Consider the following 72,089-nt stretch of genomic DNA (forward strand, 5'->3'; position numbering starts at 1 on the left):
TCTACCATAGACAATAATTAATTATTAATTGGAATAATAGGCAGATAACTTCTCAGATCGTGTTTTATTATTAACACTATGTGTGTGTTTTTATTATATGCTTATTCGCAACATTTTTAATTCATGGAAAAGAAATTTAAATCAAAAATAAAAATATAAAGAAATAAAACTTTTATCGAAAACATGTACTAAATTTTCTATGTAATTCGATGGCTGTTAGTAGCTTATTTCTCAAGAGGGTCGTTAATAGGGTATTTCTCGAATGCAGTAAGATTTGAATTTGATCTCCACAAAAGAAAATTTTTGTAGATGCTTGAAGTATTTGATTATCAAGAAGAGAGAGAGTTTTGATTCCTTTCTGTGAATATTTTATGAGTTTAGGATAGAGTTATAACCTCAAAATTAGGCTTAGAGTAAAGTAGTATCTAGAACTCTAACAAAAAATTAAGTTCATAAAATTTTGATGTCGACAAATATCCTCTATTTCATAACTTGTTAAAGTATAGATTTGATGAAACTCGAAGACAAGGCTTGAAGTAATTTCTGTAGGTTTTGTGACTCCAGATTTGCAGATCTGATTTGTGAGAGAACAGATAGAGGACAGATTTAATCCCACCAGATGTGTCAATTTTTTTGCAACAAATTTTAATTAGGTGGAAACTAAACTTAAACCACACAAGAATTTTGAACAAGAATATAGTTACAACTTTGTTCCTTTCTTGATTCTTCTCTCTAGATATTGTCTGTAATTTGAGGCTTGTTAGTAGCGTGAACGTAACATAGAAAGATCTGAATTTGATATGAGTTTTGTCCGTGTAGAGTACACAAAATGTTCTTTATTCTTTTTTTTGGGGGGTCATGATCTTAAAAAATGCGTAAATAAGCATATTTCATGTAAGGATTTTAATAACATAGAAGTTTTCTGCGTCATCATTTCGATTTAATGAATTAAAATAAGTTTTAATAAGATTTACGTGTTATCATAAATTAACCCAACCTGACGATAAAAAACTTTACTCAAAATAAAAAAGTGAATACGTTTTGAAAGTGAAAATAAGCTTTTGCGTTGGCCATTAAATCACGATTATAAGATGGAAAATCTAACACTCACCAACAAAATGAGAGTATGTATGGTCAAGGGACAAAGATATCAAGATTTCCTAACTTTTCAACACTATGTCATTGCCTTCAAGTTAACCAGATCAACTTTTTTCCAACTAAAAATTACACAAATACACAACTTATGTTTTCAGTATTACAAAAAATCTCAACTTTTTAAATATATTACAAAAATTTCAACATATACACAGAATATTATGTATGTGTCGGCTATGTTCTGTATATTAATAGGGAGAAAGAGTAAAGTAATTAAAAAGGTGAAAGAGAGTGTAATTAGTTCAAAAGGTTGGTATTTATGTTATTTATACTTTTTCCAAACCCAAGTTTATGTTTGTATAAACTGAGGCCTTGTGTTCAGCCCATTCTGGGCCCTTCAGAGACATATATATATATATATATATGTATATATTTATGGAAAAAATATATAAATTAGCATACTTAAGAATGTAATTATAAAAAATAGCAACACTTTGATCAAATTATATTTTGTAGCATATGTATTTGTATGTATTTATATTATTGTATCAACAGTTTGCAAAAATATAAAATACATATCGATCATAAAGGCAATAAAAATCATATATATTTATATTTTTGTAGCAACAGTTTGTAAAAATACAAAATATAACTTGTTATATTATTTAATTATAAAACTATTATTATGAAACTAATAATTAAAAGGATAAGTATGCTATTTCTGAATTTGGCCCATATATATCTCTTCCTTGTTCCTATCCTTTTAGCAGAGGAGTGATTGGTATGAAAATGGCCTAATTGAAAGAAGGTGTTGAAGAGGCCCATTTCTGATTATACTACATGTGGCCTATGGAGCTAGAGGCTAATCCTGGAAAGGTAATCGGCTTATGGTTAGTGTTTGTATCAAACAGACAATAATACAACATGCATTAATTTTTTTGTTATCTTTTATACTTAATTAATTAAGGGGTCGTGATTAATTAATGTGTATTTCTATTTAGCTTATCGTTGGTGTGAAAAGATGTATGTCCAACCAAGTAGAATTCACAAGCTTGTGCACCGTATAATACTCTTTCTTCAATAATTGAGTCAATTTCTCGTATTATCACTCAACTTAGAAGAATGTTCTACTAAAGCCACTTATCTTTTTTTTTATTTCAATAATGTCATTTAACTTTGTACATTTTCCTTACAAAATAACAATTGTTAAAATAGTCTTTATTCTTTGTAAGAAAAATGAGCAAAATAGTCCCTTAAGTTAAACCATGAATTTAAATAGTCTCTATTCTTTTATTTAAAATATTAATAGGCCTCCAACTATATTTCACATTTTTTACTTCATTACATACTCCCTCTATCCCTTTTTAGTTGGGTGTATTCCTTTTACACAGTGATTAAAAAATCATAAATTGAATGAAAAATTTATTATTTTACCCTTTAGCAATATTGATATGGACATAGGAATGAATATTGAAATTGAAATTGTTCACATTTTAATGTATACTATGAATTGTAAGTGTATCACCAAAAAAATTAATTAATTCTATTTCGATCTAGTAAGTGATCAACTAATATGAGTCATTTATTTTTAGTAAGACGACCAACTAAAATAGACGGAGGGAGTAATGAAACTTAAGAAGAAATATTATGATATTAAAAAGTAAAAATAAAATAAAAAGTCAAGTTGAAGAGGTAATATAGTTTTTTCTCAAATAATATTACAAGATTGACAAAAATAATATTTAAAAAAATTAATATCTTTAAATTACACAATTGTTATATAAATTTTTCTAATTTTATTTGATGTTGATTGATTTATGATATTATCATGATGTTCTTCATCAATATTTTAATTTATTATAGAAATTCTTTAAAATATTTATATATGATTGTTTTTCTACTAGCTAGAGAGCCGGGAGGTTGAAGGAATTCACTATCTTCTATATGAATTATGAATGTTCTGACAATTATTTTTAGAAGAAACTAACAATTAAATTTGAACTATTTTATCAAAATATAAAGATTAATCATAAAATAAATAATATAAAATATTATTTTATCGTTAAACTCCTAAGTATCAATCACATTTTTTTAGTGGACTACATTATTTTAATATTACAACTAGAAGTTGAATTAAAATTATACGCACTATTTTTTATAGTTAAAAAATTGTTAGTTTTTCATATTGTTAAAGAACATGGACCATTCAATTCAAAAAATAACTTAAGGGACTACTTTGATTTTTTTTTAAGAATAAGGACTATTTTAGTAATTATTAATTTGTAAGAAAAATGTATAAAGTTGAATGACATTATTAGAACAAAAAAAAGATAAATAACTTTGCGAGATACTTTTTAAAGTTGAGCGACAATATGAGAAATTGACTCTCAATAATTCAATAATTCAAGTGTTTGTAGTACTGTTTGTGGTCCCTTCTCTTTACTGTTACAAATATAATTAGAGTAAATACATAATTACCCCCCCTGATGTTCGTCGAGATTTTTAAAAAGACACCTAAACTTTGAATTCGGCCTATTACCCTACGATTCTTCTTTATTTCGTTGCAAACACACCATTTTTCGTTGAATCTCAGTCACAATAAAGAGAGTGAACACACGCACCAATCAGGTGTTGCCACGTGTTAAATACGTTTAATTTCATTTTTTAAATAAAATTTTTCTTTTTATTTAATTTAACCCCCACCCCACTCCCTCTTCCCCCACGCCACACCCGTCCAGCAACTGCCTGCCCCCCCCCCCCACACTTCCCCAGCAGCTCCCCTCTACCCCCACCTCCATTCAGCACCCCCACCCCCGTACAACACCCCCACCCCATCAGCATCTCCCCCTATCCCCCTACTTCGTCAGCATTTTCATTTATTTTTTTTTTCAAATCACTTCAAAAAATAGTTTTATGATTGAATTGAGAGTTTTATGATTGAATTGAGTTTTAAACTTAATTAAATAATATGATTTAACTAAAAATGTAGCTTTAATGATATGATTTTATTTTTTTAAAAGTTTTAATGGTAACATCGTGTTGAAGAGCTTTAATGGTGTTGAAGAAGAAATGGTGGGTGGATAAATGATATGATTTAATTGTAAAATAAAGCTTTAATAAATGATTTTTTATTTTATTTTTTTAAAAAAACCTTCAACAGAGGAGTTGTAATGGTAAATTGAGTTGAAGAAGAAAGGGTGGGTGGATTGGGAGGGGGGGAGGCGGAGAGGGGGTAGGGATAATTAAAAAAAATATTAATTTTTTTAAAAAGAATATAAATTATATATCAATTATTTTACACGTGATAATTTTTAATTGATTAAAGTCAAATTCGAGTTTTTTCACGCGCCTGTGGTTCTTGTATACACGCAGAGGATCAAAATGATGTGTTTGCAATGAAATAAAAAAGAATCATGAGGGTAATAAATTAAAGTGAAAATTTAGATGTCTTTTTACAAATCTCAAATTATATCATGGTGTAATTATGTATTATTAAGAATTCTTATAAACAGAAGAGAAAATCAATGAAAGAGGCAACTTATACTTTATGGCACGTCTTCCACGTAACAACTGATGCTACTCAGTTACGGCCAAGATTTTCATAGCTCGTAAAGTGCGACCACATGTAAAGAACCATGTATAAAATGTGTTCGTCTGTGACGTGTACTGTACACACTAAGGGGTAGAGTATATAAGAATAATGTTGAATAAGCAGTATTAGTGAATATATAAAAATAATGTTGAATAAGCAGTATTAATAATGTTTGTATTAGTAATATAGACATTATTTCTCAGGGAAAGGACACTCTATAATATTTTTTAAAATAAATAGCCCAAGTTTAATATCTTTTTCAAAAAGTGGTCAGTCGGGTATACTATTTTCATTTTATAGTCATATTCTAATTTGGGTCATTTTGACCCACGCTGTTCAGATACAATTTGTAAACACCTAATTTTTTATCAAACCTAAGTGTTTTGCCATTTTAGTGTTCAAATTCGTTTTAGGGTTTAAATTAGATATTTTAAATTGATCTTATTTTTACTAAATTTATTTTAAAAAATACAAAATAGAGTCACATTTTAAATAAGTTTTTACTCTCATTTTTTAGTTTTTATTTGTTTATTTATTTTTAGAAAAAAGAAAAAAAATGAAAAAAATAAATAAGAAAAATTTTTCTAAATTATATTTGTTTCTTCTTTCAAGTTTTAATAAAGAATGGTGTGATATTAATTTTTTCTTAATCATATTCCCAAGACTAGTTATTAGCTTATGTTATGTTTTATTAGTTTTTAATTATTTTCATTTTATTAATAATAATAATAATATAAATAATAATAATAATAATAAATAAATAAAAAAATAAAGAAACCTAAACTACCCAAACCACCCACAATTCCCACCTCTAATTAACCTCTCCCACTCTCCCACACACACACACGACACAAACACTATACACACACACACGGACAGAAAAGAAGGCAACGGAGAAGGATTGAAAAGAGAAAAAAAAAACAGAAGAAAAAATCAAAGCAAAAAGAAAGAGAGAACACAGAAGAGAGGTTCTGAAAACAAGAAGCAAAGAGGAAGATAGTGACGAGTTGAGTTACGTTTTGGTTCCGGTTTGAGTTTCCATTAACGACGTTAGAACTTTTCGTTTGGTTTAATTCGTCATTCAGGTTCTTATCCGATATGTACTATTACTTCTCTAAGTTTTGTTGTGAATCTAAACCATGAACGAAGTCGCTTATTGATTATGCTACTTTGAGTTATGAATCAATATATGTGAAGCAAGTTTTGTATTATGATTCAATACCTTACTTATCTTGTTAAGTGTCCCATTTTATGTGTGTGCAACGTTTGCTTGGAATTAGCATATTAAATGGTTGAATGGTTCATAAGTTGGCATGGATATAGTTATGCAGATTTTTTTTTTTTTAAAAAAAATAAGTTTAAAATAATCCCTAACATTCTAATTATTTAGTGACAAAACAGTGGCTTAAGACTCAAATAATAGATAACATGCATGAAAATTGAGGTAGAAGTTTGAATCATCATATTTGACGAGCAATGTCTGGTTTGTTTTACTATCTACTGTTGGCCCTTAGTTTTGTATTATTAACCTTATTTTCTCGAAAATATATTCTTGTTTCACATATTTAAATCAGAGGTTAGACTTTAGCAGGAACACCATTGAGAGTAGGTTGGTACGTTCTTATATAAGTATAAATTCATTTTTTATAGTGAGTAAATGTTTAATGAGTGTAAACACCTAATTTTTGACCAAACTAAATGTTTTACGTCATTTAGTGTTTAATAAATACATTTAATTTTTATCTTATTTTTACAAGATTGCTTTTAAAGTTTGGAAAATTACAAAAATAAAGTCATATTAAAATAAGTTTTTTTATTCATTTATTTTTATTACTTATTTATTTATATATATATATAAAAAAAAAGAATTGTCAAAAAATATATTTGTTTTCTTCTTTTAAATTTTAAATAAATAATCTAGTGATATTAATATTTCCTTAGTCAAATCCTAAAACCTACCCAACTCCCATGTTTCCCAATTACCCTACATCTCTTCTCCCACGTTCCCCACTATTACCCAACACAATATAACACACACAAACACTTGAACGACTCATGGTAAGGCCGAAAAATACTACTATCGGTAAGCCACACATCAATGCAGTTTTAAATAATTTAAAAATTCAAAGTAGGATGTAAGTAGCCTTTAGGCTGACAAATATTATGTATCCAAAAAATTAATTTAAGCCAGACGTAAGTTATTAAAGCGACCGTGCTAAAACCACGGGACTCGAGGGGTGCCTAACACCTTCCCCTCGGTCAACAGAATTCCTTATCCGGATTTCTAGTTCGCAGACGAAAAAACAAAAATTGAAGAGTCATTTCCTTTTGAATAGGGATTCAATAAGGTGACTTGGAACACCCAAACTCAATTCCAAGTGGCGACTCTGTAAGTAAAGTAATCCCTTTTCAAAACGTCACTTTAATTGGAAAAATCCATTTTCTCTAAAACCAACTCCCTAGCGGGGTTGGACGCGGTGAAAAACAGGGGTGTGACACAATTCATTTACAATACTGATACAGTCAATATACACTATTGATACAATTTTCAATATATATTTTTTAACTGAAAAAATATTGTACTTTTTGCTATAAATTTTTTAACTGAAAAAATATTGTACTTTTTTTTATTGTTTAGAAATAATAATTAAATATATTTATATAAAAACGATATAATTATTATATAGAATATGTATCTATATAAGATATATGTATCAAATATGTATATGTATAAAATATATATAAAAAATATATAGAAAGTGTATTAAAATTATATAATTGTTGCATAAAATGTGTAAAAAAATAATATAATTATTGTATAAATTGTGTATCAATACTGTATAATTTTTGTATAAAATATTTATAATTATAAGATATATATAGAAACTATATGAAAGATGTGTAGAAATGGTATCGAACGAGTCAGCAAATTGACATGGCTAGAAAGTAAAATTTAAATTTTATGATCATTTTTGCGAAAATAATTTAATTTGAAGTGTCATTTCTGTCCTTTCCTTATGGCGTTGAAGAGGCTCATTTCTTATTATACTATATGTGGCCTATGGAGCTAGAGCCTAATCCCGGAAAGGTAATTGGCTCATTGAGGTAATTTTTATGTTATCTTTTATACACAATTAATTAAGAAATTGTGATTAATTAATTCGTATTTCTATTTATCTTATCGTTAGTGTGAAAAGATATACTCCCAACCAAGTAGAATTCACAAGCTTGTGCACCGTTATAAATTATAATACTCTTTCTTCAATAATTCAAAGTGTTTGTAGTACTGTTTTTAGTCCCTTCTGTTTACTGTTACAAATATAATTATTAAGAATTCTTATAAACAGAACAAAAAATCAATGACTGAGGCAACATATAATTACCTAGTCAAATTCTGGCAACTTACACCTTTAACAAATTAAATTTTGTGGCGCGTTTTCTACGTAATCTATTAAATAATTAACAGTAACAACTGATGCTACTCAGTTACGGCCAAGATTTTCATAGCTCATAAATTGCGACCACACTCTTCTAGTCCTAGTATAAGAGTTGTTGAATAACAAGACACAAATTAAATACGTGGTCATAGTTTGTATAACTATGATGTATGTTGACGCAAGACTGAAATCGACTTAGTAAGAGTATGAATTGGTTTAAATTGAATAGAATTATCCTCTCCTGAAGAATAGTAATATTAACGTAAGACAAGTAATGTTTATAAGAAATAGTCCAACATATTTGTCAACATCTACGACTTTGAACATTATTTTTGGTTGAAATAAATGCTTAGATAGGAGAAGGGGCCGCCATCAGATCTACACAATTAAATTTTCACTTAAAATAAGTCATAAGTCGCCCCCCCGCGGTCACCGACTATAATAATTTAAGTAAGTAGCATTTTTATTTCAATGGACTCTTAAAATTTTATCTATATAACATAAATTGAGAGATAATAGAAATTATTTAAGAAATATAATAATTATAGTAATAATTAATAAATTAAAATATTTTAAATTATATAAAAAATAAATTGATCGTCTAAATTTCATTTAAGTTACATAAATTGAAAATTAAAAAAAGTAATATATATTGAACTCATGTTGGCACGAGCTCTCCGTGTGTGTATGAAAACGCTAAATTATTGTCGTGTCATTTGTCTATGTCTTCTAATTGGAAGAACATTTATTCAAATCCAGAATAACGGATGTTGGGGTTTGGGGAGGGGAGGAGACAATGAATTTTGATATGTTTATGAAATTTGTTTTCTTTGCTCTCACTAGGAAAGTTAAATTGTTCATTTTTAAGGAATTTTAAAAAAATATTTTTTAATTAATATTTTTGTATGCTATTTGTACTTGCATACAGTGCAGCATCCCGATATTTAAGTCCCATGTTGATCACAATTTTATGAATTTGGAAAAGACGTACTTGTTGAACCGCATTAGGCCTTTTCCTATACTTCAGAAAATATTGGTTCTTCGCAATAACTGTCATTTAATTTCCCATTTTAAGTTACTGCTATTAACTTCCACACTTAAAAAGTGATGGTTGAGCCATGCATGGGATTGCTAAATTAGCGTGTACACATTTGGTTTTTGGTATGATGATAGGGGGAGATAATCGTGAAATTAATTTTAGTACCGTTTAAGTTTCTTATTTGATTACAAAGTCTGAAATAATTTATTCCAAGATGAATAACTGGTACAGGAATAAGTTATTCCTGCCCCCACAGTGAAATAACAGTACTTTGGATAACCCCTCAGCCCCTTTCTTGGTTGCTATACGCCAAATATAGTTACTGTATTCCTTCAATAATTTCGAACTATTTCTTCTCTGGGAGATTTTTGTTGACAATATGTAATTCACAAGGGAATTTAAAAAAAATAAAAAAATGGCCACAAGTGAATAATTTTATTGAGCCATCAAACGAAAATATTTAGATCATCATCACAGGCTACACTTGTGAGTTGTGACCATTAGATCAACACAATAGATGTTCTTGGACACATCAAAATTTCAAAGGTCTGACGTTTAGATAAAAGATTATTGTCATGTCCGTTAATTTTTTAAGAGTGAATAACTTGGCTTTGAAAAGAAAATATAAATAAAAAGATAGATAAGGTGGAGGGTATTAATATAAATAAGTAACTTATTCGTAGAAATTATATAATGCATATTATTTTAATAAAACAAATCAAATTAATAGTATCAGAATAATTAATTTAAGCATAATTAATCCCGTCTTAGCTAGTCTTCAGACGTAACAACCCCTTAATTCGTAATCGGATTGTGCAAAGTTTTGTCTTTTCACACAAAGTAGTGTGATTTTGAGATCTTTCATATATTTGCACCCCAAGGTATTTAGTCAAAGTCAAGCAATTTTTATTTTTTACTCCCTCCGTTTCATAATAAATAAATTGTTGGAGTATTTTTTATGTTTCAAAATAAGTGAATCATTGATTTTTTTTTTTTTCAAATTTATCCTTGAGGATTTGACAATCAAGGGCCTGTCAACTGAAAAGGAATAAAATAAATATGATTCTGTAATTTGAACAAGGGTAAAAATGAAAAACTATGTTAAATTTATATCTTTGATTCTTTTTTTTAATTTATATATCAAATTCTAACAATTCATCTATTATGAAACGGAGGTGGTACTAAGCAAGCATTGATAAGTAGACGCGCTAGAATACTTTTTTTTTCACACAAAGTAGTGTGATTTTGAGATCCTTCGTATATTTGCTCCTCAATATATATAGTCAAAGTCAAGCTATGTTTCTTTTTTAGAAAGCAAGCATTGATAGTAGATTTTCAATTTAATTACAATAAAATTCATTAAAATCTTGTTAAAACAATTTGAGATGAACCTAATCCAAGTGGAGGGCTAAGCCATGCCTACAATCCATCAAAGCACATGCGCTATATATATATTTCACACCACTTGCTTTGCTTAGATATGAATCAAATCCATTTTCATTTTCGAGTGAAAAAAGACCCAAAATAATGGGGACAGTCGCATCACCACACTTTGTGATATTTCCTTTCATGTCTCATGGCCACACCATCCCTCTCCTTCACCTTGCCACCCTTTTGCGCCAGCGTTTCATCGCTGTCACCGTCTTCACCACCCCTGCAAACGCCCCCTCCATTCGCGATTTTCTACAAGACGTATCCATCTCCATTATTGAACTCCCTTTTCCTAAAGGTGTACTAGGCATCCCTTCCGGTGTTGAAAATACAGAGAAGCTTCCTTCCATGTCTTATTTCTATCAATTCGCTAGCGCTACAAAGCTGATGAAGCCGCTCTTCGAGCAGGCTCTGTCAGTTTTGCAGCATCCACCTACATGCATCATATCTGACGCGTTTCTTGGATGGACTCAAGAGTCAGCTGAAAAATTTGGTATCCCTAGGTACTTTTTCTTTGGTATGAGTATTTTCGCAACGACCCTATATCAACTCCTTGGTATAGAACGCCCTCATGCTGAAACTACTTCACCAGACGAGCCTTTTACGTTTTCAAGTTTTCCATGGTTGAAATTGACAAGAAATGATTTTGAGCCTCCATTTGGAGACCTTCAGCCAAAAGGTCTAGCCGTGGACTTTATGTTAGAGCAAGGTATGTTTGCTGATCATAGTATAATGTTCAAGATTTTATGTTTGTTTAGTTTTTTTTTGTTAGTACGCCCCGACTCCTTCCTTCACATGTTGATTGGATTCCTTCTCATCGACAAACACGTGAAAAAAATACACGAAAAATGCAACCCGTAAATTGGACTGACCGAAGAAGAGTATATGTTTATGTTGAACAGGTATATCTTTTGCAAAGAGCCGTGGCATGATCACCAACAGCCTTTACAAACTAGAACCAAGATTTGCAGATTATTTCAACCAACACCTCGGACCAAAATCATGGTGTGTTGGTCCTCTTTGCCTAGCCAAACAGCCCATCACAACCGACAACAACAAACACGAAACATGGAGGAAATGGCTCAACAATAAATTAACCGAAAAACAGCCCGTTCTGTACGTAGCATTTGGTACTCAAGCAGAAGTTTCTGCCGAACAAATACAAGAAATTGCAAAGGGACTTGAATTATCCAACACATATTTCATATGGGTGACAAGACAAAAAGTTCTGGATCATTTGGCAGGGTTCGAGGACAGGGTAAAAAATAGAGCATTAATAGTGAAAGAATGGGTAGATCAGAGTGAAGTGTTGAGGCACAAAAGCATCAAAGGGTTTTTGAGTCACTGCGGATGGAACTCAGTCTTGGAAAGTATATGTGCTAAAGTACCTATTTTGGCGCTACCATTTATGGCTGAACAACACATAAATGCAAGAATGGTAACTGAGGAAATTGGAGTGGGATTGAGGATTATGCCAAGAAATGGATCAGTGAGGGGTTTTGTTGAAGCTGAAGAAGTTGAGAAAATGGCGAGAGAGTTAATGGAAGGTGAAAGGGGAGAAGGTGTGAGGAACAAAGTGAAGGAATTGGGAGAAAATGCAGAGGAAGCTGTGAAAGAAGGTGGCTCATCTTGGTCCACGTTAGGCCTTCTTATTGATGATGCATGCGCCGGAAAACTTTGAAATCTTGAGTTATTAGTCGGGGTATGTCTAGAATTTGAAGTGCATGGATTATAACTTAATTAATAAGATGACTTAGTAAGTTCGTCTAAATTCGTACCTAAAATTATAACCCCCGCCCTCCTCCCCGGGACGCTGGCTGCTTATTAGTGATTAATAATCTAGTGTGGGTTTTTTAAGAGCTTCGTGGTCATTCCCTGTTTATGTTTATAAAGCTTGGTGCATATATCTGTCCGCAATATTTAATAGCCGCTTGCTTTAACTTGATCATCTAATAAGTAGTTTGCAGTTTATTACTTCCTCCCTACCAAATTATGTGTGATCATTTTCTTTTTAATCCATCCCAAAATAAATGTCGTTTTTTCTTATTTGGCAACTTTTTAAAGGCACAATTATCCTTTTATCCTTATTGGTCTTACTTAATTAAAAAAAAAAAGTTATTGGCACATTTTTTGATAAACGATAATTTGATAAATTTTACCAAATCAATCAATATGAATAGAGACGTAAATAAAAATAGAGACTATGGCATTGTTGATCGTTTATTAGTTCTACGAGCTAGGTGGGGCTTCAGGCTAAGAGTCATTTTGGGCACTTTTGCACATAATATTTCCTACAAGAAATGGAAATTAAATATCCCATAGGGCAGGTTCTAGCCTTTTCTCCTAGGTATGGTAATTAGAATGGAAGGTCAAGGTCATCTTATGGCTTCACATTTTTCTTCTGTTTTTAATTTTAGAGATAATACATCAAAACCTTCTAAACTTATCTTTCCAACTTACTTATTACTTAAATTTTATGAATAATTATTTATCTTCCTTAACATCTTTCAACTGAATTATTTTCACACCTTATACTGACATGACATTTAAAAAAAAAAAAAAAAAGAAATGCGTGAACGGTAATTTTTTTTAAAAAATACTAATATATATATATATTTCTCTCCTTCTTCTAACACCCCCCCCCCCCCCCCCCGGCCATCCCACCCCATCCTAGTCTCCTCCCAAACCCGCCAACAACCACCACCAACACCCCCCTCCTAAATCTAACCCACCCCAATTACTTCTTCAATTACCAAATCACACCCCTACTTCCAATTTCTCCTCCTTCATCCCCAATAAAAAAAAAATGAAATTGAATTTAAAAATTAAAAAATTGACATGATTTGAATATTTAGTTGTTGATTTTAGAGAAGTTAGTGCTAATTTGATCAAATTTATGAGGTGGTTGAGTTTTTCTATCACTATTTTATGATATTTCTTTTATGGTGGTAATGGAGTTTTCCGGTGAAAATTCGCCTGGAAATATGACGTGTGTGTGCAGGTGTGGCTGTGAGGGTGGACGGAGGTGGATGAGGGTGTGTGTAGGTGTGGAAGTGTGGGGGTGGACAGAGTGTGTGCAGGCTGGGATGGACAAGAGAGGGGGGAGAGGGGATGAGGGGTTATGAAGAAGATGGAAAATGGGTATGGGGGGTGGGGAGGGGTTATATATATATATATAAAAGGAATAAAAATATATAAAAAGAATTATATAAAATATATATTATATAAATAAAATATATATGTGTACTATTTTAAAACATATATATATATATTAAATATATTATTTCTGCTTTTTAAAATAAAAATACATAAAAATAATATGTGTGTGGAATTTTTCTTTTTTAAAAAAGTCTAATTTTTTATGTGGCAATGACCTGACACTGATGTGGAATTTAGCGCTAATATGATGTTTGTGTAACCTACTCTTTGTTATGAGAGTGGACTTTAATTTTAAGGTATGAAAATAATTCAGTTGAAAGATGTTAAGGATAGTAACTAATTATTCGTAAAATTTAAGTAATAAAGTGAGTTAAGAGGACAAGTTTAGAGAAATTTTGATATATTAACTCTTAATTTTATTCTTCTTAAAATAAAAATTATAGATTGCTACGTTTAAGTCAAGATCTGCTAGCAGTCTTTGTTGAAAGTTCCAAGGGAGACTTGAGTACTGCCATTGTACCTCTCGATCAATCAGAAAACTGCAAGTTGACTTCTCAATAATTGAATATTGATTCATCAATAATCAATAACCATTACAGCGAACAATATCCTCGATTGTCCCATACGGTAGACAGCATCTATCATATATTGAATTCCATCATACTCTATGCTCCCTCCGAATCAAATTATACATCACAAATTTTTTAATTTAATATCTGATTTTATTTATTTATTTTTAACTAATCAGGATAAGATAATTTTTTTTTCTTCATATTTTATTCTTTACATTAATTACTTTTTCTTCAAATTAAATTATAAACATTATTAATAGGGATACTATGATAAATTAGGCATGTTATTAATTATTTTTCTTAATCAATATGTTATCTTAATTTGGAACGGAAAGAGTACATAATAAGGTGGTGAATTCTATCATCCCTGAGAATAAGAATACTGTCCCTGTGTTTAATTATATAAATTTTAATGCAGAATACATAACATTCTGATTGTGTTTCATTTCATTTGTAACTTTTCCTATAATGAGAGTGATCGAGTTTGTGCCTGCTCGCCCGAGGACCATAGCTAGATTTTCTACATCTATAATTGGCCCCAAAAGTGCAGTATATGATTACTCATTTGCAACTTAGTCGCTTTTCTCTAAAACTTTAACCTTGCACAGTACGTAATGCATATTGATGGATGTTTGAGATGTAGTAACCACACATATTAATAATGTCTTTAATTTAGTCTTCCCCTTGACATCAATTTAAGCCTAGTACTATGCTATGTTGATAATATGTCGTATTATAAATACAGGATGATATAAACTATAGAACAACGGGACAAAGCCAGAACCAAGTGCTAACAAGGTATATGCTCTCAATCAACATAATGAATAAATAGCAGACAAACGGCAATTCGGTCCAAGAACATTGGACCAAACGACGACCATCACTATTTTTCATCAACATAGTGTGGATTCCCTTGAATTGTTACAATTTTCCTAAGCTGCAGCCCACGGGCAGAGATACCTTACCCAAAGGGTGGTATCAAAAAATATCATTTTATAAGTGTAGATTTAATTTTACATATTTTTAACACATTTTTGTCTCGGCTTAAAACATTGCCTAGTTCTAAGTATAACAGTTGAATAACAAGACAAATTAAATAAGTGGTGGTCAATTGATCATAGTCGTATAATTATCAATTATGAGATATGTTGTGTCACAAAACTGAAACCGACTTGCTAAATGTGTATCATTGATTTAAATTGAATAGAATTATCCTTTTCTGAAGAACAGTAATATTGACGTAAGACAATTCTATTGGACAGTGTTAAATTTTACTAATAAAGAAATGTAAAACATACTATGTCAACATTCTTGGCACTATTTCTCCCTACGACTTTGAACATTATTTGGTTCAAAATAATGCTTTGGGTAGGGAAAGGTGCCACCATTAAATCTTCACAATTAATTTGTTTGTTAAATAGAAGTCTTACGCCGCCTTCCTGCGGTCACCAACGATGTACTGTCACTGCCTTTGAATATATCTATTGCTTAATTGCTTATTTCGAAAATACTACGCAGTGTCTCAATTTACAGGTACATTTTAAAATTTAAAATGCAACCATTTAAATTTTGATCAAAAATTTTGCAACATAGAAGTAAAATTTTTTAAATAAAATTTATATATTTATAAATTAAATTAAAAATACTGATAAATTTCAATAATTAACAACTAAAAATATTAAAATGTCCTAACTATAAAAGAATGCAGATAAGAGAAAATTAATTGACACTCAAAATTTCAATGATATATAATAATGGGAAAATTTCATAAATAGCAACTCTATAACCTTAATTATAACTTTTATAGCAACAGTTTCATAATTACGAAAAGTAGCAAATTGTATTTGTATTTAAGTAAAATGTTGCTATATAAATACATATACAAATATATATGTATTACTCATAAATACATATGCACAACTGAAAAATACATATTCTTCTATTACTATGAAGTGGGTAAAATATTGTTACTTTTGCTATAAGTTGTAATTTTGAAAAAGTATTGCTATTTATTGTAATTATAGTCTTAAGGATGCTAACTTTTGTAATTTTTCTTATAATTAATTGGGACGTAAGGAGTACCATAATTAACACCCGATCATTTTCACATTATACAAAATAATTTAATCACAAGAATTAGAAATAAAAATAAAATATGTTTATCAATTAATCGTAATTTTGATGATAAAATTTTGAAGCGCGCGAATTTAGTTTATATTCATTTGCTTGCATGTGTAAGATCAACTACTCTGTCCCGCGGGGATAGGGGTGTTCATGGGTTTGGTTAAAAATCAAATCGAATCGTAAATCAAACCAAACCGATTAAAAAATCCGCGGTTTGGTTTGATTTAGTTAGATTTGACTTTAAAGTTTAAAAAAATCAATGTCATTTGGTTTGGTTATGATTTTACTTAAAAAAAATCGTGAAAATAATCAAACAGAACCGATAAATTTTATATATATATGTATATATATTATAATTATTTATATATAAGTTATAAATAAAATATAAATATTTTATTAAATTTAATCTTAAACTAAATTTTAATCTATGTCTAGCCCAACCAATACTTTAGCCCAATTGCCCAAAGCCCCAAACCCAAGCTCAACTCTACCTACTATTACTAATAAGTTAACCCCACGGTCCCTGCCTCACTTTTTCTACTTCAATTTTCACAATACGTAGTACATCAACTGTTGCTTCTTTTGTTCTTCATTGAAAAGCAGCACCACATTAGCTTCTGTTGTTCTTCGTAGAAAGTAAACGATAAAAAAATTTCTTTTCAGTTTTTCATCTCACAAGGAAAAACAAAAATAAAGATTGAAGTTTGGGAAGTGAAAACTGTAAATACAAGATTATTAAAGCTTGGGAAGGTAATTTTTAGTTTTTTTTATTCTAACTACCTTAGCTAATTTTAATTTTATACAAGAATTTAGAGGAGTGCATGACATGCAATTAGTTTTTTTAAATGATTTTTTCTTCTGTTTCCTGTCATTCGTACCTTTAATTATAAGCAATTGTATAAATCATTGTCGTTCTTTTGTTTAGTTGTTTACGAGTAGTAGATTATGCAAAATTGAACTAAATTTGAAAGAGGGGGCTCTTATAGTCCTAGGCTAAGAATTACCAAGGGAAGGGGTTTTCCCTCTCGTTTGTTTTGCATTGATGGTTCATGCAACTGCAAATGTTTCACTTTCTTCCTGCTGATTATATTTGTGCCATGTTTTCTAGAGTCTCGGCTAGCTCAGATATTGCAATATTTTCTTGTTTAGTTTCTTAACCCCCTATATCTCGTTTACGCTCGATTTCGTAGTGTAGTCTTCTCTTCATTTTTTGTGGAATGTTTTCGGTGATAAAATCTAATTCTATTCTATAGTAAAATCCCAAAGTTTCATGGGATGGAACTTCAACCAGGCAATGGTGCGGAGGAATTTTATTAAATGTTACTGAATTTTTATTGATGTACGGTTTGTGAATAACCCAAGAGAGATGGCATGAACGATGACTGCAACTGTAATTCATATGTCGCTTCATCTTCGATAACATAAACAAAGAATCTTTCAATCGAGTTACCATGGTCCCTGGCTCAAATGGTAGTTTTATGTCTCCTTATTTATTCAATCTTTTTTCTATATGATTAGCTCACCTAGCTAGTCTATAAAGTAAATAGATAACTCAAATTTGTCCAACTCTGTCTCTTCTTGTAGTACACTACAACAGAATATAAAGCTTTGTTTTACAATGTACATGTATGTGTTTGTATGTTGTTGGATAATCTTAGTGCCTACAATACAAAGCTAGTGTTTTTCATCTCAATGTTGATTTTGTTTAATGTGTTTATTCTGATTTTTAAGAATTTATAGTATCATTTGTCCATCACTGTACAAATATTTCATGAGAATTTGTTCAATTTGATACTCTTTTCCATGGGTTAAAAAATGAGTTTATTCTAGAGATGGTTGGAGTAGGCTAGTCAATAACAGAAAAAATCGAAAAAACGAACCAAACCGACGGTTATTTTCTTCTTGTGGTTTGGTTTGGTTTTAGAAATTCAATAACCAACTAAATTAATTTTTGTTATAGTTTAACCACTAACCGATCCAAACCTACACATGAACACCCCTATGGGGGGATCTACCAAAAATCCACCATCTTGAAGCAATTGATTGTGTCATTTACAACTTTTTTTTTAATTCCCATTCGATATTCGCTATTCTCTTGAACCCCGACTAATTCGGATCGCGTGTTGCAGGTCTATTCTGGAGGTAGCGTGTAACAACCTCAATTTCACACCACAACTCTAATATATATATATAATACTTTCAAATCTGAATACAAATAAGAATTCGAACAACAAAGTAACAATGGACAAACACTAATGGGAAATCAACGAGTAATAGAGAAAGGAGGTAACTAGAAGGAGATGAGATAATAGATCATTGAAGGAGAGTTGAGAGAATATAGACTAAGCCGAAGCTTCAACATAATTTGCATAATCTCTTCCGTAGGTAATTGCTCTCATTTAACGTGCTTGCTTAAATCGAACCCCAAATAAAATCCACTCTTTTGTTGGGCTATAACTTCACCTCAGGCTCAAGTCCAAAGCCCATGACAAAGTTCATAACAATACCCCCTCCTCAATAAGAACCTTGTCCTCAAGGTTCAAGATAAAGAATCCAGCAAAAAGTAAGTTAAATTTTGACCAAGGTTTGATGGAGCATAGCTGGATTTGATATTCATCAGGTGCAATAACCATGTGACTCCTCGATTCCCGCTTGAGAAATTCATTTACATGCATAAGTAGAGGAGCATATGCTGAAAGGATAACATGAATGGATCCAGAAATTATCAATTTGTCATTGTAAAAAATAAGAATGCCCTACTGAGAAGTTGTTGCACATTGCCTAGGGTCTTTCTCCAATTTCCATAACTTGTAGTTACATGTATTGTGCCAAATAAACTTCTTCGATGAACCTCCACCTGCAACCTTCACAACGTTTGTGCATATTCTATCAGAAATTCTTAGAGCTCTAAAAAATATAGTCAGCTTGAACTCCAAAAGATCCTCACTCCAATTTTAACGTCTCCTGGCCACAAACCTCCGAAAGCATCCATGTAGATGTCATTTGGCCAAAGCGATGAGTTTCTTAACATTTTCAATATAGTGAACAAGCAAAGAAATGCACTGTAATTCAGAGGTATAACAGATGATACGCCGCAAATATAGGAACCTGTTATTTTTTCTAATGTGGCTAGATTGTTCTTCTCTTCCATATTTTTAAAAACTACCTTCAAGTTCTGTTCACAGTGATCATAGAAGGAAAGAGGAGCTACAACATGCTCTCCACTAAGTTCAAAAGGACAAACAAAAGTTGATAGAAAACAAGCTCTTTCACCCCACGGCCTAAGCTTATGCTCTGACAATACCATTAACCGAATGAACTGCAATAGGGACTCTGCTTGGAAACAATTACTCCCAACAACAATGCTATCAACGAGACAACTCTGTATCATCTGGTAGCATGAGGTAAGTTGTTGGTCCATCGTCTGTGGTCGAAGTTCTTTGCCAAAATATAACAGTTGGCGAAATATGCCCACTACATCAGATGATTTCCTTGATTGAGCTAGTGAGGAAACATGAGATACTGACACAATAGATTTCATTGGGTAAACAGAGTCCATCAAATCAGGTAACACATCATTAAAACTGTACGCCACTGCGATTCTTGCATCAACACAAAATTCATTTATATGTGTTCTCCAAATGTCATCTTTCATCATGTTATCAAAGACAACAGATATTGGATCCGTTAAATGACCCAAAAACATCACAGACATATCATAATCAAGAAAAGTACCAGGATAAAAAATAAGATATGATGAAGTTCGCCTTGATATATGAACTACTCTAAACATAGCAAACAAGAGCACATCATTTTTGTTGACCAGAATATTTTGCATCTATTTTGAGAAATGCCTCGAACACCCCCTCTATTTTTACTTCACTATCAAGCTCTCTCAATTTAGACAACAAGATACCATGAAGATTACACTCTTGTCTAGTATCAACCCAATTGCAAGAATTCCACAAGGTTGACATAATTAACTTATCATGATACAAATCGCCTAAAGCAATACAATATACATAATTTCTTATAACTCTAAGGAATATAGTAAGTAAATTAGATCCAGGATCAAATGGAAACTCTAATCCAACTAAGGACAGTTCAAGCATCTGCTGGAACCTTCTCAACCAAGTTGGTTAAAATGGACAACTGAATTATCCAGTAAAGTTGCACCCATAAAGTATTGCACAACTAGATATTTTTGGGCAAAACAATAGAGCATAACAGAGAAAGAACCAATATTTCAGCCCATTTCATCCTTAGACAAGTAGGTAGTAAAGTTATATAATATATCAGGAGTTGGATAAGCAATTTGGTCAAACACACAAGCTACATAGTCTATCTTCCATATGTTGACAACTTTTGTTTTCAAATTTAGTGGATTTCCTGCATATCTACGAAGTATACCAAATTGCTGAAGCCCACATGTCAACGAAATAGGTAGAGGAATAGGCTCATCGGGATCACAGAGAAGGTGCATGAATATATGATCAGGCATCAAGATACTAACCAAAATTAAGAGAGCAGTTCTTTCCCATTGTGGTTCAAACACTTCATGTGCAATTAAAAAGTACTCAGGTCTATAAAAAATTAGCAAATACCTGACCCACATAAGCGTTGGAGTTCTCTTCATCTTGGTATGTTATGACATTACCTTTTTCATCCTCAATAACCAAAGGAAGTTCACAGGTTCCAATATTAAAACGTGATTTCCCTCAATATTCAATCTTTGACTCTTGATTTTTGTTGAGATCCCGACTCATATTTTCAAAATTATCATCGATAACTTTGAAAATATATGCTCAATTCGTTGAGACAAATCATCAAACACCTGGACCTCATGTGTTGCTGAAAAGCCCTTAACTGACTCGTCAATCGCCGTACCTAGATTTGAGACAGGAGAATATTCGACTGGTTTAGACAAGTCGAAATCCTCCTCATCTTCGCAAGACAAGTTCACATTTGAAAGTCTGATATTTGTAGTGGCTGGCTGAGAGCAAGCCGATAGTGCAATGTGCAGATCGTCAAGTTTGCTGAGTATAGAATAGTAACTCTCGTCTTACTTCTGCTGCAAATTAAGGGCAATGTCGACATGGTTATGTATCATGTTAGAGCCATTTCGAAAATGGATTTTTAATTTCTCAGTGAAATACTTCTAATCTAAAAATTGCTTATTGCGATACAACCACTGGAACCAATCATAAGCAACACCATTGAGATAAAAGGGAGCTAGAGGTAGCCAGTCTTTCTCAGGGAAGCCGAGGTAGGCAAAATATTGCTCGGCACAACAAATCCACCCTTCTGGGTTGATGCTGCAAAACTTATCGCGGACCATCACTGCAATAGGAGTACGATCGATGAAAGTACCAATGTAATGACCTCAATTTCACACCACAACTCTAATATATATATATTATGCTTCCAAATCCGAATACAAATAAGAATTTGAGCAATAAATTAACAATGGTCAAACACTAATGGAAAATCTACGAGTAACAGAGAAAAGAGGTAACTAGAGGGAGATGAAATAATAGATCATTGAACGGGAGATGAGAGAATATAGACTAAGCCGAAGCTTCAACATAATTTGCATAATCTCTTCCGTAGGCTATTGCTTCCATTTAACGTATTTGCTTAATCTGGATCCCAAATGAAATCCACTCTTTTGTTGGGTTGTAACTTCACCTCAGGCCCAAGTCCAAAGCCTATAACAAAGTTCATAAAATAACGTTCTCAACAGGATTTTCTCTATATTTTGAACTCGAACTTAAGACCTCTTATTAAGGATATAACAATCTCATCACTATGCCACAACGGATGTTGATCGCCTACAACATCAAAATGGCAACCAGTTGGACTTGGATTTCATCAATCCCTCGTGTAGACATTTGCTGATTATTTATTTGCTTTTGAGACATGTTTTATACCAATTTTGTTGTTTTTACGCAAAATGCCTTAATTTTATCGTATGTACTTGTGTCCAAAACAAAAACAGTTCTCTTTTGTTCAATTCGATCGATTTCGTTTTTATTTGTTATTATTTTTTAATTAAATTTTTATTTTTGCTAATCAATTTTGATATATTAATAATTTTTTTTCTATTTTATCTTAGCAGTAATTAATTATTCTCTAAACTATTTTCAAGACATATATTACGCTAAACATCATTTAATAGGGGTGGTATCGTGAAATATTCGTATTAATTATTATTTTCTTAATAATTATGTCATGTCAAAAAGTGACAAGTAAAAGCTAACAGTCACAGACGAAATATAAGGACATATTCACTAATAATTTATTGTTTATACTTCCTCTGTTTGTTTTTACTTGCATTGTCACTAATTCCTAACTAAATTTCTATTCACTAATTCCTAATTAAATTTCTATTTTTACTTGTCATTTTTGACACATCACGAAAAGATAATTTTTTTTCTATTTTAACCTTAGATTTAATTGTTTTTTTTTTTTCCAAATTAATTTCAAGGTACTTCCTCTATTCCAAATTACCCGTCCCAAATTGAAATAACACATTGATTAAGAAAAATAATTGATAACATGCCGAGTTTACCATAGTACTCCTATTAAATGATGTTTACATTTTATTTTGAAGAAAAAGTAATCAATGCAAAGGGTAAAATATGAAAAAAAAAAATTGTCTCTTCTTGATTAATGAAAAAAGACGAGTGAAATGGGAAATCAAATTAAGAAATTTAGGACGGAGGGAGTATAATGCAAGCAACATTTTATAGTGATATTATGGTGAAATAGTCATGTTATTAATTATTTTCTTAATAAATGTGTCAATTCAAAATGTGACAACTAAAACCGGGGGAATATTATCTTAGAACTAGCTGCATGATCAGCATCGTGAGCAGTCAATTAGGTGGAAGTATGCTGTTAGTGGAGTTAATGAGGTTGTTAGAGTTTGTTAACAGTGCACGTCATATATAGGCACGTGCGGTAAAATTAATCACTCATATTTATTATTGGAGAGAAGTATCAATTGCCCTCTAAACTTGTTACGTTTTATTCATGGTACACCTGAACTTTGACTAGTCCTAGATACCCCCTTCCCTCCACCTACCTCGAACCTATTCTTTTAGTACGTCGCATGGCTCTTTTCAGCTGAAGGATCAGAACGTGTAAAACACGCATGTACAGGTTAAAAAAATGCCTACGTGTCTGTACACGTGGATAAATACCATTCACTTTCCTTATATTAATCCTATATTAAAAATTAACCCACTTCTATATTTAATTATCCGATTTCTCTCAAAAAAATTATATTTTTCAGTTTTCCTCTACTCCGAAATAGTGAAAGGTTGAATTTCGTCGATCAAGTAAGTTATTATCTAAAAAAATTATATTTTTTGTATGTTAAAAATATAAAATTATTTTTTCTTGTTAGTGTTTCATAGTAGTTTCCGATTAGTGTTTCGATTAGGATTTTGAGGAGATTTACATGCACAAATACATTTCTTATTATAATTAATGGAGTAAGCAATTGCAATTTAAGTTAGGGGTGTACAAAAATAGAGCTGATAAAAATGTTATTGATTTATCTTTATTGGGTTACTGATTTTATAAAAAAATTATTAGGTTATTGATTCGATTTCAATTTTTTTTATTGGGTTATTGGGTAAATCGGTAAACCCAACAAGTATATATATCTATAATCTATCTATATCTATAATATATTAAAAATGTGAAAACCATTAGAAAAATGATTTGAACTTTTTGCCCTTCATTAACTCACTCCATAATAAACAAAATCGTCATTTATTATTTTTTAAAAATAATTATTATTAAATTATTATTAAAATGGTTAGAATAACAAAAAAAAAAAAAAGAAAGAATCCCACACTTGAAACGAATTAAATATAATGAGTCAAACTTTTTGTTAGGAGTCCTATTTAGGAGAAAAATGTTGTAAAAGGAAAAAAAAATTAAGACAAATTTATATTTGTTGAAAAAAGAAATAGGCATGACAACTTTTAAGGGAAAAAATTTTTACTAATCAAAGTATATTTCCTTTTAAAGAAAAAATCTATGCAAAAGGAAAAAGTTTATTTGATTCAGATAAGAAATCGTATTATTAACACTTCTAAATCAATTAGAATTTTACCTTATATAAAAACTTTTAAATCAAATAGAACTTTACCTGAAATAATTTTTTTTTTTTACCTTACATAAAAAAAAGAATGTCTATTTATTTTTTACCTTATATAAAAAAAAAAATGTCTATAATTCTATTTAAGTCGTATTTTGATCAAAGTTTACTTGAAAAAATTTTGATTTTAATAATTAATAATTAATTGAAGCTTTCTTCTTGGGTGCATGCCTAGAGTTTTCTAACCTTCTTTGTTAGATGAATTCTCTTTTAATTTTTGATTGCACGCATTTAGTTTAATTGTGAATAAATCATGAGATCTAGTGTATCATCATTATGTTTGTTACTTTATTTGTTGAATTTTTTGAGGAGTATGACAATCCATGCATTCTTCCAGAATTTGTTTCCCCTATCATCCACCACTTTAATTTTAGTATTGATTTCAAAATACGGTCATAAGGTACATATTGTTTTCATATCTTTATCGTCTTGAGAAAAATGACAGTCGACATCCTTTTCATTCCTTTTCTTTGTTTATCTCAATTGTGGGAGATTTTGGCATATTGGGATCATTAAATCTTTCATGTAAATAGGTCTAGAAAAATGAGAAAGGGTTTATTACTATATTTCCTGTTTGTATGGAAACCTTAATTTGGTGTTATTGTGATCTTCACAATACATTCATGCCGGTCATTGAGATATCAAAAGAAAGCCAAATCAAATATGAGTTGGACAACAAAATCGATCTTATTAAGATATATGACACGATGATCTAAATTAAGGTAGCTCTAACCGATCTCTGAGGAGAAACATGATCAAACAGTAGTTGAAGAGGTGATTTTAATTTCTTTTATCAATTCAAATAACTATTTTTCTTTAATAAATGATATTTTGCAACTTGCAAGCATATTTTTTCATTCGAAGTGTTAGTTCAAAATTGGGACATAACTCCTTTTTACTATTTATTTTTTTTTAATTGTATATAAGCCAAAGTTGAAGTCTTCTAGCAAAATTATTTATTTTAAAGTTAATGACACTTTCTAATGATTTTATTGTTTGCATATATTTACTTATGATACTATGTTTAGGACTTAAGTATACCAAATCCTTTATATTCATTATTTACGGAAGCTAAATATATCTTTTTAATTATATTATTTTTGTAATTGATATCTTTTTAAATATAATAAATATATGTAAACATGGTTGATCATAAATATACCTTTTAAATATAGTCAATTTTAATTATTTTTTATTTATTTTGTGAAAGTTTGTAATGTAAGCTTTGCATAACGTCATATTATTCAATTTCAATAATAATATTTTTCTAGGTTTACAAATGTATTTTTTATTATAGAACTTTCTGAGTTAAAGCTGTAATTTTTGTTATGAATTTTCATGATTTTTAGATTTATTTTTTTATGAACAAAAATATTTATATTTATTTGTGCTTGATGAACAGAATGATTTGAATTTTGTGGGCGTGAACATGTATTACATTATAAGGTGTGTTAATACCCCATGAAAATGATTATGTGGTCAATTTTTGAATTTTTTTATTTGGCAGGTTAGAAAAAAATTTCTGTTAATTTGAATTTAAATTGTTAAGTTGTTAATTAATCATATTCATTATTTACATGAATTTGCATTCTATGTTAAAGCACACATCGAAAACTAATTTAAATAATAAAGAAGATCTAAATAAAATATTAATTGATTATAAAGGTCCTAAATTAAATGACATGAAAGATATTGTGGTTACATAATGCATTAAATTAAGTATATGTTTGAAAATACCTTAGGTCCAAGAATGAGAGATTAGATTAAAACAAATTTAACAAAAAAAAATGAGTTTTAACTTCAACTATTTTCATGAATGAAAAAAAAATTAATTATGTTTTAAAAGTATTTTTGAAAAAAATACATTTAAAAACACTTTTAAAAACTTTGTCAAATATTTATAGTTAAGTTATATACAATAGTTGTTCTGTTTTTAAATTAATTAGTCAAACAGAAATTATTTCTCGCCGAAAAATAGATATCAAAATAATTTTATAAAATTAAACTCATTTAAGCAAATTACACGCGTGGAACGCGTATGCTAAGTCTAGTATATATATATATATATATATATATATATGAGTAGGATTTTAGTTGCAACTAAAATTCGATTTCTCTTCATGTTAATTACTACTTTTATTTTATTTTATGAGTATTTTTTTATCGGTTAAATCGAAAATCAAATCGTTAGGGACTAAAAATTGTTAACCAATATAAATACATACAACCGAAGAATCTACATTTGAAATTGTCATCCGATCATGAAATTCTCACAATTGGACGAGATCCACATGCACAAACAAGTCTCCTATTATAATTCATGGAGTTAGAAATAAGTAGATAAAGTAGAAGCAATAGAATGATTTTTTTATTTTAGATTGAAAGTGGTGGAGGAAGAGGGATAATTGAATTTTTTAAAACAAATTAAAGGAAAATAAAGTTTTTTCATTTTTTTTATAATTGAAAATGCTGATTTGGCAAAAAAATAACTCCATCGCACACGTGATGAAGTGTGAAATCAATTATTTTGCCACATTAGCAAAAAAGGGACACTCAATGTAGGAAAAACATAAGATTAAGGGGGGGAGGGGGGGAGGGGGGAGGTATTTAAGACTAGTCAAAGTTTAGATGTATCATAAATAAAATGTAATAAGTTCAGGAGGTGATCGATACTTCTCACTTATTATTAAGGAGGATAATACAATTAAGAATTTTCAACGCAAGAACATGCACCAATTATTATCTTCAAGCAAACTTCACTCTCTTTGTTCTAATTTAATTAGGTGACATACTCACTCCAAGGTTCAATTCTAAGAGATTTTACTCTCCAATATAGAGTCCGAAATCAAAATATGTCATGAATTTTTTTTAAAAAAATTAAAATATGTCATATGTGACCATAATATACTTAGCTCACTTTTTAAGTGAGTTATATAATAGATGTTACATAACTCATTTTTTAAGTGAGTTTTACATTTTTTTCTACATAACACTCACTTAAAAAGTGAGTTATCCATATTTTTTCTACATAAATATAACAAAAGTTATACAACTCACTTTATAAAAACTTACATATTATGTGAACAATCAATTTATCTTTTAAAAATTTTATTTTTGGAAAGAAGGCCAATTAATACAAAACGCAGGATGTAAAACTCACTGATTATGTGAGTTATTCAAATATAAATCCATTGAATATAACTCTTAAAATATATGTGATAAATGCATAACTTTATTAGTGATATGAAATATGAATATGATGCTAAAAATATATGAATTATGCAATACAAATTATATACCACACAACTAGACGTAAGGATGGAGTATATGTTCATTAATTGTTATATATATCATACAACTAATTTTTTTTAAAAAAAAAAGATAAAACACATAGAGAAAGTTGTTACATGTACTTTCAAAATATATCATACAAAGTTGATATATTCATCAAAAACTTTTGTGGCTCCTCGTCCACCCCTCTGCACCGGTACAACACCTCCACGTTCGTGAGATCCGTTTTAAGTTTCGAAAGGGTTTTTATTATTAAAGTGACAAAATGAAGATTTGTTCCGAAAAAGAATTATTTTCAATTAACTCAGAGTCACCACTTGACACAGATCGAGTGTTCCAAGTCACCTTTGAAAATCCTTTTCAAAATGATTTCTCTAAAATTCGATTTGCGAACAGAGATTCCGGCTAAGGAATTCTATTGACCGAGGGGAAGGTAATAGGCATCCCTCGATCCCGTGGTTCGACCACGGTCGCTTGGTGGAGCGCATCGGCTAATTTGACACTACGAATGTATAAACCACACAAAACACATAAAAACAATCAATCAAACAAACAAAACAAAAACAATTCAAAATATAATGTCCAGTTCAATTTATACAGTCCCAAGATAGAAAAATGCGAAAAAGCAAACCTACGCTAACCTACACTAATCCTAAACTACGATCCCATGCTTTACCCGAAACCTCGGGCCTTGATCACGAGCCTTCTTTGCGTACATGATACTTCGGGACATTCCCCGATGAATAAGTACAGTATAACCTCAAGGCATTCCTCGACGTATGAATACATCTTCAAATCTTGCGTGATAAAGTAGAAAGAACTGTTCACACACACATTCAAACATTCAACAAAACACAATTCTTAAAATTTACCTACCCGACTTAGCATTTGCTTACTAGATTCAGTTTATCACAGTTCCAACAAATTCAATATAATCAAAGATCCAAAAATTAACATGAATTTACTTCATCACGTTTAACCCCTTCCAAAATTCATTTCTCAACCAAACGATTAATCGATTTCAAGGTAACATCAACCAATCAAATCTTGATAATTAAAGAACGTCAAACACACTATCAGAATTATATCATCAATCAACACAAACCACGCAAATCACAACATTAACACATCATATTACGATAAAAATGAAAAAAATAAAGTTGAAGAATTGAAACTCAAATTGATGCTTTGTTAAACGGAGAAAAAGCCTCACAGATTCGGAACCACAAACTTACAGAACCTCGACCCAAATGGAACCTCAACATCGCACAAACCAACTTCAACATAGACCCATTACTATTTCTCGCCCCAACAGATCAGAAACCACAAAATGATGAAGACCCATACTCATCCCATATCGTTTTCCGATGGATTCTGGTGAATGTTCGCAGGGAAGGGGACGGGAATGGTTGCTGAATGCGACATGGTCAGAAAATCGGGTGAAACCAGTGGTGGTCGGTCGAATTCCGGTAGATTCTGAGCTAATGGGTTTTTCTCCGGCAAGAACTTGCCGGAAACAGCTAATCTTTATCTATTTTTTCCTTTCTCTATCGTCTTCTCACCCAATTTCTTTTGTTGTTCTCCCTCAATCTCTCAAATCTCCTCTCTGTGCGTATCTATCAGTTTTTGTATGTGTTCTCTCGTGTGTGGGTTTTCTGAGAGTGTGTGTGTGCGTGTTACTGTGTAAAAGAAAAGAAGGAAAAGAAAATGGAGTCTGTGAGTGTTTGAATGGAGAAGATGATGTTGCCTGTGTTCCTTTGCTGTATTGTGTATATACTCCCCTTTCTTTGCGGAAAAAAAATATGGCGGAGGGGCTTAAAGGGTAAGGGTAGGGGTATAGGTATAGGTATAGGTGGGGTAGATTGTTAAGATGAGTTCTAAAGTTGATTAGGATAGTATTAAAATAAGATAGAATTTGTAAAGAATTATGTTAAGAATTGTTTTTTTTATATTTTTGTGGAATATAATTTCATGGGTAAGAATATATAATAATGTAAGTTAAAATTAAATAAAATTAAATTTAAAAGGAATAAAATTAGGTGTTTACTCCTCTTCATCTCCATATACTCAACACCTGAAAAATGGGCCCCTCAAGGACCTGATCAGCCTGGTCAAATATAATAACAATGTGCTGACTAATATAAGTACGACAAGCATGGTGTGCGGGGTCCAACGTCCACTGTAATGCCTGTTGATATGAATGTTGGCGCCTTGTGGTCATCGCCAAGTCTGAAGGCGCCATCGACATGTAACAAGAAGCTATACGAGTAGGGTTTGCACAATAGCATCTGTCCATGTTTGACGAACATTTTTGATGAATGTATCAACTTTATATGATATATCTTGAAAGTACATATAACAATTTTATCTATATTTTTTTCTTTTTAAAAAAGATTTTCGTTGTATGGTATATATAACAATTAATGAGCATATACTTCATCCTCACATCAAGTTGTTTAGTATATAATTTATTTTGTATAACTCATATTTTTAGCACTATATTCATATTTCATATCACTAATAAAGTTATGCACTTATCACACTTATTTTAAGAGTTATATTCAATGGATAACTTATTTTTTTTACTTATTTTATATTTGAATAACTCACATAATCAGTGAGTTTTACTCCCTCTGTTTCGTATTAGTTGACCTTATTTCTAAAAAAATAAAACTTTAAAAAGTTAAATTGATTGTTCACATAATATATAAGTTTTTATGAAGTGAGCTATAACTTTTATTATATTTATGTAGAAAAAAATGCATAACTCACTTGTTAAGTGAGTTATGTAACTTTTATTATATAACTCACCTTTAAAGTAAGTTATGTAGAAAAAAAATGCAAAAATCACTTAAAAAGTGAGTTGTGTAACTTCTATTATGCAATTCACTTTTAAGTGAATTATGTTGAAAAAAATGCATAACTCACTTAAAAAGCGAGTTATGTAACTTCTATTATAAAAAGTGAGTTATGTAGAAAAAAATAAGTTATTATGTATTTTTTCAGATTTTTAACTCCGTTTAAATGAGTTATTATGTACTTTTTCAGATTTTTAACTCAATTTGCTACCAGTCGTTAAAAATAATTCATATAACTCACTTTTTAAAGTATATTATGGTCACATTTTATATACATGACATATTTTGATACTTTTTTTAGTTTTATGTCATATTTTAGTTCCAGACTCGCAATAGTAACATCATACTCGCTCCATTTTTTTTAATTGTGTCCATCATTTTTCATTAGTCAATTTAACTAAGTTTTAAAATTAAATTAGATTAGATTAATTTGAATTTCATAAATTAAATTTTAGATATTAAAAAACTACATAAAAAGTATTGTAAATTGCATTTTTTTTTTTAAATTTGATTAAGAAATATATCTTAAAATGTTGGTTAAAATTTGCATTGTTTGAATCTAAAAATGAAAAAAAAATGGTTGAGCAATTAAAAAGGAATGAAGGGAGTATCTTTGTATTTTTCAACCTCAAATCACCTTTTTTTTTTTTTCAAAATAATTTTTTATGATCATTGGTTCATATCTTCTAATCCTCAATGATTTATTGAGCATGATAGGTTGAAGTATAATGTGACAAATCTTAATATAATATTGTCATTGCAGTGAATTGCTAATTTTGTTTACTTCTTTTAAGGTGACACCGTTTATACAAAATTCTGCAGACGCAACTGGATTTTCACAACTACTTCCTTAGGAGTTGTCAAATTGCATAAGAATTTGAAATGTTTTAAAAGTTTTCACAAATTGTGTGATTTTCAAATTTATGTGAAACATACTTATAACTTTAAAAATTCTAATGGCATATTAATTAAGAAAACATTCAGTAGTACTATATTTAACACCACTCCCTTTGCTTAGATATCAATCAATACCATTTTCATTCTGAGTGAAAAAAACCAAAACAGAAATGGGGACAGTTGCATCACCACACTTTGTGATATTTCCTTTCATGTCTCATGGCCACACAATCCCTCTCCTTCACCTTGCCACCCTTTTGTGCCGGCGTTTCATCGCTGTCACCGTCTTCACCACCCCTGCAAATGGCCCCTCCATTCGCGATTTTCTACAAGACGTATCCATCTCCATTATTGATTTTCCTAAAGGTGTACTTGGCATCCCTTCCGGTGTTGAAAATACTGAGAAGCTTCCGTCCATGTCCTCTTTTGGTCAATTTGCAAATGCTACAAAGCTGATGCAGGCGCTGTCAGTTTTGCAGCATCGGCCAACGTGAGTCATATCTGATGCATTTCTTTGATGGACTCGAGTCAGCCGAAAAAATTGATATCCCAAGGTACTGTTTCTTCGGTATGAGTGTCTTCGCTACTACCCTGTGTCAAATTATTCGGATAGAACGTCCTCATTCTAAAACAATTTCACCAGACGAGCCTTATGCAGTTTTAAGTTTCCCATGGTTGAAATTGACAAGAAATGATTGTCCACCTCCGTTTGGAGACCTTGAGCTAAAAGGTCCAGCCGTGGACTTTATGAAAGAGCAAGGTATGTTTGCTTATCATGGTAATTAGTGTATCAAAGTTAGTTTATGTCTATTTATTTATCAATACGCTCCAATCTTTCACATTTTCTTTTAATCAATCAATCCTTCACACATGCAAACACGTGAAAATATGCTTTTTGCAAATTTTAGTTTAAAATACCATACATGCTCTAATATCACATTGGTAATCAGCTTATAATACATGGAAGATATTGTACACTTCTAACATCCCTCCTTTCAAATTTATACATGAAGCAATGTTTGACTATACGGACTTCAAGAATGAAATGATTAATTTCAACACTTCAAGTTTTAGACAGGCATTATATTTTGTATATAAATCAACTCATAAAGAGTAAAATACAAACTTCGAGTGTAGATCATTCTTTAAAATACATTAACAGAGAAAACATAATCCATCCATTTTAACAAATGTGGTGTATTCATGTTTATTATTTGTGTCGACAGTACTTAATTACTTTGCAAAGAGCCGTGGCATGATCACCAACAGCTTTTACTAACTGGAACCAAGATTTGCAGACTATTGGAACCAACACTTTGGACCAAAATCATGGTGTGTTGGTCCTCTTTGCCTAGCCAAACAGCCCATCACAGCTGCAGCACTCGAACACGAAACATGGATGCAATGGCTCAACAATAAATTAACAGAAAAACAGCCCGTTCTGTACGTAGCATTTGGTACTCAGGCAGAAGTTTCCGAGGAGCAAGTTCGAGAAATAGCAAAGGGGCTTGAATCGTCCAACACATGTTTCTTATGGGTGACAAGACAAAAAATTTTGGATCATTTGGCAGGGTTCGAGGACAGGGTAAAAAACAAAGCATTAATAGTGAAAGAATGGGTAGATCAGAGTGAAGTGTTGAGGCACAAAAGCATCCAAGGGTTTTTGAGTCACTGCGGATGGAATTCAGTCTTGGAAAGTGTATGTGCTAAAGTGCCTATTTTGGCGCTGCCATTTATGGCTGAACAACACATAAATGCAAGAATGGTGACTGAGGAACTTGGGGTGGGGCTGAGGATTATGCCGAGAAATGGATGAGTGAGGGGTTTTGTGGAAGCTGAAGAAGTTGAGAAAATGGTGAGAGAGTTAATGGAAGGTGAAAAGGGAGAAGGTGTGAGGAAGAAAGTGAAGGAATTGGGAGAAAATGCAGAGAAATCTATGAAAGGTGGTGGCTCATCTTGGACCACATTAGGCCTTCTTATTGATGATGCATGGCCGGGTACCACTGAAATTGGGGCTAGAATTTAAACTCTATCGGTTCTTAATATGCTCCTTATACTTATTAGGTTCACAATTAATTATTATTACTTTACTACTTTATTTTCTTGTATGTAATTGGATTAAGGATAATTTTGGTATTTTATATCTATTTCATTGTATGTAATTATCCAAAAATATTTTTTCATGTTTTCACTTCTCTGCCACATGATGAATATTATCTATCCATGTGCGTGTGATTGGACCACAAGCACATTACACGGTATTTCTATAAAGGACTACCAAAGATAGTTTTGGTATTTCATATATATAATTTGATTGTAATTGTCAAAAAATATCTGTCAAGGTTTGTATTTCCTCTGTTTTATTTTATGTGTCGTCATTTTCTTTTAATTCATCTAAAAATACTATCGTTTTTTTCTTAATTAGCAACTATTTAATGATATCATTCTTAATTTATCTTTTTTGAATCTCACTTAATAAGAAAATACAACTTAAGAGGAGTAATTTTATGAAATCATTATTTATTTCTTAAAATTCGCATCCGATCAAAGGGTGGCACATGAAAGAAACAACGGAGAAATTATTTCTCTACCACATGAATATCTATCCATGTATCTACTATTTCCACCACATATACATTACAGGACATTTCTAGCATTGATGTTTCTAGAATTATATATTATACTCCCTCTGTTTCATATTAGTTGACCCCTATTGACATGGCACACCCATTAAGAGAATATTAATTATGAATTTATTTTATCAAATTAGTTTTATTAATTATGCTTTGAAAATATAAATGTAATTAAACACACTGTTTAGTCATTTTATGCTAAGGGTAATTAAAATCCTTAACAACTATGTTAAGGGTCATTTAGTCATTTAATTAAAATTCTCTTGATTTCATCAAAGGAACAGGTTGTAGGGTTTTTAAGAGATTCATATTCTTTCTGCTGTTGCTGTTTGTGCATATATTTATGCTCAATAATTAATAGTCGCTCGCTTTATTTAGATCATCTAATAAGGACTTTGCAGTATATCAGTGATGTTGCATGTATGTTATACTTATGTTTTTATTTTTATTTTTCTTAGACTAATTATTTTTAGATTGCTACATTTAAGGGAACTACCAAGCAATGGTACAAAAGTGATTATACATGTATGATGAACTACCAAGCAATGGTACAAAAGTGATTATTCATGTATGATGAACTACCAAGCAATGGTACAAAAGTGATTATACAGCATCAGAATATCAGACCCCACGACAAGGATGAAGCTAGAACCTATTACCAACAAGGTACATCCTTTGTCCGTTAGTGTATTCTCTTAAAACATTTGTGTAAGCTGAAAGCAGTGCAATTTTTTACCTACTTATGAGAAATACCTTCTCCAATACTAGAGAACCAGAAACTTAGAGATAGACAGAATACTACTCAATTTTTTCTGCTCAAACTAAGATCACATGGAACTGAATTTGAGTTTGTATGCCACAGGTCTCATACTGTCAACAAAAGGTGAAAGCTAAGTTTCACGTATTCAGCAAAATAAAAGAGTACAAACATATGGCAACATCTCTCACTCAGAACAGGAATAACATGGTTCAATGTTGAGAGGGATAAAACCTCATGGGCAAATGTAGCTCATTTCTTCTCACTGTTGCTTTCCAGTTCCTTCCTGAGCTGCAGAGAGAAGTCATCGTTGACATCATCATCATCCCAATCATCTTCCCATTGCTGTGTTACTTCTTTGCCTTCCTCTTTATCCTCCCACTCTGATCATTTTAAATTTATTTTAGAAGTCATGACAAGATAGTACTACGAAAACTAAGCGAAAAATACATCTAAAAGGAGAACTAAAGAGTTAAAAAGTCTATTCCAGAATTGAGAAGCCGATGAAAAAGTTAAAACACCCAGTTATCATGACTCAAGAGACCACAAAATACTACAAATATCTAGACATGTTACGGTCAATTTTACAGAGCATCTAGCTGTTTAATCAAACATGGAAGGATATGGGTAACATGGTTAAGATTCTTAACTTAATAAGCTGCTTGACTCTCAATATATGTGGAAAATGACATGGCATGCTAAACTTTGTAATATTAAAAATAGAAAAGAAATAGAAAAAGGACCAGATCAAGAATTGTATTCTGGTTTTAATTTTTAGCAGATGTTACACCATGCCAGTGGTTCGGAAAAAGTTCCATCACCCCTTTTGAATTTGTTAAAGTGAAGTGGCAAATTGTCAAGCTTTCCTCAATGATGGATTGTTAAGTAGAATGTTACCACAGTTTTAGTGCAAATCTTATAGGAAAACAAATCAAAATTACTTGAATGTGTAATGAAAAAACAATTTTCCCTACCAGCTCCATTACCCTCATCAGTTTTTCATGAGGCTTTTGAGCTTATGGAAAATACAAGCATTTGTCAAAATATTGTTCAACCAAAGCAGTCTTACAAACACTTCCAAACAAATACCACAGCAAATCCTAGTGTGATCTCTTTATAATAGAAGTTCCTTACTTCATCGAGAAAAGTACACTTGCAAGCCATGACCTTCAGACAGCTTAAAGAAGAGACAGCTTCCATAGCATTTTAATAGGACAGTAAAAATGAGCACATTAAAGATGAGATCAAACTCATTAATCATAAAGATAGACCCCAATCCATCTGTCTTTGGGGACCTCCTTCAACGTCAAACCTTAGAAGTTAGTTCCTCCAAACATTACTTAGGTTCCATCCAAGAGATATAATTACATGCAAAATTCTCTCTGCGTTCACATTCTTTCTAATATGTCCTCTCAGTATCCTGCTAGTTACTGGGTTGGCTGACTCTATGTAATAAGATGAAACAAAATCCATAGATCTAACCCATTTATCAGCCCAAATTACTTTCAAACCAGGCTGCTGAGATCATGTTAATCTGTGGTCAACATTTCGGAAACTCACTGTGTCTCCTACCTCATTAATAATACTAGATCCACGTGATAGAGCTCCAATAGGGAATGCACAAGCTGTTCAAATTAACTTGAAAATAAAAGTATTATTCCATCAATTTGGTTTTCTAAGAGCAACTTCCAATTTGAAGAATCAATAGAGTCCTTGTTTGACCATCAATACATATACATTTGATGGTATTATATCACAAGTCTCTTTGACAAATCATATATTGTTCACATGTTCAAAATAAGTTACCCCCTTCATTCCTCTGTAGGTGCTCCTTTTGGGTTGTGATTTTGTTCCCAAATAAGTGTATATTTAAGTCTTCAAGAATACTTTGATCATAATTTTCCTAATATGCCCTTGAATTTAAATACAGTGATCAATGTCAACTTGGAAATAGATAAAATTTAATAAGGGGTAAGTTGGTAAAGTTACCTTTTATATTCTAGAAGTGAGTAGTTTATTAAAGGGCGTGCCAAGTCAAAAGGAACACTTATTTAGAAATGGAGGGAGTAATTAATAGAGATAGAGGCGGAGAATTAGTCAACATGACCCTCATAAAGAAAATAAGGAAATAATTAATAATCCATTGCCAAAGAGGGATCATTAAATTTTACTCTGTTGTCAGCAAATATCTTAACTGATTGAATATAAACAAGTAACTACTTTATAAATTAGCGTCACTTATTACTGTGAAACAGTATCGGGGAACATGTTACACTGATCCTTCCGACGACTCTCACAATGCCCATGTCAATCCAACAACAATTGAATGTGGGTGTGGACAATGCACCACATTTGGTCAACTCACCTAGCGTGTGTTGACTACAGCTATGAATGAGATGCACTGGTGGATGGAAATTTGGTTTCTTGGATTAATAAATAGCTATATATGTTTAATTGCAATATATAGCAAGGATCTTATTTCGAAGCAATCTCTGGAACACACACATGGGTACATCTCAAAACAGTTTACTATTCTATGAGATATACATATCAAATAAAAATTAGTACTTAAAAGAGCTTATTTCTACTTGTATAATTCAAATTCATCCCAATTTAATACTGCAGTGTATATGTATATTATGCTATACATTTATTAGTCATACCTCAGCACCTGCACTCCAACGTGGATCCTTACCCCCGAATCCTAAGATTAGGTAAGTGAACCCAACCTTTAGAATGTCCGCACTTACACCAATGCCCCATGACTCCATGTAACAGGGGCTTGGCTAAAGAATGGTGACAGTTATCTTCTTGAAGACTATCTACAGTTTATATTTAATGTGGTGGTCAGCATATTCTAGAAGACCTGTAGTTATTGCTCAAGAAGAAAATCTGGTATTTAACTGAAGAAGGGTAGAGCGAATCCCCTGAGTTCTGAACGCTACAATCTGTCCTATGGGTAGGCTTCAAACGGGTTTCTCGGTCATCAAAATATAAATGTAGTGGGGCAATAAGAGTTTGTTATTTGGTAAGTCTAAATGAATACCATGTGCTTTCTCACTTGCTAGTTGGGTGAATAAACAAATAGTGTAGGCTAGTACATAGATACAATAAACCAAAATTTAGTAGTGTCATTGTTGAGAGTTTGTCTAGTGTTTACGGCTACAAATCAGCCACAAGAAAATTTTGATATATCAAAGTTTATATGGTACTTGTTCGGGACTGAGACGTATTTATTGTTGTCACTAGTGAAGTCCATATGACAGCGAATCTAAAAACAGATTGCCTTGAACAATGTGCTATTCATCAACTAAGTAAAATCATCTAGACCAACCTAGAAAAATACTTACCCTCCTCCTAACTTCTTCCAGTTCAAAAGAAAAATGTTAAGTGCTCAATCCCAATATACATGACTTAATTTCCTACAGACAGAGAAATTGGAACTTGCATATCTTATCCATATTTTTTAAATTTTGTAAATCTTATCCATATTTTTTTATTGTTGCGACTCTTATCGATATTTCTAGAAGGAAAAGAGAAGCACTAAATAACAAAGATTGAATAAAGTTAGCTGGACTGGATATTATATATAGATGGTTTAAGCATATCTTATCAACAAAAGTTACACTAGACATTTCAAGAGGACGCAATTGATAATAAAAGGCCTCTTTACATTCACAAGGTAGCGGGGTGAAGGCTGCGTACACACCACTCTTCCCAGACCCAATTCAACTTGTGGGATTATACAGGGACTACATACGTTGTTGTTGCAATTGAAAATAAACATGGAGCTCAAAAGCAACATCAAAAATAAACCTTGGCAGAAGTAAACAACGGGATATTCTACCTTATCTAGAGAGCAACATAATTCAGGATTAGGATGCGAATACTAATATAATAGTACATTAGATAGTTGTATTTTTGCGCAATAGTCGGATTTCAAAGTGCAGGTACCATCAACAAATAAGTGAAGCTAGGACAACTGATATTCGCAGAAATTCCCAGTTATGTAATACAACTGATGTCTTTATAAAATTTAAACAGCAGAATAGGTACTTGATTTCATTCAGAAAAATCAAATGTAAGGACAAATCAAAAAAGGAAAAGGCTTACTGACCTTGATCAATTGCAAACTCTTCAAATTCGTCGTCGTCCTCGAATAGATCCATCTTCACATCTTCAGCAGCTGGCTTTGGTTGTTCAGTTGCCATTGTTAATTCCTACAGAAAAGTAAAACAGACAATAAACTACACGCAAACAAATAACTTAGCGAAAGCATAATTGTGACGACAGAAAACGAAAATAAGAATGGTAAAACCCTAGCTTCTTTCAATGATGAAAAGCAATACATACACAAATTCTAACTTACAGATATATGGAGCGATTTGGAGAAGAATGATTTTGCTTATTGCTGGGTTTTGATTCGAATCTAGACTTTTCTGTAGTGAAAGGAAAATTTATAGTAGAAGCATTAGGACTGGAGGCAACTGTAAACGGCGTCGTAACCATATGTGATGTTTCGGGAAAGCTCCCGCCTTCTTTTCAGGTTACTCCTCCTACTTTTGTTTATATGCAATATGCTCCCCTCACTGCACCAAACTTTTGTTTTTATTTTGTTTTTTTGTGGTCATATGAGTAGCATATATATGTTTCCCGTGAATTTGATATAACTGAATTTATAGTTGAATCAAGAGCGTATATTGTGATTTGATTTTATTTTAGATACACTTGAATTTATAACTGAATCAAGAGCATTTATTGTGGTTTGGCCTTACCTTATTTTAGATACAATTGAATTTATATATAGCTGAATCAAGAGCGTATATTTCAATTTGACCTTGTTTTAGATCCAATTTATTAGCAATTATGTTCTAGGTGACTAAAAAAATCATTATCTACGAATGAAATAAGATACGTAGTAAAGCAAAAAAAACTGAGAGCGTCGAAACAATTCTTAAATATAATCGAAAACTGATCAAAGTCATTCGAGATGTCTCACAACTATGCGAATATTCAAGAGCAAAAAGAAAAGCTTGGAGAGCAAGTTACAACTATTGTATTGATTGAGAGAGTGAGAGAGTAGATCGTTTTACAAGTGAGCAAATACGAGTATTTGTAATTTATAACCTTAGGCTCTGGCCAATTATAATTTGACAACAATGCCCTAATTAAAGGAGTAAGACCCATGTGGGTGCACCATTTGTGTGATTCATCAAAGAGCCAGCTAATATTCTCCTGATGCTCTGCCTCTGTATGGACTTGTCTGCGTTATTGAAGGATCTGACATTCTTGCCCTCCATTTGTCTTCTTGCACCATGTCATTATGAATGTTGAGCAGTCGTCTTATCCTTTATGAGAGGGTGTCTTTATTGTTGATGGCTCGAGAGATTGTCTATAATCGTAGCTTTCATTGTTGCATCAAGCGCTTAAGTTACCTATTCTGATCATTTCGCGTGTCTTCGCACTGATTTTACCCCATACAATAGGTGAAAGAATATCACCTATAAATTGCTTTGACCAATTTACACATATATATCCACGCGTTATAGGTTTTATTTATAATAATGTAAAATATTATCAGTCATAAAAAAAAAAAAAAAAGTATTACACTGAAGTCGTTTGGTTGGAAAGCAAGTTATCCCAAAAATAATTATTCCATAATTAGTTATTCCACCCTCAAGGTGGATAAAATAACACTACAATCATGCAATAATTAATTTCTGGATAAGTTATTCGTGCATTTTCTTCCAATCAATCAAACATGAAATAAATTCATTCTAAAATTAATTTTGAAATTAAATTATCTCTTATTCTTGCGCAAAACAAATCCTTAAAAGCAACTCTTTAAATCTAAACAACCACCTTCTAAGGACGGTGCTGCGGTCGCCTATGCCTCCAACCCAAGAGAAAAATTACAGACAAATTGCTACCTCAATGAAATTATCTACAGAGTGTTCAAATAAATATTAATGTCTTTGGTTTTCCTTGTTGTTTGTAATACTTCTTGAGTTGTACTCTTAACTTTAACCTCTTTTTGTATTTGTGCAATTGCAAAATTGGTCTATCGATATATTTGTGCCTCGAAATATACTCCAGTTTCTAACTTGCCAAGTATGATAAATTACTGTTCCTCAAATAGTTGATAGCTTCCTTTTTCACTTGTCTCAACCATTTACTCTTCACCCTTTGTAACCATCTGTTTTATTCCCATGATCTCTAATTGAATTTCAGATCATGTATTCAGCTCATTTCTTACCTCAGTAATCCATGCACAGTCTGCAAATAAATGTTTTTGAATTTATATATGCAACTCCATCATCTCATAAACAACAGGTTCCATCATTTACAAGTACGTGGATCCTTTGAAATCTCTCCTTTGTGAGTAATCTATCTTGAGTAGCAAGCCAAATGACAATTTATGTTTTCGTTGCATTGCTTTTGTACATATTAAATCAGCTCTCTTAATCTCGCCATATCAGTAAGTGAGCAACTCCGATCCATTTGTAGTGTGTATATCTACCATTTTGAAATAACTGCATTCAATTTCCTCTAGTATCAACTGCTATCTAGAGGGGGAATATGGTCCCAGATACCAATTTTCCGACTTTTTGAGATAAAAGTTGTTATTTGAGTGATCATCAAAGAAACTAACTCCATAATTGTCATATTTATAAAGCTCCTTAGCTTCTAATGGCTGTCACATTTATTTAATTAGGACACAAAACTTCAATACTAAGATTAAAAAAAAAAATCAATATTAAGATTAAATTGGTTAGAGTATATCGAAATGGTTGCAAAGAATTTATAAAACGAAAGTGGAATTTGAGCGATATTGATTCAATGGAGCCAATAAGTGGTCACTACTGGGAACCTCACAGTTGGATTCAAAAGTAAGCAACATATAGGCCCATAGTTTCCAATAAGAACCAAAAAGTTGACGTAAATACTATAGAATAGTAAGTATTACTCATGGATATTTTGTGTTTGTGGTCGTACATCAATCCTCATTTCTGTATCAACTAAACATTGACTGGCAATAAGTACCTTCCTATGTCAAATCAACCGTGTTCTAGTTAGCTGACCAAAACCAGCACCAATTTTTTGAGCATCCACTCTTTTTTTTCTAGTGATTGCTATGGCACGAAAAAAATATCGATCCACTGTATGAGGAAGAACAATATAAACAAAGACTTTTGCTCTCTAATAATAGCATCTTAAGAAGCCATTGATGTCTTGCATAGTGGCGGAACCAAAAATTCAAATAAAGCAATTTTTAAACCTACTTGCTGAACTTGAATCTTTCCTCATGCCAAAGGAGACAACATTTTATACATTACCCTTAAAAACTATTTTTACTCAATTTACGCTGCATAATTTTTCTATGAAAGAATTCAAATAAACCCCTCTCACAAGCTTAACTCTGTCACTGGACTCTTATCCCATTTGGCATTTGGTTATCACAACAACAACAACAACATAATCGGTGTATTTCCACAAAGTGGGGTCTGAGGAGGGTAGAGTATCCATAGTTCTTAGAGAGGTTGTTTCCCATTTGGTTATCACAGAAGATCAAATTCATTATCATCACACCAAAGAATTGTATACAAAATTATTCAAAAGTATAAGTTCCCAAATCCAATGACCTACACTGAATTTAGCTCCTGAAAAAAAAGAGAGGAGCTAAACATGACACAAGTAACTACCAGTCTACCACTATCAGGATTCAGGACTCTATAATATTTACATGGAGAATCGAAAGATTCAAAAATTAAGTTATTCGACCTTTCACCGGACATCAATAAATTGTTCTTGTGGAACTTCACTCACAAATATAGAACTGCTTGTTTCACAAAATCTCTGTAGAATCTTGATAAGACACCGTGTCCTTTTCTTTGCTTGGCTGGTTCCTTCGGTCAAAAGTGAATAAAGAATCGGCATAAGTGCCTGCTCTCTTACAAGAGCAGCTATTACCTCGGCACCACTATTGATGCATAATGACCACAAAATGGAAACACAGTACTCTTTCCCTGCTCGAGAACTTGTATTCTGTAATTCACTCAAGATTATTGGTAATGCTGAGGCTTCTAAGATTGCGAAAGACCCTTCTGTTCTCTCGGATAATGTAGCTAGAACCGCGAGTGCATCTGTATTGAGTTCATATTTATCTGAAGAAGCTAAAAGATTGACTAGTGCTGGAACTGTTCCAGCTCCAAGTGCTCTCTCGTGGTTCCTGTGACTCAACAGTAGCCCAAATATTGCAACTATGGCATTCTTTTTTCCACAACTTGTTCCATATTCGATTAGTTCCACTAAAGCTGGAAATACTTCTGGATTTTCGCCTATTAGCTTGCGGTATTCGCGAGGAGATGAGACGTAGAAAATTATGGCAGCTGCAATTTGCTTAGATTCTAGCTTTAGGCCATTCTTGAGAACACCAAGAATCGAATTCAGGCCCCCATTTTCCATGATCAATTTCTTGCCGTTGGAATGTTTTGATAGTTTAAGCAAGGCGGAAACTGAGTTCTCTTGCATAACTGGATCATTTGTGCTCACCATTTGTAAGAGTGCTGGGATGGTTGCAGCTTCGATTAACACGGACCGGTTGAAAATGTTGGATTTCGCCAGCAAGCGGATTTCGTAGGCAGCCTTGGTTTTCTGCTGATCTGATCCAAAATACAGCCTGCACGCAAGAAATTCCGAGAGGAATTTGACTGCTTCAGCAGCTGCTGGATTTCCTGGCAAAATGGTACGTGATATATCGCGATTTTTCTTCCTTGATTTAGCTAGGGATATTCCATTGTCAGCACAGAATTGTTGGATCAGCTTCAGCAGAGTAGAATTAGGAACTAATTCTATACTCTGTAGCTTCTCTCCTGTTTTGGGACAGATCAGGTTGCCTGACTTGAGCCATTTCTGAATCGAAGTGCGATCATACGTCTGCCCCGTGGACACAGTAACTGGATCCGTCATGAGTTCGAGAGAAATGGGACAGCGAAAATCCTCAGGATTCAAGCAACTCAAAGTTTCCAGACAGGATGTCCCATCTGCTTGATCGGTGTTTCCATAAATAGAATCCTCGAATAAAATTCCTCTGCAGTAGCTCAAGAGTCCTACTAAACCACTTAACATAGGCACTTCTCTTTCGTAATTCTCCGAGCATTCAAAATTAATTTCATCTTCCAAGAATTTAATCTCCTTGTGGCATTGTGTCCAGGTGGTGATACCAAGATAATCAAGAAACTTCTTGATTACACAGTGGTCAGGCTCAAATTTATTCTCAAATTGGTTCATAATCAAAATTACTCTCTTCACTGCTTCTTCGTCCTCCGGATCGAGCTCCAGTTTTGCCCTTTGTGCTTGGTTAGCCACCATTAACACCAACTCCTTGATTTCTCTAGAAACATTAAGAGAATCTAAAGGAAGAACATCAAGTGCAGTAGCAACAGTTCTAACCAAAACTCGAAATTGACCCGCTACAGAGTGGGATTTCATAAGCATCCAAGTTTTCGCACCCTCACGCGTACAATCATCTAATAAAAACTTTATCTTTTGAAATGTTGTGTGTAGTTCTGCAAAACAAAGAACAATTGAATCTCTATTAGTAGGAACATGATCGCGGATTTCCTCGAAAAAAATCAAGAGGATTCCCACTTGTCTAATGGTTTCTCGCACATTTTTCCTTTGCGTTGCAAAGAATTTCGATTTGTAATTGCAAATGTCATGGGACAGAGAAATTAAAGAATTCAAAAGAGTAGACGGAGATATCCCTTCACAGGGATGAACCGCCGGGAATGTCAAAATCCGGCGATCATTCCGATCAAGTCTTTGAATCATCGAACGAAACTAAATGTTTATGGTTCAAATTTGAAGGTTTTCTAACTAATTGTTCTCAATTTTGGATATAGGGCATGGAGTCGGTTAAGGATACCGTTGGCTAATTTATAGGAAAATCTTGACCATACAATCTTAAACAACACGTGGCACCAATACCTATGCATGAACTTATCTGTTGTGTTGACTGGACTAATTCAGTACAGTGCACTGTACTTGGATTAAAAATAACAGTCTGGCATTAAAGCTTACGTGGATTCAAAGTCGAATCGAGTCACAAATATTATTGCACGCAATTTTAGTTTCTATTTTTGCAGAAAATTATTTTCACACGTACTTTGAAGCTCTTCTTCGTGCAGGGACATCTCAATAAGATGGTATAAAGTCAAAATTTTAATAAAACATCTTAAATATATACATATACATATAAAAATAATATTATAATAATTTAGAGTTGTTTTTTTTTTTTTTTTTGCTATTCTTGCATATTAGTCATTTTTTATATAATATTTTTAAAAGACACATAACTTTTAACTTTACGTATTAATATGATTATTAATAAAAATAAAGATTAATTTTAGTTAATGAGATGTTAGTCATTTATTTCTAATACATTAACTTGAATGTTGTTATTAAAACTTTATATCTATTAATTTAAAATTTGAATTGTTTAATTTAAAATTCTAAATTAGTCCTAATAATAATTAGATAATTTTTTCTTTCCTTATTTCTTTAAGATAATTATTTAAACATATTCAAAATTTTCATTATTATTTTAGTTGAAATCATAAATGTACTATTAATATTTTTTTAGACTTCAAAATTTTGGAGAAAGCTTTAGCAAGTCTTATCCCTGTGTCAGTGAAATTACAAATTAAATGACGCGTGTCCTGGACACGTGCACTGCAGATATTGAGTTGTGATGTTTCTTGGATGTTGGGTTTGGGCCTTAGTGGGTCGGGCGAGCTGAGATATTTTTGGACTAATAAACTGGTTGCTATCTTAGGTTGGGGGGGGGGGTGGAGGTGGGGTATAACTTGTTAAGGTGATATGGTAGGACCCACTCTGCCGACTTAATGTCCAGGTGGATATGAAGACAAGGTGACGTGTTGCCAGGGTTATGGGGAAAGTGTGAAACAAGACGAAGCAATTGGATGCTGATAATGACCTTCCATTTTGGCTTTGCAAAATGATAATGATATTAATACTTCCGATTTTACCTCCATTCTGTATAACAATTTATTGGTTTTATTAAGCCTTAAGGTACGAACTGTACTTTCATTTTTTTGTTTTGAGCCAAAGGTGGACTCATGTGGTGAGTTGAAATACACGTTCATCTGTTAACTTCACTAAAAATTTGAGATTTTACATACAACGAAAGCTTTAGTGCGTCGAATTGTAACAGGTTTTCACAGCAACCTAATGTAGGCAAAGTTATCCCCAAACTACGAGTTTCACATAATTCTACCTTCCTTCTGATTTTTTTTTTTTTGATATATATTTGCATAGACATTTATTCTAGAGGTGTTTGAAAAAATTTTGAAAAGATGTTATGACTTATGTAACACCGTTTCAATTAACGTGAACCAGAGATAATAGTGCCTCCGTTATCTTCAAATCTTTTGTCTAGCTAGCAGGTAATTTAATTTGGAACCAATATAGTTTTTCTGTATATTGTGCATACTTTAGTTTATGTCATAAGTTCATTTTATTTCTTAAATACATTGTGTGGTCAATTATCCCAAACAAATTAGAATACAGAGATATTTTCTTTCTTTAGTTTGAATGACAATAAATCAAATGATGATCATTTAAAGGATCTGTGGAAATTTTAACAATATGGTTTATAAAAGGTCAATATCAAAAGATTAAATTCACGAAGAAATGAAGCATCTTCCTAGCTCTGAATGTCAATATCCTATAGCCCACATTGAATTGGAGTAACATCTAGAAATTTCCAAAGAGGAATATAATACTCTCTCCGTTTCATAATAAATGAATTGTTAGATTTTGACACACAAATTAAAGAAAAAGCCTTAAAGACACAAATTTTACACAACTTTCCATTTTTACCCCAAAAAGGAAAAAATCTGAAAAGTTAATTGATTATCAAATCATAAGGATAAATTTGGAAAAAAATTCAATGATTCACTTATTTTGAAACACCAATAAATACTCCAACAATTCACTTATTCCGAAACGGAGGGAGTATGAATTAAAATTAATCATGTCAATTTGGACTCCATTTAGGTAACAATCAGTTATGCTAAAAATAAAAAGGCCACCATTAATTCGAATATTAGTTATGATTGGGTTAATTGCTACTGCTTCGGAATAATGCATATTAATTAAATTATTATTATTTATTATATTATCCTGTTAACCCAAAAAAAAATCCAAATTGAAGGCCATGCAATTTATAGCCATGAAAGTGTCACCCTAAAAGTTAAAACTATATGTTTTGTTTGATTTATCAAATTTTGCTAACAAACAAAGTTGTGATGCCAATACTCTTGAGCAAATGTCAGCGGTGTGCGTATATTTTTTTTCTTTAGTAAGATGTGTATTTTTAGTATATAGAATAAAACTTCATACTAAAGAAAACCAATGCTTAAGTGAGAGGCAATGGAAGAGCTATTCTTGTTCAAATAAATCCAATTGAGGCTCGACCATTCATCAGAAAATTATAATATATAGATATCAACATTTATATCTTGCGTCAAGTGGTATTATGAGGCGCCGCTTGATAAAATGTTTTATCTAATACGTATACTTAAGTAATAAGCAAAGTAAAAGTATTGGATATATATAAATATAATAAATAATGTCACCGCTTATTATTATATGTTGATGTATAAATTGTTCAAATTTTAAAATGTTTAACACTGATTATGAAAAATCTTGCATACACCATCGTGCCTTATATATGTTTATCTACATGTATAATCAGATTGATTTTTGTTGGTGAAAATCTTGACTTATGAAAGACTGTACCTATTTACTTAGGTCAATTAATCGATTTATTCACTTAATATTATTATTTATTTCTGGAAAAGAAAAACTTAGCGTAATTGTATCTACCTCAGTAAAGGATGTGTATTTTAACGTATTCATGGCTCTACTTAAATTAATAGTAGTAAAAATTTTCTAACTGCGTTAAGAGTTGAAGAGTATTATTTTAATTGTTTTGGTGTTTGTCAAGTTATTATTAGTTATATGAGATTAGTCAAAGAGCAACCTAGAGCTTCTTTTCTCCAATATAAAATTGACAGATCAGAGATAGCATTAACATAAAATCATCCAACTTAAGCATATTTTTATATAAAACAAATTAAGGAAGTTGAACCGATAAAGTTACTGTTAAGTGATCATAAGATCACGATTTATGAGTTCAACTCGTGAAAATAATCTCTATCAGAAATGAAAAATTGATAAACAAATGGATTTTAGGCCTAACTTAACCTCAAAAGTTAGCTCATGAGGGGAGGATTGCCCAAGACCATATAAGGAGACCAACGACCCTTAAACCTACCGATGTGGGACTCCAACAAAAATAAAATTGTGTACAAAAAATGAACAAACATTTATGATTGGACTTTTCTCAGACTCCATGCATAGCAAAAATTTTAATACATCGACTGTATTTTTTACGATTAAAGAAGTTCCTAGGAATGAACGAAGAAAGAATTAACAAGTAATATGATTCATGAATGTGATGCCACTGAAATGGACGTAATTTAGGGTTTTAAACTCTAAGTAAGCCTTTAATTATTAATTAGTAACGTATTAAATTAATTAAGGTTGACGGCAGCTATAGGAAAGGATAAACGTGGACCAATCAGGAAATGACTAATTTAACACGCTTAATCACTCTTTATAATTTGGTAATAACACGTCTTGAATTAACTAATCATGAATCTATTAGAACTATATAATACAATCATTGTGTAACCAAGCCAGTAAAATACAGATATAATATCAAGCTGTATACTCATCACTGGAGGAGGGTCAATCAAACAAATTACGTACTAATGAGGATTGATTTATTTTTCTAATAAACAAAATCAGAGTCAGCTTGCACGTGGCACCTGAACTATTTTATTGTGCATCTATTACCCATGACAGGATTAATATTTTCACTAAAAGGCCATTAAAATATTTAAAAAAGAATTACATACCAAAAGAAGTTGAGAAAATTCAACATCTATTTCGGTGAAAAGAACTAAAATGAACTCCTTGTGTTGTTACTATATCTCACTACTACAATTATATGGTAACCGTGCTTTAATTAGCACGACTACTTAAATGAAGAGGAAGAAATCATCTAACACATTTTATTTGACTTATATTTTAATTGAAATATTCTTGACCTCTCATAATTTTACCAAATTTACTGACTATCAGATTACACCTTTAATTAAAACGTAGCTGTTGGTATGAGATTTGAATTGGATTTATGCAGAATACCAAATAGTATTTTTTTTTTTTAATATAGTTGTTAGATAGTGAACCTTTTACGCGTGAATAATAGAAATGAAAATGATTATTAAAAAGAGTGATGTATAGATGATTGTATTTTTAAAAAAAAATATGGAGTAGGGGAAGGGAAATGTGGGAATTATAATTTGGGAGTCAAATTTTCACCAACAAGATGAAAGTATAAATAGTCAATCAGTTGATTTACTCAGATTTATGATGTATAGATAATTCTCCCATTAGCGTTCTTGGTTTTTATTTATTTTGAAGCAACCATTTTATCAATATAGCTACTAATTAATCTACTATGTTGTATGCCTTTCTACAAGGATAGAGACCTTTTTAAATAAGAGAGTGAAGTGACGAAAACACACCTAAAATATATTCTTTTCTTGAGCTTCTTACCTAATTAAATGCTTAGTTTCTTATCTGAAGTATCACAAGCCTAGCAAAATATACCTGAACTATGAGTTGCCAGCGAAACACGCTTGAAATTTCAGATTTTAAACTCAAACAACTGATAACTCAAGTATGTTTCGCTAATCATTTTGTGATAGTTCGGATATTTGATTAGTTACGTTAGACCATCAAAGGATATAATAAAATGAATATGAGTTTTTTATTTTTAACCAGAAAGACAATGTTTAACCCTTAAGAATGGGAAAAAAGATGGTAGAGAGTGATTTCTCTTTTGCTAGATCTTAGGCAGTATGAATTCTAATTTATTGAAACTCAAAAGAATATCAAACACCCAAGAAAAAATCTTTTTTGAAATGATGAATAATATGGAATAACTATTTTTAAAGTTTATGATAAATAATTTGAGATGGGGAGCAACACATAGAGAGACTTGGGGAAAGGGGAACTTGAACCAAAGTTCCCATCACTAATAAATCAAGTTGAACATGGCTGGAGCCAACGACGAGGGTTTCAAATAGAATTTTTCCGTTAGAAAATTATACTACAAAAATAGGATAAAAATACTTTTTGATATAATTTATAAACTTTTCAATCCCCTTAAATTTTATTTTAGGTAAAAGTCGTGACCCAAGATGCAATCCTTTCATGCATGTTTGTGGTTTGATATGTAGCTTTACGTGAAATAGTAATGACATGCCACTTGCTATAGCAAAACAGTCCTACCTAACTTGGAAAATATCCTAGCTAACGTAACTTCAGCTTGATCCCACTACATAGTTTTAGCTAGAAAATGTTGTCATCCGTACAACAATGTGAATCCTATGCTGATCACCTTACACCTGATTGTCTACTAGATCTAACACCATTTAATTAAATGATGCCCAAGTATTGAAATACTCAGATATGTGTCATAGCCACCACACGTGATGGAGCAAGAGTTATACATGTATATAAAGAAAGTATCAAATGGATGAAAGATGATAGACTATATACATAGTTTAATTCATCGAAGCATATAATGTGAACACAAGTTAAAGTAAAATATTAGTCCCAAAACCGATTTTTGCGAAAAAGAAGAAAGGATATGAATTATGATATTGGATCCACGCATAATGGAAATATACACCTCTGAATGACTGAAGAATCATAAGAGATGCTGGTATAATATGGTCTCCCCCTTCAGCGGGATCAGAAAAAGTTTTATGAAAGTTTCAATTGATTAATAACGAGATAATTGCCCCTGTCAGTACCGAAAGTGATAATAAAACTGGTTCCGGTAGGAGTGTTGTCTTGCTTTTCATGGGTTTAGGCTTATTGGTATTTGTCCTTATACTAGCCGTGGCATTGCAGTCCTTAGTTGTGATACGTGTCATAACATGTTGTTTATTATGTTTCGACTATCACACTATTGTATTGTTGCTCCGGGTTTCTTACTTGTAAACTTTGCATTGTTTCCTTGTTAGTTGCTATATTTTCTTCCCAGTTTCTTTCGTCGTTGTACCTGGATTTGCTGCACTTGAGCCGAGAGTCTTTCGGAAACAGCCTCTCAACCTCCTCGAGGTACTCTACCCTCCCCAGACGATTTTGCTAGGTGTGTTGTTATTGTATTATTATATAATGCGAACACAATTTGTTGTAAATACAGGAGGGGTAAACCAGGTGAAAATTTAATTTATCAAAGCGCAGAAGTAGCACCAATCACGTAAACCATGTTTAGGATCTTTCTAAAGTTTTATATCAAGCGCCATATTATTCCACGATTTCAATTTTTCATTTCCTAAGCCACATATCCATATGTAATGCATACGGCCTGGCATACTTTCCTGGCCAGATACCCTATGTGATTTATATTCAGCTGGATGCATGGATGATCATTAAAGGGCTGACATTAATTAGCTTTTAACTGGAGTACTAGTAGTAGGAAATTGAGTAGCCAGTTATTACCTGGTCGGTAGGCGGCCAATTTAGAGGGAAATTAATGGTTTTCTGCACAACAACAATCAAATGAACAATCTGAAGACTTTATGGAATTGATGACAAAGATGTCATGTTCACAACAATGTGCCCCATTTTACAAAAAAAAAAAAAAAAAAAAGAGAGTACAATTATGATTTAAAAGCAGGGTGGCCACGATCTATATCCATGCAGGATTTTTCAATGGAGTAACCACAGCCTTCACCTGTAAGTAGTTGTTAAGGCTGTGAATACCCTTTTCCCTGCCCATGCCACTCATCTTGTACCCTCCAAAAGGAATTCCAGCATCAAATACATCATAGCAGTTAATCCACACCGTTCCAGCTCTCAGTCCTCGGGTCAAGGTGTTTGCTGTGTCGATGTTCTTTGTGAAAACTCCTGCTGCTAGACCATAGCGAGTGTTGTTTGCCCTCTTTATTACTTCGCCAATATCCCTGGCAATAGAGTTGATTGGAAAACATTTAGCATGAACTCTTTCTTAAGACTTCTCATATCACGAAGAAAAAGTTGTCCTTGAAGATATATTAGACCCAACTTTAGACATCAGAAATTTTAAGTAGAGCAGAAATGTAACTAGTAAAACATAACAGAAATGTGCTCAGAGTGAAGCTTATGTAAAGATTATCAACTTTCAGCCACGATGGGGAGTATAATTTTCAAATAACCACCTATCACCACAAAAGTTTCATATCATAACTTACTTGAATTTGAAGACACATTGCACTGGACCAAAAATCTCATCCTGTGCTATTGACATGTCCTCCTGATTCAACCAAAGTGTTAAAGATCAAGTTAAATTGCTTTGTCAAGGAATTTTCAGAAACATTATTTTAGGAATACACTGGGTATGTTGTTGTTGTATTATTTTAGAAGTTCAGATCAGAAGGAAATCAAGTATATACCTTGACATTTGAGAACACAGTGGGTTGAATAAAGTAGCCTTTGGAACCAATTCTATCACCACCGCATTCAAGGGTAGCAGAGCTGTCACGGCCTTCTCTTATGTACCTCAGAACCTTCTGAAATTGCTCCGAGTCGATCTAAGATGTATAATACAGATATGATATTAGCTTCAGAACACTAAACTTCAAGTTATATGTAAGACATTTACCAAAAATTTTGTCACATAGGAGATGGATACTTTGTAAAATCTTCCCTGCAAGTAGATATTAGATTCTTGCACTTCAAGAACTCACTACCAAATAGAGTTGTTAGATAACGAAACAGAAGAAAAGCCTCCTGGGAGGAGTATTTTTCACTTAATGGACGAGAGAGGCGGACAACAAACCACGCGGTAGTGTTATGGAATTGGGAATAGTATTCATTCTTTAGAAATTAGTCTATGGCCCAACTTTAGATCGCGAAATGCAGAGATGTGTCACATGTGAAAGTTCTAGTTATGAAAGCAGAACATAGACATAATGGGACAAGAAGAGGGAGTACCTGAGGACCTTGTTCAACACCTTTCTTGAAGGGATCGCCAACTACACGTCTCATTGCACGTGCCTTTGCCTTCTCTACAAATTCATCATATACTCGTTCATGTACATAGGTACGAGAACCAGCACAACAGCATTGGCCCTACAGACAGAAAGAACTTTAATCACTTGCTCAATTAAGAGTACTTAATTTTCGAAGAATCTGCCTGACCTGATTAAAGAAGAGTGCAAAATGTGCTAGCTCAACAGCATGATCAATGTCCGCATCCTCGCATATAATGAAAGGTGATTTCCCTCCTAGTTCGAGTGTAACTGGTTTCAGATTGCTTTTGGCAGCCAGTTGAAGAACTGTTTGTCCAGTTTCAGTTGATCCAGTGAAAGCGAGCTGCGGGAATGAAAAGGAAACATGTTAGTGGGGATCAAAATGACAATCAAATATGCATTACATATTTATCCAGATAAAAATCAAGTCAGAGATCCATCATTCCGCGGTTCAGCATAGAAGAAGCTCTCTCTCTTTATCATCTCAGACAAAATGAGCACAGATTCCCTAGAAAGATATTTACAACAACAACAACAAACCCAGTGTATTCCCACCTAGTGGTGTCAGGGGGGTAAGATGTACGCAGTCCATACTTCTACCTCTGATGAAGTAGAAAGGCTGTTTCCGATCCCGGCTCAAGGCACGAGATACCACACAAACACATAGTGCAGCACAGAAGCAGATTACATAACATAAATACGGCACCCATAAGTAATATAAAGCAGAGGAAAGCAGGGGAAAGCACACAGATTCGTAATACAACATGGAACACGGAACACGGAATCATGACAAGAATAAAACCCCCACCAAGTAATTCCCTACACTAGCGACCCGAACTGGCCCTAATCCTCTGCCGTAATTCCCGTCCTCCAGACCTTCCTATCTAGGGTCATGTCCTCGGTGAGCTGTAACTGTTCCATGTCCCGCCTAACCACCTCACCCCAGTACTTCTTCGGCCTACCCCTACCCCGCCTAAAACCATCCAACGCTAGCCTCTCACACCTACGGACCGGGGCATGATGCCCCTCCTCTTCACGTGTCCGAACCATCTCAATCGTGCTTCCGCATCTTGCACTCCACTGAAGTCACACCAACCTTCTCCCGGATAGTCTCATTCCGAACTCTATCCCCTCTAGTCAGTCCACACATCCAGCGCAACATCCGCATTTCTGCCACCTTCATTTTTGGGATGTGGGAGTTCTTAACTGGCCAACACTCCGCTCCATACAACAAGGCCGGACGGACTACCACCCTGTAGAATTTGCCTTTAAGCTTGGGCGGCACCTTCTTATCACACAGCACCCCCGACGCGAGTTTCCACTTCATCCATCCCGCCCCAATACGGTGCGAGACATCCTCGTCAATCTCACCGTTACTCTGGATCACGGACCCAAGATACTTGAACTTGTCCCTCTTACATACCTCCTGAGCTTCCAGCTTCACTACTACCTCATTCTCCCGCCTCACGTCATTAAACTTGCATTCCACATACTCTGTCTTGCTTCTGCTCACCCTGAACCCTTTAGACTCAAGAGTTCGCCTCCACACCTCTAATTTGTCATTCACACCCCCTCGAGTCTCATCTATCAGAACTACATCGTCTGCAAAAAGCATACACCACGGCACTTCCCCTTGAATACGCCGCGTCAACACATCCATCACCAACGCAAACAAAAAGGGACTAAGAGTAGATCCCTGATGCAATCCTGTCAGGACAATGAAATGCTCCGAATCTCCTCCCGCCGTCCTCACCTGGGTTTTCGCTCCATCATACATATCCTTAATTACTCTGATATATGCCAGCGGTACCCCACTCACCTCCAAGCATCTCCAAAGCACCTCCCTGGAGACTTTGTCGTAAGCCTTCTCCAGGTAGATAAACACCATGTGCAGATCCTTCTTCCTCTCCCTATACTGCTCCACCAACCTCCGTACCAGGTGGATTGCCTCCGTCGTCGAACGGCCGGGCATAAATCCGAACTGGTTCTCCAAAATAGACACTATCCGTCTCAGCCTCACCTCGACCACTCTCTCCCAGATCTTCATCGAGTGACTCAATAACTTAATCCCCCTATAGTTATCGCAACTCTGAATGTCCCCCTTATTCTAATTCTTATAGAGAGGAATCATGGTACTCCACCTCCACGCCTCGGGCATCTTTGCTGTCCTGAAAATTTCATTAAACAATCCAGTCAACCACCTTACACCAGCCTCTCCAACGAACTTCCAAAACTCCACCGGTATTTCATCCAGCCCCGTCGCCCTACCCCTTCGCATCCTGCGGACAGCCTGTCTAACCTCTTCTACCTTAAAACGTCTACAATAGCTAAAATCCCGACACTCCTCTGAGTGCTCCAGTTCCCCTAACACAATAGCTCTATCCCCTTCGTCATTCAAGAGCCCATGAAAATACGACTGTCATCTCTTCTTGATGTGGCCGTCCTCCACCAACACTCTAACGTCCTCCCTCTTAATGCACCTCACCTGATCGAGGTCACGACCCTTCCTCTCCCTAGCCTTAGCGAGTCTAAACAACTTTTTCTCCCCTCCTTTCTCCTGTAACCCTGCATACAAGCTCTCAAAAGTGGCCGTCTTAGACAGTTAATTTGCATGATCATTGCCGTTCGAGGAACCGCCTTAACAAAATGGGAGGGTTGGCAAGACAGTTAATGCTTGACATCACGTATGTAATCAAAAAATAAGTTAAGTGACCTTCATCCTTTCTTATTCCAGGAAAATATAAAGGACAGCCCGGTGCACTAAAGTTACCGCTATGCGCGGTGTCCGGAGAAGGGCCCCACTACAAGGGTGTATCGTACGCAGCCTTACCTTACATTTCTGCCAGAGGCTGTTTCCAAGGCTTGAACCCGTGACCTCCTGGTCACATGGCAGCAACTTTACCAGTTACTCCAAGGCTCCCCTTCTATTCCAGGAAAAATATGTAGTTGCAAAAACAAAATCCTAACTACGACATACACATGCTAGATACTCTCCAGTTGAGCTGGTATAGCTATAACACCACAAAGTTAGTTAGTAATTCCCAATTGTTGTCAACCCCCATGTCAACATGCTAATGCAGAATAAAATATGTAAAACATTTAGTCCTCTAGAGTCTAGACCATTAAGGAGCCCACCCATTATCCCAAGCGGAATGTTCCAGCCCTATAAACCATTGATTGCTCTTTCTTGCATAACAGATCGTTAGGTGTTCCAATAAAGCATGGTCACACATCCGAGACCTTCAGAACTCATCTTATAAGCATATTACTACAAATGTTTGAACTCACCCTGGTCCGACCATGATATTATTGTAAGTCGTAATTGGCTTATCATACAGTCACAACATGGTAGCTTCGTGATTGAAAAGAACTAGCTGCTCAGACATGAAAACAGAAACTACGCTACTAATGCACCAAACTGGAAATGTATCGTTAGGTTAAATTCATCCTCCAAACCATTCAGATATAAGTCGCTACAGCAAGTTGCAAAAAAACAGACTTCATTTGTAAAGCAGAGAAGAGTTTCTTTTTCCCTCTCAAAAAAGACAAAAAAGAAAAGAGTTTCTCATTGACCTTGTCCACATCCATATGACTAGCAAGTGCTGCACCAGCAGTTGGTCCGAAACCAGAAACAATATTTAGAACACCTGGAGGAAGACCAGCCTGTTAAAAGTCAAAATCCATATGTCAGATACATGGAGTTTGGTCACTTAATCATGCAAGAAGAACAGGAGGCTTTTTAAAGCTATCTGTCCAGCTCAAACATCTTGAATGGATGCAGTCTCACCAAAAATCGGAACAATTATTTTCCTATACAACTGCTGAGAAAATTATGCAATATAGAAGCTTATGCCTCAGTACTAATATACAGTATAAACCAACCTCGTGGAATAATTTTGCAACATAAAGAGCAGTCAGTGGAGTTTGCTCTGCAGTCTTCAGGACAATAGTGTTACCGCATGCTAGGGCAGGGCCAACTTTCCAGGCAAACATAAGAAGGGGAAAGTTCCAAGGAATTATTTGACCAGCAACACCAATTGGTTCATGTAAAATTTGTACATGGTGTGGCCCATCAGCTGGTACGGTTAGACCATGTATTTTGTCTGCCCAACCTATGTTTTTTCAAGAAAGAAATTTTCAAAAGATTGTACATACAACTAGTAAAGTTTAATGAGCAAATATTCCTTGTCTGAAAAGTATCATTACCAGCATAATACCGAAATAGTCTCACAAAAGAAGGTACTTCAGCTTCGGCAGCCTGCAAATATGGCTTGCCATTATCCCATGTTTCTAAAGCTGCAATCTCATCATTGTGTTTCTCCACCAAATCAGCAAACTTTAGCATTATCCGTGACCTTTCCTGAAGAATCACCCCACAGAAATAAGGAAAATGATTTCTAGAAACTCATAGTTAACAAATAGAGCAGTAGCAAAGCAAAATATATAGTAGAGATAATGTTGTCAAGCTTACATAAGCACTCATTTTGGGCCATGGTCCCTCATCAAATGCCTTGCGAGCAGCAGCCACAGCGCGATTAATATCTTCAGCATCACCTTCAGCAACATTCGCAATGACTTCCCCAGTTCTTGGATCCAAAGTTGGGAATGTTTTTCCTACAAAACATATACACATCCAAGTTTTATTACCAGCAGCATTAGATACTAATAAAACCAATAACAAAACTAATGAGTTGAAATTGGTAACAAACACTTACCGGATGCAGAATCAACAAATTGCCCATTAATTAGAAGCTTGGTGATATTAACTTGGACAGGCGGAGTGATTAATTCCTCAACAGCTGCAGCAGTACTAAACCTGTGAATCGGCCTTGCCACACCATGGCTCCTTCCTGATGATTTTCATTAATTAAAAACCATAAGCTTTTACAGCGACTAGTATAAATCACATGTGTCCACCACCCAACATGGCAGTATAGCATGCAGAGGTCCTATGATTGAACCTCACCACCATCCATTATCAAAAAAAAATTCCACGTGTTTGACCCATTAAAAAGAATTAGGCCCCCACGTGAGGGGGCATGTTGAGAATACAATTAAATGCTCTCTGATAGCTTAACCTTTTACTTCCTTCGTCCCATATTAGTTGTCCACCTTGCTACAAATAGTTATCTCAAATTACTTGTCCATTTTCAAACCAAAGACAAAATTAATTAAATTTCCCATTTTACCCCTACAATAAATATTCTTTGAAAGCCTAAATAAGTTTATAAATTCCAAAAAATTTATCTTTCAAAGGAGTAGATAGAGGATAAATGAGTAAAATTACCCACCTTATTTATGATTTGTTAAGGGCGTACAAAAGGAAAAGTGGACAACTAATCATTGTAGCATACCCCATTTGATCAAGTCAATATGCCTCAATTTCAAAACATATACAGAAACATTCATGTAGATTAGGCACTAGATGCTTTAGCAGATGCAGGGTGTGCCCACAGGCCTCTTTCTGCATTAACTTTCATGGTAAATTGGGAACTAGGATAAAACATTTAAAATTTCCTATCCCCCAAAAGTAGAAAGATCAAGACATACAAAATAGTAGTACTAACTGAGACAGTAAAAGAGAAGAAGCTAACAGTTTCTTCACAAAAATGAGTAAAAAGTAGCAGTTCATTAAATACCATGGATACCCTTTTTCAGGCTTCAATTAATTCAAGATCCCAGCAATAAAAGCTTAACATCCTTAAAGAAAGAAAAAAGTAAACAGTACACATATAAATCAGAAGTAATCCACCCTGCATCAATAGATTTGAGACACAAACAACCCCAAGAACCACCCTTCTTGCCCTTTAAAGTTAATCTGAGTCAAACCCAACATTAAAGAATCCACCTTTACCATCCTCATCATCAAAGTTACAAGATTTAAATCTATTATTAAAAAAAATAAAAACTTGCAGCTGATATGGATTAAAAGAGGAAGAAAGGTTGCTACCTAGGGGAGCAGAAGAAGCAGAAGGAAGATAACGGATAGAACGAGAGAGCAAAGAAGAAAGTCTGCGAGCTGCCATGTTTGTTACTGTACCAAGATTCCACAAGTTCTTGAATTGGCTGAGTTGGTGTTGTGGAAGATATATGGTTTATACTATAGGTATAGAAATGATGAGTGACCAACTACTCTGCTAGCTGACAAATGACACTTAATATTCCCATGCGGCATTTTGTGTATTTGGCATCATCCTCCACTTTTTCTGCCTTCGTTTTGGCATTCCTTCACTAAATTCTCACTTTCAAACTACCTTTTCTATTTACCTCTTTTAACTTCCGTTTTTAATAGCCATTTGAACATGAAAATTATTTTATTTTAATTAAAAAATAAAATTAAGATATATTTTGCAGGAAAATTTCAAATACAATTTTTGAATTGTGTTAAGAAAATAAAAAATTTTACTTCTTTTTACTTTTTTACTCATATTTTTCTGATAAAATTTCAAAAATAACTTTAATTTATATGATGTTCAAACACAGTTTCAACTCCAAATTCAATTTTAACTCCAACTCTAACTCGGAAAGATTTTGATTTTAATTGTCAAACGGGCTCTTAATACTTATAGCCTGTTTAGACTTATTTAATAAAAATAACGACTTAGAGCCGGTTTGGATGGTTCATTTTAAATATTTTTAAGTCAAAATACTTTTAAATGTTTTGTAGTGATTAATAAAGTTAAAAAATATATTTAAAATAATTAACTTTTAAGTCAAACACACAAATAACAGTCAAGAGCTATAAGTTAAAAATTTTAATTTATGTATTTAAATTTATAAAGAAAAAGCTATAAACTAATCCAAACATATCCATTCCAACTTTTAGAACTCCAATTCCCCCACTAGCATATTCAGCACCCTTTTGATATTAAATAAATCACTTTTCACTTTATTTAAAAGTTAACTTTTTATCAATAAAATTTTAGATCACACTTTATTTTTAAAGTTTTATTTAAGTACATTCAAATATTAATATTATTTCAAATATCTTCTGTAAAAGAATATATTCAAACATAATTTCATCTTTAATTTTAACTCTATAATTTAAAAAAAAAACTGAAATCTATGACAAAATGACTACTTAAAATTACGTATAAGATTTTTTAAGAATATTTAATACATATATCACACGCACCTTTTATGTAAGATTACAAAATTATGTTTTTTTTTTAAATGAAATTTCGTTCAGATTAAACTAAAATGCACAAATTTAGACGGATAAAGTAATTTTTATTACCAAAGAGTACTGCTTCTTTTAGGGATTCAATTAGATTGATGGTTCCTTTTTTTTTTCTCATCAACGTGTTCGTTTCTTATTTGTGATTCAATTAAATCTAATTAAGTATAAGATTTTTTAAGAATATTTGATACATATATCACACTCTTCTTTTATGTAAGATTACAAAATTGTGTTGTTGTTTTTTAAACAAAACTTTATTCAAATTAAACTAAAAGACATAAATTAAGAAGAATAAAGGAGTAATTTTTATTGCTAAAAGAGTACAGCTTCTTTTAGGGATTTAATTAGATTGATGGTTCCTTTTTTTCTTTCCTCCTCAACGTGTTCATTTCTTATTTGTGATTCAATTAATTTAAATTTACGTTTACAAGATCTACTTGTAGACTAGTGTTCTAAATTATAGTGTGTTTACTTTTCTATTTTGACTATTACTCTTCTAAAAAACGTTGTTGAACAATCCTTTTCAACATCACGACCGTGTATTACTTCTTCCGTTTCAAAATAATTAAATTATTGAAATATTTTTTAGAATTTAAAATAATTGAATTATTCATTATTTAAGATAAATGTTAAATTTTTTTAAAAAAAAATTATATTTCATTAATTAAACTTTTAAGAATAAAGTTTCAATGATATTACTAATATTTTGGAGTTTGAAAAAAATAAAAATAAAAAAAATATGACTAATTAATATAGTATCTTTATTTTTTTTCTTTAAGATATATGTTATATTCTGATAATTCAATTTTAAATTAAAATGGAGGAAAGTATTAAACAATTCCTCATTAGTCTTCACATACTGCATAAGAAAATAATAGGTTTGGTTAGGTCATTCAGAATGCTGCTTTGAAAAGGCCCTGCAAGCGCCTTAATTTCTCTAACACGTGCCCCGAAAAATATCAGTTTCGAATATTTTATTTTACCACATCTTGGAAAAAACGCCCACTCCTAGCAAAGTCAAAAATGGTGATTATCCAAATATGGAGTAATTTCTATGACGAATGCCTTTCTACTCTCTCCGTTTTATAATAAATGTATTGTTTAATTTTGACATATAAATTAAAAAAAATATTAAAAATATAAATTTAATATAATTTTTTATTTTTACCCCAAAAAAATAAAAAAATTAACATTATAATACTTTTTCAAAAGTTAATTGATTGTTAAATTATAAGGATAATTTAAAAAAGAAAATCCAATGATTCATTTATTTTGAAACAACAATAAATAACCCAACAATTCACTTATTCTGAAACGAAAAGAGTAATAAATACTTCCTATATAAAAAAAAATTATTTAATTTGACTTGATATAGAGTTTAAAAAAATAAAAAAGATTTTTAAATCTTGTATTCTTAAATTTAAGATATATCAAATATATAAAAATGTCTTTCAATATTATGGTTTTAAACATGTCATACAAAAAAAATTAAAATTTAAAATTACTAAAAAAAATTATTTTTTCAAACGAATTAAACAAAAAAAGTACGTTATTCTTTAAAAAACAGAGGGAGTACAATTCAATTGGGGATGAAAAATGGTTCTCTTTTTCCTTTGCAGTTAATAAAAGTTTATTCAGCGATAAAATGCTAAGTCGTTCTTGTATACATTTAGGTATCGTTTAATAGGAAGGATAAGAATAATTAATTTTAAAATTATTTTAGAAGATAATTTATTTTATATTTAATTAGAAAAAAATGTATAAGATAACTCATCTTAATATTAATTATTTTGAGATTGTAAATTTTTATTTTATCTCTCCTTAAAAATGGAATAACTAATCTCTCAATTATTTTAGAAGATAATTTATTTTATATTTAATTAGAAAAAAATGTATAAGATAACTCATCTTAATATTAATTATTTTGAGATTGTAAATTTTTATTTTATCTCTCCTTAAAAATGGAATAACTAATCTCTCAATTAGAATAAATTAACTGATTCTAAATAAATTACTTTCCAACAAAACAATCCCCTAATGACATATAATACAGAGACGAATAATTGATGAATTGTTTTTGACATAAAAATTTATTGCAAAGAAATACTATAAGTATGACTAGTTGACAAAATTATTTGTTACTCCCTCCATTTCAAAAGAAATGAATTGTTGAGTTATTTTTTAATATCCAAAATAAATAAATTGTTCATTCTTTAAAGAGACATGTTAAAAGTTTTTTTCAATTTTATCTTTTCATTTAATGAGGTTCTTAAGTAGTTCATATTTTCTAGGAGAGTAATTTAAGAATAATTAAAAGGGTAATAGTGAAAAGTAAGTTACAATTTATGTCCTAAATTTTTTTTTCTTAAAAGGTACTCCCTTCGTCCCAAATTGAGATGGCACATTGATTACAAAAAATAATTAATAACATGACTGGTTTATCATAGTGCACCTATTAAATGATGTTTACATTTTAACTTGAAGAAAAAAGTAATTAATGCAAAGGGTAAAACATGAGAATTTTTTTTTTATCTCTTCTTAATTAATAAAAAAGAATAAGTAAAATAGGATATTAAATTAGAAAATTTGAGATTAATAGTTTGGAACGGAAAGAATATGTCATACCTCAACAATTCAATTATTTTAGAATTGAGGGTGTACTAACAATCGATTTAGTTGCAGTGAAAGTTTCTGCACCTATTATTGAAAATAATGAAATCAACTTCGAGGTCTTGTTGCACTCTCGCTCAATTTGACCATATGTTTCTCGTTCCATGGTAGTATTGTTTGGGTCATGATATTTTTCATTCGTTAAAGTTGTTGCATCCTCAACCCCATCATTTATTTATTTTTTTGGTCACAAATTCTATCGATGATCAAGTCCCACAGCATTAGTAAGAGTACGTAATTTATGTGTGTGCATCACGTTAATTAATATAACACGATAGGAGAATCAGTTTCTGTAAAAGTAACTATTAACATTATAGTAAATGCAACACTCCAATTTATTTACATAATAAAAATGAACATTGTTGTATTAATGTAATGGTTGGATCTAATATCTTTTGAATATATAAAAATAAATAATTTAATTATATTAATTATATAGAATAAGCAAATATCTACATACAAATGTGTTAGATGGAATACACGTATTAAGATGGTAGAATACACATACTAAGATTATTGCCCCCGGTATATGCTTATGAAAGTGTCTTCGTCATTTTTGTTCATTAAATTGGTATTCCGTTAGAATATTTAAAAAAAAAAAAATTGATATGAAAAGTCAAGTACCTTTTCCAGTATTTCTGTACTTTAGAGCGTGATAGTTGGAATTCAATCTAAATTATCATTTTATTTTAATTTTTTTTTTTTTTTGGTGGACAACATTGACTCATTTGTTTATCGTAGATTTAGTGTCCAAAAAGTTAATCAAATGGTCGAGAAAATTACCTCTAAAATATTTGCATGTCTAAATAGATTGATCAGTTGACTATAACTCGTGAAATAACATAAAATTTTTGAGAGTCGATTCATAAAACAAAAAAAAAAGTATAGATGAAGAAATAAACATCACAACTTTAAGTATTTTTATTGAATATTTTAGAGAAAAAGTATCTTCCCCCCCTCCCCCTCCCAAACTTATCGACACAACTCACTTTAGCACTTACCCCTCCCAAACTTATCGACACAACTCACTTTAGCACTTAAACTTAAATTTCGTTTATTTACCCCCTTAATATCTTTAAAGTGAATTATTTTCACCCCTCAAAACTGAATACCACTCTCACGATGGAGAGTGCGCTACACACGCATCATGTCATTGCCAAATCAGTGTCACATCAATGTCATGTCATTTGTCACGTACGAATTTTTTTTTAATAATCTCACACACTAACTTTTTATATATTTTATATATACTATATATATATATATATAGTTATATAGTTATATATATTTAAAAGAGTGTATTTTTTATAAAAAAATATATCTTATATAAATAAAATAGACCCCACCTCCCTTCCTTCTTCTTCTTCACAACCCCCACCCCCTTCGTTCTTTCACAGCGCCCATCCCACCCCACCCCAATTCCTTCTACTTCTTCATTAGACAGCAGCCCCCATCCCTCCCCTTCCTCCTCCTTCTTCTTCTTCTTCTTCACATAAAAAGCAACACTTTTTTTATTTCTTTCACCATTACCATAAGCTTTTTCAATGAATTTTTTCTTCATCAAATGCAAAATTAAGTTGAATTAGCTTGAGCAAATCCATCAATGAACTAATACAAGTACATGATCACAAAAACACATCAATACACAAAATTTCAAATCCAAATTCTTTCACATTAACCAAAACTTAAAATTCCAAAACTCCTAAATTTTTAATTTCTTACTCAAAACTGTTTACAGAAATGGCATAAACAGTCCGAAATTCGAAAATGACATAGATGATATTTGCATGACATGAAATTCTTGGCCAAGAATTAAACTTGTTCATCAATCTTGAACCCTTTTTTATTGTCGAAAAATAAAATTTTGAATTAATTGGGACTTGATAGGAAGGGAATTACGAAGAAACGGGGTGGGGGCATGAAGAAATGGCGTGTGTATATATATATATAAAATAATAATAATAATAATAGCAATAAAGTGGTCTTTTAAAAAAAAAATTCACTCGCTCTTTTTTTTTTTGCCACGTCAGCTATAGGGAGGAATTTAATTCATTTGAAAGTTGTTAAGGGGGGTAAATAAACGGAAGTTAAGTTTAAATGCTAAAGTGAGTTGTGACGACAAGTTCAGGGGAGAAAAGATGTCTTTTCTCAATTTTTTATGAACATATACATATATACATACATACATACATACATACATATATACACGCATACATACATAGATACAAATAATGATAACATAAAAATCAGAAGATAATAATATACTCCATCTATTTCCTTTTAATTGTTCCACTTATTTTTTTATAAGTAAATTTGACTAAGTTTCAAATCCAAATTAGATTACATTAATTTAATTTTCTTATATTTAAATTTTGATATTTAAAAACTACATAAAAAGTACTACAAATTATAATTTTTCTTATTGCAATTTAATAAAAAATTATATCTTACAATTTTGATCAAAATTTATATTATTTAACTCTAAAAATAAAAAAAGAGCAATTAAAAATGAACAGAGAAAAATATAGTTATATTGTAATCAACCCAACATTTTGTCACAGCCCATAATATAGGGCTTCTTGTCGGTCAGATTCAACGGATAATTATATTTAAATGAAATTATAATCACGACTTACCATTAGAAATAATCAGAAATGTTATACTTGTTGGCTGTTGTATAGCTTGGACTTCATCGTTGGGAAAATGCTGGATTCAATCCCATGTTCAATATTGACTCATAGCTCTATAGGCTAGGAACATGGCGAAGGAAGTGACATCCCTCCCCTTGTGATCTGCTGCGGAGTCAAAATTTTCATCAAAATGATTCAAAATAAAAAATATATAGATACACAAATTAGCTGAAGGGGGTTCAACATCAATTATATATATATAAAAAATAATTTTCACTACGGAAAGGCTCAAAAATATCCTTGAACTATCTAAAATAGCTCAAAAATGCCCCTCATTAGATTTTTGGCTCAAAAATACCCCTTCGTTAAATATTTGGCTCAAAAATACCCCTTCATCTAACGGAATTCGGAAAAGGATCAAAAATACCCCTGAACTATCTGAAATGGGCCAAAAATACCCCTCTGTTAAATATTTGGCTCAAAAATACCTCTCCCCTTAACGAAATTAAATTATTTCGATTGAATTAAACCCTAACTTTAACTTTTTAACACCATCAGAGTGAGTGTAGAACGGGCAGTGATGTGTGCTTCAGGCGTGGAAAGATAGGCCATCAGATTCGAAAGTGTTGGGTAGTTGCTCAGAAAGGTAGGGAGTTGCGCCAACAGAGCCAGTCCTATCAGTTGTCAGTCCCAGTCGGTCGACCAACTCAACAGGGTACCGCTTCCAGTGCTACTAGTGATCAGTATCCGAACAAGTTATATGCTCTTCATTCCCACCAAGATCAGAATGGAGCTTCTCTTTCTTTTGTAACTATATGTATAGCCGTCAATTTCGGAGTCTGTCCTGAAACTCTAGCAGAGCTATTTTTAGTGTCTACCCCAGTAGGTGTTTCTATTATAGCCAAACAAGTCTACAGGAATTGTCCGATCACAATATCTCAGAAAGTTACCTCCTAATACTTTAATTTTTTTACATAAAAGTATTTTTTTAATTTTAAAAATAAGATAATGAAAAAAAGTATTTGAATTATAATATAAATTGGTCGAATTTGATTTGAAAAATAAACATACATTTATTCTAAAAAGGTATTTTCTCTTTACACCTTTTTAATCTTTAAAGAAATTAACGAAATATAAATTAACTAAATTAATGAAATATAAATTTTCACTTAAAGAAATTAACGAAATAAAAATTAAATGATGAACTTTATATAAATTAACGAAATAATCAAAATAATTCAATTTCGTTAAATACCCCTCTATTAAATATTTGGCTTAAAAATACCCCTCCCTTAACAAAATTAAATTATTTCGATTAAATTAAACCCTAACTCTAACTTTTTAATACTAATACTTTAATTTTTTTACACCAAAGTATTTTTTAAATTTTAAAATAAGATACTGAAAAAAAATATTTGAATTATAATATAAATTGGTTGAATTTGATTTGGAAAATAAACATACATTTATTCTAAAAAAGTATTTTCACTTTACATCTTTTTAATCTTTACAGAAATTAACGAAATTATCGAAATATAAATTTTCACTTAAAAAATTACCGAAATATAAATTAAATGATGAACTTTATATAAATTAACGAAATAATTTAATTTCGTTAAATACCCCTCTGTTAAATATTTGGCTCAAAAATACCCTCCCCTTAACGAAATTAAATTATTTCAATTGAATTAAACCCTAACTTTAACTTTTTAACCCTAATACTTTAATTTTTTTTACATAAAAATATTTTTTTTAATTTTAAAAATAAGATAATGAAAAAAAGTATTTAAATTATAATATAAATTGGTTGAATTTGATTTGGAAAATAAACATACATTTATTCTAAAAAGGTATTTTTACTTTACATCTTTTTAATCTTTTGAAGAAATTAACGAAATATAAATTTTCACTTAAAGAAATTAACGAAATATAAATTAAATGATGAACTTTATATAAATTAACGAAATAATCGAAATAATTTAATTTCGTTAAGAGAGAGGTATTTTTTAGTCAAATATTTAATAAATGGGTATTTTTGACCCATTCAGATAGTTCAGGGGTATTTTTTATCGTTTTCCGAATTTCGTTAGAGGGAAGGGTATTTTTGAGCCAAATATTTAATGGAGGGTTATTTTTGAGCTAAAAATCTAACGAAGAGCATTTTTGAGCTATTTCGGATAGTTCAGGGGTATTTTTGAGCCTTTTTCGTTTTCACTATATAAAAATAGTATAATTTTTCGCCGAATGGATCCGAACCCCCTAATCATAATGTGGCTCCGCCACTGCTTATGATCATTCAGAAGTGTTGCATCACATTGCAAGATGGCGCCAGACGCATTTGTATGGAGCAACAAACTAAAACCCAGTTAAGGCCACATAACAGCAACTAATCAAGAACACAGATCCAACATAAGCTGATAGTGCGACAATCGGTTCCACATGTATTGCCTTATTGTTGTCTGACATGCATTCGCTGACATTTTTGAAGAGTCTGAACAATGTAATATCATAGTATAATAAATATTTGGAAAAAGGCATCGTTTTCATCTTAAACTATACCCGAAAAGTCGAAGCCACACCTAAACTATACTAGTGACCTATTACACACCTTAACTATAAAAAAGTGATATTATTACCTCCCCGCGACCCCCATTCTAAGGCGCGTGTGTTACACTTATTTTAGGCGCGTCCAGCCTATTAAATAACAAAAGTAAACGGCTAAAAACATTAAGGGAAAAGGCTTCGTTTCCACCCCAAACTATATTCGAAAAGTCGAATCCACACCTAAACTATATAAGTAACCTATTACACACCTTAACTATAAAAAAATGATACTTTTTACTGACGTGGTGCTGACGTCGCAGCACGTGTAAAACACTACACCACATACAAGTGGTGGTAGCCTGATAGGGTGTAAATAGTTTTATTTTTGTATAGTTTAGGTGTGTAATAGGTCACTAGTATAGTTTAGGTGTGAATTCGACTTTTCGGATATAGTTTGGGGTGGAAACGATGCCTTTTCCCAATATTTGTTTAGAAAGAACCAACACACACACAAAAAAAAATAGCAATCAAAATCAACTGAGTGCTAAATTTATCGTTCTTTAAGTGTTGAGTTGTAGATTCATGATCTGAGGTTGACTCTAGCACCATCTTTGGACTTTGGAACCTTAAGATCATGCATTTTGATTGTGGATTTATCTTTTTCACTTGGTATCAAAATGCAAGTCATTCACAGCCAAAAAAACAAAAAACAAAAAGTTGAAGAAAAGAAAAGAAAAGGCAAAAAATTCTAGAAAATTAATATTTCAAAACTATACAAGTACAATTTTATGCAATCAGTGATCATTAAACATAATGAATATACATAAATCAATCTTATCGAATCAAAAGCATAAAATTATATTCAAAAAATATTCAAAAACTAAACAATTGCAATCATAATATCTTACCCAATTGATCAACTGTAACCACCAACATGGGTTGTGGTGATGCAGTGGATGGGACTCCACCCTTAATCAGAGGTTGAGGGTTCGATCCTGAGTATGGAGAAAACTCTGTTGGGAGCGCTGCCACCTTAATGGACCCTGCAACGTGCATCCCGGATTAGTCGGGGCTCCAATGTGGGCACTGGACACCGAATGGGAAACTAAAAAAAAAAATGCAACCATGCATGATCGAAAGATGGCTACCATATATGTGTTGATTTATTTATTTTTTTTAAAAAAGGTAATGGGACAACGAAAAAGGGGTTAAAATAACTCTCAATGAATTGAAATCTTTCAATAGCTTTCAATAACTTTCAATAAATTTCTTAAGCATAAAGGGGCTTTAGATAACCAACATACAATAAAAAATCTGCATAATTAAAATTTAAAATCCTAAAGATTCTCAACACCTAAAACAACTTAATTCAATATTCAAATTCATTCTAATCTAAATAATTTATTAGACTAAAAATTTACTACAGTAACTAAATGCAAAACTCAACACTCCTCCTTTGCTTTAGTTACAACAGTTTAAAAATGTTGCTCCTCCTCAATTTCTGCTTCTACAAATTGTGCTTGAGGATTGTTTTTAAGTTTGCACACTTTGTAACATGACCTGCTTGTTTGCAATTTTCACAAATTGCATCAATTCTCCTTCAACAAACATTCAAGTGTGTTTTCTTATTGCAGTGTCTGTAAAGAAGATAATTATCTTTTCCTTTTGTGCTTTGTGCAGAAAAGACACTCTCAATAACATTATCTTGTCCGAAGGCTCTTCTTTGCTCTTGTGCTTGAAGAAAACTTATTAGTTCTTCAACAGAGATAATAGAGAGATCTTTAGACCCTTCTAGAAATGAGATTTTAGACTCGAATCTCTTCAGAATTGTCACAAGAATTTTTTCTACTATTCTGTTATCTTTAAAATCCTCGCCAAACAACCTGATTTTACTAACAAGCAAAGAAATCTTGTCAAAATACTTAGCAATAGTTTAATCTTCTTGCATCCTAAGAGTTTCAAATTCAAAATTTGCATTTGTCTAACTCGGTCACTTCCTTGATATTCTTTTTATTTTTTTTAGTTTTTTTCAAGCTTCATTTGTTGTCTCACAAGAAATGATTTTAGAAAAAATCAAATCCGCATTTGAATTTTGAATTACAGTTTTGACTCTAAATTTTTTGAGTTTTTCATCTGAATGAGATTTAATCTGAGCAAGGGTAGGATTTGCAGGAAGTGGTTGTAATAGTGTATCTTCCACTACAACTTCCTACTAATCATAGTCTTGAAGATATGATTTCATTTTCACTAACCAAATCTAGTAGTTTTCACCAGTGAAATATTTTGGGATATTCAAAGAAAGACTGTTGCTTGACATCTTTTTGGTTGAAAATAGTCCTACGCTTTGAAAAATAAGCACGGGTTAAAAATGGTAGCCCTGGCGGCTTACAATGGGTGGACCTGACGGGTTAAAAAGGAATCTTTATGGGTTAAAAATGATACGGTAGCGCTTTGGAAGAAATCACAGATCCTGTAAGATCAATGAAGCTCTTGATACCACTGTTGGTTTTCTTAAAAAAAAGAGACGGGGTGGCGAAAAAAGGATTAAAATGGCACGCAATGAATTGAAATTTTTCAATAAGCTTTCAATAATTTTTTTAAGCATAGAGGGACTTTAAATAGCCAACCTAGAATAAAAAATCTGAATAATTTAAATTTAAAATCCTAAAGATTTTCGATAACTAAAACAATCTAATTCAAAATTTAAAATTCAAATTCATTCTAATCTGAACAATTTATTAAACTAAAAAATTACTGCAGTAATTAAATACAAAACTCAACAATATGGATATTCAAATAAAGAGGGCATGAAACGGCATAAAATTTTATTCTCAGAGAATCTTTATGACTTTATAATTTTAGTTAGGATAAAATCTAGTGTGTTTCGTATGTGTAAAAGGATAATTCAATTACTTAAATTACCTTCAGATGAGTTATACTTTTAAAAGAATTCCGCATGTAATAAAAAGAAATTAGATTACACGCATGCTTTATTTACTTTCCACATATTTAGGACTCATCCAACAAAACTTTTCATAAATTTAGGAGTTTTTCCATTTGTTTATATATATATTTATTATAATTAATATTTAATATTATAAATATAATTAATTATTTAGAGAAGAATAGTAAAAAGACAGTTTTATCTATTGCAATGTCTTTTAACGAAGGACAAAAAATTCACATCATTTTTCTGAGGGTCTTCAAACTTTTAGGGAAAAAATTTACACTCACCCGATGTATACACCAAACTAATGTTCTTTACCATGGTTATGTAATTAAATTAAGTAAAACACATATTAATTAGTCATTATTAAGTAACATGAACTTTAAATTCAAACACATGGCATGCATGTGTTGATTTGGTGTATACACTGTGTGCGTGTAAGTTTTAACCAAATTTTAGTGTGTTGTAGATAAATAGATATAATATATAGTATATGTTATAAATGTATTTACATTATATTGACTGTCTATATAAATAAGATCTAATAAGATCTATCAAGATCTAGTTGATATCTATTAGGATTTGAAGTATCTGTCTTTTAATCAGAAACTAGAATTAAATTCAATAGAATCTCTCAAGAGAAATAACAATTACTTTCTCTTTTCTCTCTTATCTTGTTCTTCTCTGCTTTACTTTTCATAACACGTTATCACCACGAATCTCTAAAATTATTTTAATTTAGAAAAGAAATTAGATCGGAAGCCAGAGAAAGTAAGACCGCTCAAACTATGCAATCATCGCGGTTTGATGTACATATTGTTTATAATCTATGTTATTGCATATCATGGACTTTAATATTTCCCTTTGTTATAGTGATT

The 72,089-nt window shown here is 32.1% G+C and overlaps 4 protein-coding genes and 1 pseudogene across 4 annotated transcripts; 2 read left to right on the forward strand and 3 right to left on the reverse strand.

The window, feature by feature from the left end:
• The first annotated feature begins 10,390 nt into the window (after window positions 1–10,390).
• Window positions 10,391–12,451, forward strand: LOC107862401 (UDP-glycosyltransferase 90A1). Its single transcript, XM_016707978.2, has 2 exons — window positions 10,391–11,303; window positions 11,497–12,451. The coding sequence occupies exons 1-2, from the start codon at window positions 10,691–10,693 to the stop codon at window positions 12,273–12,275; spliced, it is 1,392 nt and encodes a 463-aa protein (XP_016563464.1). The 5' UTR covers window positions 10,391–10,690; the 3' UTR covers window positions 12,276–12,451.
• Window positions 12,452–31,686: 19,235 nt separating this feature from the next.
• Window positions 31,687–34,818, forward strand: LOC107862402 (annotated as a pseudogene).
• A 270-nt stretch (window positions 34,819–35,088) lies between these two features.
• LOC107862405 (protein DELETION OF SUV3 SUPPRESSOR 1(I)) lies at window positions 35,089–39,632 on the reverse strand. Its single transcript, XM_016707981.2, has 3 exons — window positions 39,428–39,632; window positions 39,176–39,278; window positions 35,089–35,441 (listed from the first exon to the last, which is right to left on the reverse strand). Exons 2-3 carry the CDS (start codon window positions 39,267–39,269, stop codon window positions 35,311–35,313), a joined length of 225 nt encoding a protein of 74 aa, XP_016563467.1. The 5' UTR covers window positions 39,270–39,278; window positions 39,428–39,632; the 3' UTR covers window positions 35,089–35,310.
• A 2,977-nt stretch (window positions 39,633–42,609) lies between these two features.
• LOC107862406 (U-box domain-containing protein 19) lies at window positions 42,610–44,964 on the reverse strand. Its single transcript, XM_016707982.2, has one exon. The coding sequence runs from the start codon at window positions 44,890–44,892 to the stop codon at window positions 42,844–42,846; it is 2,049 nt and encodes a 682-aa protein (XP_016563468.2). The 5' UTR covers window positions 44,893–44,964; the 3' UTR covers window positions 42,610–42,843.
• Window positions 44,965–51,790: 6,826 nt separating this feature from the next.
• On the reverse strand, window positions 51,791–59,496 carry LOC107862407 (benzaldehyde dehydrogenase, mitochondrial). The gene is made up of 11 exons (XM_016707983.2): window positions 59,191–59,496; window positions 57,956–58,090; window positions 57,712–57,854; window positions 57,447–57,600; window positions 57,123–57,352; window positions 56,814–56,903; window positions 53,410–53,583; window positions 53,203–53,340; window positions 52,662–52,799; window positions 52,461–52,522; window positions 51,791–52,193 (listed from the first exon to the last, which is right to left on the reverse strand). The coding sequence occupies exons 1-11, from the start codon at window positions 59,264–59,266 to the stop codon at window positions 51,920–51,922; spliced, it is 1,614 nt and encodes a 537-aa protein (XP_016563469.2). The 5' UTR covers window positions 59,267–59,496; the 3' UTR covers window positions 51,791–51,919.
• Between the last annotated feature and the right edge of the window lie 12,593 nt (window positions 59,497–72,089).

The sequence above is a fragment of the Capsicum annuum genome, chromosome 3 (genome assembly GCF_002878395.1).
Source record: "Capsicum annuum cultivar UCD-10X-F1 chromosome 3, UCD10Xv1.1, whole genome shotgun sequence".
In the NCBI taxonomy this organism is placed as follows: Eukaryota; Viridiplantae; Streptophyta; class Magnoliopsida; order Solanales; family Solanaceae; genus Capsicum; species Capsicum annuum.

Coding starts and splice junctions, on each gene's coding strand:
- LOC107862405 (XM_016707981.2), bottom strand. CDS start 39,269: ATGGCAACTGAACAACCAAAGCCAGCTGCTGAAGATGTGAAGATGGAT. Junction 35,442..39,175: donor AGAGTTTGCAATTGATCAAG/GTCAGTAAGCCT, acceptor TAAAATGATCAG/AGTGGGAGGATAAAGAGGAA.
- LOC107862406 (XM_016707982.2), bottom strand. CDS start 44,892: ATGATTCAAAGACTTGATCGGAATGATCGCCGGATTTTGACATTCCCG.
- LOC107862401 (XM_016707978.2), top strand. CDS start 10,691: ATGGGGACAGTCGCATCACCACACTTTGTGATATTTCCTTTCATGTCT. Junction 11,304..11,496: donor GGACTTTATGTTAGAGCAAG/GTATGTTTGCTG, acceptor TATGTTGAACAG/GTATATCTTTTGCAAAGAGC.
- LOC107862407 (XM_016707983.2), bottom strand. CDS start 59,266: ATGGCAGCTCGCAGACTTTCTTCTTTGCTCTCTCGTTCTATCCGTTAT. Junction 56,904..57,122: donor TTGCAAAATTATTCCACGAG/GTTGGTTTATAC, acceptor GACTTTTAACAG/GCTGGTCTTCCTCCAGGTGT. Junction 52,194..52,460: donor CAATGTGTCTTCAAATTCAA/GTAAGTTATGAT, acceptor CTCTATTGCCAG/GGATATTGGCGAAGTAATAA.